The sequence below is a fragment of the Lutra lutra genome, chromosome 13, assembly GCF_902655055.1.
Source record: "Lutra lutra chromosome 13, mLutLut1.2, whole genome shotgun sequence".
In the NCBI taxonomy this organism is placed as follows: domain Eukaryota; kingdom Metazoa; phylum Chordata; class Mammalia; order Carnivora; family Mustelidae; genus Lutra; species Lutra lutra.
Window position 1 is genome coordinate 48,717,976 of NC_062290.1, and position 72,089 is coordinate 48,790,064.

The 72,089-nt window shown below is 36.4% G+C and overlaps 1 long non-coding RNA gene across 1 annotated transcript; it reads right to left on the reverse strand.

The window, feature by feature from the left end:
- Positions 1-18,494: 18,494 nt before the first annotated feature.
- Positions 18,495-43,620, reverse strand: LOC125084023 (uncharacterized). The gene is made up of 3 exons (XR_007122440.1): positions 43,543-43,620; positions 35,168-35,264; positions 18,495-18,806 (listed from the first exon to the last, which is right to left on the reverse strand). It is a non-coding gene; the product is annotated as an uncharacterized LOC125084023 (long non-coding RNA).
- Positions 43,621-72,089: the final 28,469 nt, after the last annotated feature.

The window sequence follows — 72,089 nt, forward strand, 5'->3', positions numbered from 1 at the left end:
CTTATATGAGATACCAGGCACAAGTCCAGATTGTCACTTGTGTTTCTGACCAACTGGCTATAGATTGGAAGTTCCAAAAACCCCCACTCTGGGTTGGATTAATTTGCTAGAGCGGCTCATAGAACTCAGGGCAAGACTTGTTTACTTGTACAAGTTTATTAAAGGATTTGATAAAGAATATAGATGAATAAGCGAAAGAAGAGATGCATATGGTAAATCTGGGAGGATACTAAGCACAGGAGCTTCTGACCCAGTGGATCTGGGATGTGTCACCTACCAGGTATTGAGGTATGTGCCAAACTGGAAGCTCTCTGAACCCTATGCTATTGGGATTTTATTGAGGCTTCCCCAAATAGACATGGTAACTCTAACTCCGTTTTCAGGCTCTCCCCCTTCTCTGGAGAAGTGGGGTGGGGGTACTGAAAAATTCCAGGCTTCTAATCATGGCTTGGTCTTCTGGTGACCAGCTCCACCCAGGATCCCTCTAGGAGCTCACCCAGGGTTGCCTCAATAGAACAAAAGATGCTCCCACCACTCTTATCACTTGGGAATTGACCAGGGTTTTAGGAGCCCGGTGGGAGGAACCAGGGACTGGGGGCAGAGACCAATATACACATTTTCTGTTATTCATACAAAACCATTTCCAATATTAAAATCGACTCATGTTAACAAAATGTAATAGCGTTGCCCCCTTTTTCATTTAATTTCGTTTCGTAGTCAGAATTTGGCACAGGGAGAGGAGGCATACTACTAGCTGCTTGTCGGAGACAGAGGTAAAATCTTCCCAGTGTGGGATAGATAGCATCAATAAGGAAGTACCAGCATGGCCAAACTTCACAAAACAAAATTAGCAGAACAGAAAGAAATAGTAAATGGAAAAATCAGTGTGGTGACTAAAACAAGTTCCTGATAACTGAGGCTGATAATGCAGCATATGCATGAGTATAGACTTAAATTTGGGATGAGGGTGATTTGGGAAGAGCAGTTCCTCTCTAGTTTATTGTGGATAGATCTTTTAAAGTGAAGATATTTTAAAGACGAGGAAATGTAGGCTATATTATTTAGATAAGAGAATATTTGCATAGCATTCTTTTAAAATGGTTTTTATGATCATCAGTTCATTTGAGAGTAATGCGAGGTAAGGCAGGAAAAGTACTATTATTCTGAGATTCATGAAAGCAATTGACTGGTTCAGCAAGAATTGGAGCAGAGATCCAAATCTAGGCCCTCTTTCCATCATAACTATATGGCTCCATACATGCGATACTATGTTTGGAGAACTTAATATGTAAGTGTTAATTGTACTCAGCATACACCCATAATCTCAAATTCTTATTCTACAAATGAAAGTGACAATGGACATATGCAATATTAGGTATTTTGGGAATCTTTATGCAAACAGTAAGAACTAACTGAAATTGAAAACTTATATAAATAGAGCAATTATAACAACACCAAAGTTGCATATAGTCTCATTTTTCTTTCCTCAACAAAACAACCAAAAGCAATGAATCCAATCTCTCTCTGGAATTTCTAAAGATACCTTTATCTCTGGTGTCCTGAAATTGCACTTATTGTAGTGATTTGGAAAACCCAGAGTGTTTAAGTATAGAAACTCATTTTCTAGGATAATTTATCTTCTAACAGTTTCATTGTTTTTTCCTTCTCAAACTCCAATTAATCAGATATTGCCCTTCCTGCAATGCCTGTTTGATTTTTACTTTTCTACCCTGTTTTGCAGCCCTTGCCTTCCAGGTTCCACTTTGGGATTATTTCTCAGCTGCATATTTTGAGCCTTTCATTAAACTTTTATTTTCCTGCTTATACACTTTACTTTTCCAGGGTTATAGTTTACCTTCTGATTTTTCCACAGTAACTTCTGTTTTTATTTCATGCATATAAATATCTCCCGTCTCTATGAGGTATTAATTATAATTATTGGCAATATTCTTCTACTCCTTCCATTGTCCTTTCTTCTTTTTTGTTTTTCTTTTTTTGTTATTGTAATATTTATGTGAAGTTTTTTTAAAGATTTATTTATTTGAGAGAGAGAGAGCATGCACAAGGGGAGGGGCAGAGGGAGAAGAAGAGAAAGAATCTCAAGTGGACTCCATACTGAATGTGGAGCCTGACATGGGGCTCAATCTCACGACCCTGAGATCAGGACCCTGAGATCATGACCTGAGTTGAAATCAAAAGTCAGATGCTTAAACACCTGAGCCACCCAGGCATCCCTATATGAGGCTTTTTAAAAATGTATTTTGGTCTATATTTTTTATTCATACTTGAAAATAAAGCACTAGAAAGTTTTTTAGACTGTCCATGTATATGAGCAAGGAAAATGTATTTTTCTCTACTCTCTCAAAACTTTGAGGGGCACCTGGGTGGCTCAGTGGGTTAAAGCCTCTGCCTTTGGCTCAGGTCATGATCAAGCCCCGCATCCGGCTCTCTGCTCGGCAGGGAGCCTGCTTCCTCCTCTCTCTGCCTGCCTCTCTGCCTACTTGTGATCTCTGTCTGCCAAATAAATTTTAAAAATCTTAAAAAACAAAACAAAACAAAAAAAACTTTGATACCAAATGTTTGCTTTTTTCACACCAAAGAGTTCTTCATTTCTTTGCAGACTCCAACTGGGTGTCCTACAATTTAATTCATTTGGACACCAATTACTTGTAATTAGTACAAGCCCAAAGGTTAAGGGCTCAGTCCCACAAAACTGCCCCCCACTTCTGAGGCCAATCGTAAGTGTATAAGCGAAGCACAAAGTAGTGAATAATCCAAGGTAAACTTTAATACTGCAAAAAAAATAATAATAATAATAATAATGAAAAACTTGGCTGAAAAAAGAAAGTCAACAATTGCAAAGTCATCTTCATATTAATTTATAAATTGAATTCAATCAAAATAAAAATACTAGCAAGTTTTACTTCTCAATCCAACTAGAGAAGTTACTAAAGTTACTAAAATTGACATACAAATGAACATTATATGATGTAAAACTGACATAGACTAACATTCAAGACAAGCTGTGAAAACACTAACACAAAAACCTGTGATGGTGGACAAAACTCCCAGCCATTAAAACCTTGGTAGTAGAAATAGTATGTTACTTGTGCATGAATAGACAAAACAGTGGAATTGAATAAAAAGCCCAGAAATAAGCCAAAGCACATACAGATATTTAATATCTGATGATGTTAGCATTTTGAATCACTTGAGCAAAGGTGGACTTTAAATTTTATTTTTTTCGGTGTTCCAAAATTCATTGTTTATGCACCACACCCAGTTCTCCATGCAATATGAACCCTTTGTAATATTCACGACCAGTCTCACCCAACTCGCCACTCCCCTCCTCTCTAAAACCCTGAGTTTGTTTCTCAGAGTCCACAGTATCTCAAAGGTGAACTTTAAAGAAAAATAGAACCATGGTAAATGACTAACCATCAAGGAAATTCAATCCTCACCTTACATTACACACAAGAATAAACTTTAAGTGAATCAGGGATCTAAAAGTAAAATAATAATAATAAAACTATGCAAATACTAGAAGAAAATACTAGTAAATTTGTCGGTAATGTAGGTATAGGAGATGGTTTTCTACCTATGATTCAAAATCAAGATGCAATGAATAAAAGATAGACGATTTTGACTAAGATGTCTTTAAAACTTCCCATAGCAAAACACCCCAGAAGAGCAAAAGGGAATTGATAAAAGAAATTTGGGGCACTAATTATAAAGAACACCTCACATTGAGGTCCTACCTAACAAAGAAAAGAAATGGGTAAAGATAGAAACAATTCCCAAAAATACATATCAAAATGGCTCTTACATGGAAAGACATTTTTCTCTCAATCATACTTAGATTTCTCAAAATAAAAATTATAGTGAGATATTTATGAGATATATTAGCATAAATTAAAACATATGAAAATAAATTTCTAATAAAAATTACTAAAAAATAAGACTTTTCTGTTAGAGCAATTGCAAGGAGATAGAGACCCTCCTCCATTTACTTTTCGACCCTACATTTCCACTTCTTGAATTTACTTTGAAGATATACTTCCAACATATGGAAACACATATATGCACAAGATTAGTCATCACAACATTGTTTGTAATTGCATATCGAAAATAAAATAGATGACTATACTATAAAAGAGTGGTTGTGTAAACTACGGGACACATAACATAGTACAATGCAGCTGTATAAAAGATTTAAGGTATATGTGAACTGATATGGAAGGGTTTTCAAGATATATTCTCAAGGGGAAAAATACCTGTAGTTTTACATTTTTCTTAAAAACAAAATAAAATATATGTATATATAGCATATAATATATATTTATATATGAAATAATATATATATGATTATATAATCATACATACATATGTATTACTATATGTATAAAATACATAAAAACGAACTGTATAGATCTTCTCTGTGCATAAAGAAATGAACAGAAAGGATGAACAGAAACACAAAGAAAGAATAAACTAGAAATGAGGATACTGGTTATTGTAGGAGGTAGGTAGAAATAGGTTGAAAACTATGGAGATTAAAATCGGAGAGAATGGATACAAGTGACATTTAATATAAACATCTAATATATAGTTATCAGAAATGCATTTTAAATTATCCACTCTAGCTGCTTATTAGCTGTTTTGAAGAAGCATCTTTTCAAGAAAAGATTTAAAACTAAAGACTAAAAGGAATTTTTTGAATTATCTGTGGATTTGGTATTCTTGGTATTTAGGAACTGTGCGTCCTCTAGAGAAACAAATGAATAAGCAAAAAGTCAGAAGTCACTTTCTACAAAGATGGCCTTACATATTTATTTTAGATTTTTCAAGAGATTTAATTTATCATATGTTTTTATATACACTATAATTGGTTATATTTTGGCTCGATTTTTAAGATTTATTTCTAAAAACTACATATTTTTCTAAAAAATACATATGTAAATGTTTGATTAAAAAAGATTATTATTAAGACAATTTTCTCATCAAATCTCCAGAGGCATAGTAACAGGTAACCATAGTTTCGAAGTATAGGCCAAAAAAAGAAAAATAAAAGTTGAAGGCAATTGCTTCTAAGTGTCTATTTTATTCTAGGTAAAAGAGAAAAATTCTTGAGAGGAGAATAATGTTATTCAAGAAGATTTTCTAAATAAAGATTTTTAGGCCAATGGTAAAAATTATAGAAATCAATTTGAACCAGTTTTACTCCTCTTGGAATTTAAAAATCAAGCCGTTAAAATTAACAGTTGCAGCGTTAACAGTGAATGCCTGTTAAAAATGAAGCAGTTAATCACTAGGAACAGCATATTAAAACTGTTAATTTGTAGGTTTGAAACTTCCTTTTAATTAGAGCTGTAAGAAAAGTTTCTTGTTCAAGGTAAATCTGAGATCTCATGGCTCTCTGTCATGCTTGTGAAATTTCACACAAAAAAGGTCCTTTTAAAGGGCATGGCTGGGGTGATAAAGGGAAATTCAAGTGCTTGATTCCAGGGGATTAATCTGTTTGTTTTCTCTTGGCTTTTAAATATATTTTATTTTTATTTTATTTTTTATTTATTTGTCATAGAGAGAGAAGCGAGAGTGAGCACAGGCAGACAGAGTGGCAGGCAGAGGCAGAGAGAGAAGCAGGCTCCCTGCCAAGCAAGGAGCCCGATGTGGGACTCGATCCCAGGACGCCGGGATCATGACCTGAGCCGAAGGCAGCTGCTTAACCAACTGAGCCACCCAGGCGTCCCTTGGCTTTTAAATATAAACCATGACTGAATGGTAATGCTTTTGATCTCTGGAAGGTGACCAAAGCCATTAGATTGGGTAGGCATTCTGCAGAGTTAGCGGATTGCGTCTCGATGACACAAATATTAAAAGAGAATACAAGAAGACATTTCTGGAAACAAGATATAAAAAGCTACCATCACAGAGGCAGCTTTCAGGAATAAAGGAGTTGTTGATGACCCTGTAGTTAAGGTCAATAGGTTTTGGTCTCTGGGGCCAGCTTCTCTGACCAATACCTCTCTGATTGTAGTTTTGCCTGGGGGAGGCGGGTTAATGCAGGCTCCTTGGCTGCAAATGTAGATTCTGATTCCTTGGATTTGAGGTTAGCCAGGAATTTGCATTTTGGTGAGCTTCCTAGGAGTTGTTTATGCAGGTACTTCAGAAACTGCTTTGAGATATGCTTCCTTTTTCTCTCATTCTACAGAATGTGTTTAGCCTCTGATTTTGCTGAGCTCCCTGTATGAATGAGGAGAACCAGCAGAAATCAGAGGGCACTGTAGAAACTGCATTTATAAATAAATGACAGTCACAACTATTGTGAAATTTCTAAGTACCGAGAGATGAAAATAAGAAGAAGCAAAAGAGATGAAGCCATTTCCTTTTTTTTTTCCCTTTTTAAAGATTTTATTTATTTATTTGAGAGAGAGAGAGAGGAAAGCAGGAAGGAGAGGCAGAGGGAGAAGCAGACTCCCTGCTGAACAGGGAGCCTGATGTGGGACTTGACTCCAGGACCTTGAGATCATGACCTGAGCCCAAGGCTGCTACTTAACCGACTGAGCCATCCAGGCACCCAAAGCCATTTCTAATATAGGTACATTGATAGCAACTAATAAAATAAAACATGCAGTGAAAATGGCCAGCCAAAACAATCTCAGCAACCAGGAAAAGCTATATCAAACTTCATGCTATTGAGCCTAATCATGGACTTCTAATTCTATTTACAAATAAAATGACAACAAAGATTTTATATATACATGTATGGAGCAATTTATCACTCATTCGGTACCTAACCAGATGAAAACCTATTTCTAGATTCTCAGGTACCGCACAATGTATGGGATAAAGAAGATGCCCTGTAAATGTTTCTTGAATGTGATCATTTCCCACTACAACTCTATGATTTCCATTTCATTCCACATGTTACAGTTCAGGTAAAATGCCCAAGAACGGGCATCCACCACGGCCACAACAGCAGGACAGGCTGGTAAATAAAGAACCGGGTCCTGAGTCAGCCAGACTTAACTGCCAACATTTACCAGCAGTGTGCTATATTCACACAATGACTTCACTCCTCTAAATCTCAGGATCCTTAATTATAAAATCAGATAATAAAACTAACCACCTTAGAGGGTGTTTCATAGATTACATTAGCATTGTTTGTGTCACATAATGCATAATAAATATAAATGAGTCTTTGGAACAGCAATATATGCAGTAGGAAATTTCTATTTAATGAAGAAAAAAATGTTTTCATCATATATATGCTAGAGTATTAATTCTGTTGGTGAGTGTTAGGTCAGAAAACTAGAAATCCTAACTATGTCACTATATTGTAATGTAAAAATAATCAAGGAAAAAGCATGTATTCTTAATAATGATAGGAAAAGATCAGTCAGGAGTAAATGCTGCAAGGGGTACCTGGGTGATACAGTTGAGTGGTGGTAGTTGAGCATCCAACTCCTTGTCAGTTCAGGTCATGATCTCAAGTCGTAAGATCCAGCATGTGTTAGGCTCCATGCTCAGCACAGAGTCTACTTGGGATTCTCCTCCCTTTGCCCCTCCTGCTCCTTCCCTCTCTCTCTCTCTTTCTCTTGCTCTTGCTCTCTCAAAATAAATAAATAAATCTTAAAAAAAAAAAAAGAAGAAGAAGAAGAAGTAAATGCTACAAGTAACTCTTAGTAAAACTGCAAATGTACATTTATTGGCAGACACAAACTCACATACACATGTGCGTGAATATATACACATACCGCATAAATCCAGTAACACTTCTTTATGTATAGAAATGACTACAGTTATTAACAACTTTATTAGGATGTAATTGACATACACTAAGCTGTATGTGTTTACAGTTTGCAACTTGATATGTTTTAGCACATGTATGCATGTGTGAAATATTGACAGTAATCTGAGAAACATATGTGCCATCTCCCAAATTTTCCTTATACCCCCTTGTAAGCTCTCCCTTCTGTATGCATTTTTTAAACATCTGTAGAATGTATGATGTCTCTTCTTGCATTGCTGATTTTAAGAATTTGTGTCTTCTTTATTCCATCTAGATTCATATGACTAGAGATTTATCATAGATTTCTTTTTCCTATGGAATTATTTTCTAGTTCTTTGACTTTTTTGTGTTTTAAAGTATCTTAGTAGTTTCTCAAAATGAAGTTTATATCAGCCATCTTGAAATCATTCTTTGCTAATTTAAGCTTTGCATGTTATAGATTTCTCTCTAATCGCTTCTTAGTGACATTTCAGAAATTTTGGAATGTTTTGTTTTGAAGAGATCAAAGTTAGCCTTCATTTTAGAGCTAATTTACCCCACTTCTGCAAGTGGCCTCCTCTAGTCTCTACTTACCTACCTGTGAAGTCAGTAAAGTTTCTCCTCTCTGGCATCAGAGGAACATGATTGCCAACTCCATGCCTGCTCTGGGATTTACTTTTCATACAATAATCCTATTAAGTGTTCTTGCCTCTTAAGTTATTCTTATCCAACAGAGTTGGGCTTTACCCTCTGCATGTAGAGACTTGTGTCTAGATTCAAGGGGACCCCTATGCAGATTTCTGGACCTCTTTCTGTGCCTACCCTATACTTGGTGAATGAATAAAAACAGGTAACAACTTTAATGGCTTACTCTAGACATTTGGTTGCTTACTAGCATAACATTAAAACTTACAGAGGAAAATAATATTTTGAATTAATTTGCCTCATGGGAAAAGAATATGGTGGTTATTTCTAGAAGATCAAAAATATCTTTTCTACTTTTCCATAGCACACAGATGAACTTAATAAAAGAATAGCAGTATGAGAAAAGAATAATTGTTATTCTAAAATAGTTAACTTTGCCCCATTATGTTAAATATTTATAAAAGGTGCTGATCAGCATAGTACCAAGTGGTGAAATACAGCACACATTGTTATAAAAACCTCTCATGTAAATCAAACTTCTTATCCTTTCTTAAGAATTTATTTTCAACAAGTACTCAAACCTCACAAGTATACATTATAGCCTAAAATTATTTCATTTTCCAAACTAGGAAGAATATGCCTCCTCTATCTAGGGTTGAGGATAAGAAAATAGATCTTTTTGTCAATACTTTTTAAAGAATTTTTTAAAACAAAAACAAAAAAGAATTTTTATATATGGAGGGATTTGCATATGCATATCAACCATAAAGTAAAAATATGCCTTTTGAAACTTGTTGCTCTTTTTTTGAAGATTTTATTTATTTATTTGAGAGAGAGAGAGAGAGAACACGAGCAGGGGGTAGGAACAGGGGAAGAGGGAGAAGCAGACTCCTTACTGAGCCGGGAGCCCAACGCAGGACTAAATCCCAGGACCCTGGAATTGTGACCTGAGCTGAAGGTAGATGCTTAACTGACTGAGCCACCCAGGTGCCCTGGAACTTAATGCTCTTACTATCTCTTAGTTGCCTAGAAGATACATTTTACAAAACTTCACAAATTCTATTCTACTAACAAATAATAGAGTAGCTATAATACACATTTGGCTGTTACCATTTATACATCTTAGAGAATATTAATGCAATAAAATACATATAACTCAAACTATACTGTTAGGAATTTTACATTTAATTTAGTACACTACTGCCTATTATGTTGATTTCGAGCATGATGAGAGTTGCAATCATAAATGCAAAAGTTCCCATTGGAAATTACACTGAAAAATTGCTGCATAAATCTGTGTACTTACGGGATCTAGACTACTTGTTTTAGCCATTCTAAGCATCAAGTATAGGCATAGCTGAAGTCCCATTCAAAATGTCCTCAGGTAAGAACAAGTATGTCATAAACAACTAAGCAAATCATTACGTTTCCCTTCTGAAGTGTCTGGTACTGCAGATATCATCAAACTTGTAGAATTTTATTCTCATATACATTTGAACTTGCCCCTTACCTCCCAAAGTGTCTCCCTTGTTCCATTCCTCAGTGGACTCCTCTATTTAAATGCTATGCAAAGTAAGAGCTCAGTTTGAACCTAAACATATGCATTAAGTCACTGCCCAGAGTATCACTCTGTGATACTTACCTGTGGTCTCAGTCTCTTAAGAGTGAAGGAATTTTTCAATCCTTATGTAGCAGAAAATTGAAATGTTACATAATGGAAAGTTTTCCTTGGCCTAAAATTGATGACTAGCTTAATATATTTTTCATCCCTTTTATATTCCAGCCCTCTATTCTACCAAGACTAAGCAAGTTATAACCCTATAAGACTATGTGGTTTAAGTCCAGACATACCTAGATTCAAATCTCAGTGCACACAGTTAATTATTTGCATAATATTTGGTAAATAATATAAACTAAATCATAACAGAGTTATTGGTCACTTTAGTTTCACAAGATTAGGAGAATTAAAAGCAAGTCATACATACAAAATTAGGACAAAATAGCGCAATACATGGATGTATTATTAAAGTAAGTTTTAAGTAAACTAGATGGCTTTGGAGTTAGTTTGAGTCCAAGCAGAATGAACATTAGAATAGACAGTTTTCCTGGAGAAGTTAAAATCTGTGATACTGAGAGATTTTAGCATTGGATGGTCAGTATCATGGGTAACTCTCTGGGACAAAATGATTTTCACTCCATTTCTATGAGCTTTCATCTTTAGAGCTCCAGGGTTATTCTTTCTTTGAGAATGGGCTCTTTTTAGAGACTTGTCTCTATGGATTTGTGGAATTATATTTCTCCTTAGAGCTTTTGGTCTTCATCAACTTTATTTGTCTGGTTTATTTCTTTTTCTTTGACAGATTGACAAGATTCTCCCAGGTGCAGAACCCTCTTATACTGAGAAAACTCATCCATCATGTTCTCATCTTTCTTAGATAAGATAATACTCATGCCAGGATTCCTTTTTACCTCAAAACACTTCACGTGGATGAAACAACACAAAGCCACAATACTTTCAGTGTGCAATAGTACCACTAATTTTAGGCAGGATTGTTCTGTCTTTGGTACATTCTCCCTCATCATTTCTCACATCCGCTCTATTCCTGGAGCCTGCTTTCCAAGAGGAAATTTCTGTTTGTGTGTTATTCCCTAAATGAACATCTCTGTCATAACTCAGATATTTTGTGCTTTCTCGTAATTTTAAGAAACATAGAATTTGTTCTTGGAGTTAAATAACCACTTTTATATTTTTATCATCAATTGCTAGAGAATGTTTCTTACACTGTAACTCATTCCCATAAAATGAAATAGCAATCATTTAAGTGACCCATGTGTCATTTTTTTAGTTTTGAGTGTATTTAGGAGGGGAAATACCTAATAGAACTTCATAGAAGGAAAGAATTTTTATTCACTATAACTTGACACATGATGAGACTGGTGAATAATTGGTAATAGTAGAAGAGGAAAAATGGTATTTTAAGATCTCACCTCCAGAATTTTTCTCAGGGAGAAAATTTGACTACTTTTGGATATGTTATAGTGTACTTATTTTCTGTGAAGTCGAGGCAATCTGAGTATATCCTAAAGGACTGAGATGAAAACAAAGAAGTTATCTATCTATCTATCTATCTGTATTCCTGCTATAAACAAATACAATGAATGTGATTTGGGGTGAGTGGTTGTGGTTTAGCAAGTGTGGGATAGTATATGTTGAACTGAATGTGTGCTGGTAGACCAGGATTCTATAGTAGGATGAGCTGGGTAAAGCTTCTGAGAAAAGGAATGCATGGCAAATGAATTTTTAAGAATGTGAATTAATAATACCAGTAATGCTAATATGCTACTTGTCTGGCAATGTGATATCATTTCCACTGTCACCAAACATTAACAAATAGTTATCTTACTCTAAGTCTTATGTTACTACTTCTAGATGGAAGCGAAAAATAATTGGGATCTAATAGAATGAAAAAATGTGGAAAAGTAGATCAGGCAGAGGTTAAAAGAGTCCTAAAGACTGAGGGCAGGTGTTTGAGGCACTGGGGTACCATGGAGAAATAGAAACGCCACCGCCCCTCGTAAATAAATAAATCTGCACACATTAGAAGAAACACTAAATTTTTCACTTAAGGAATTTGTCAAATGTAATTAAAAACTTCCAAAGACAGATTGTCTTGCTCGCCATCTAATAGGCAGCTAAGATCGCCTTAGCCTTATATGGTGTCTGATAGTTTTAACATAAAATTTCTCGTCACTATGTTTACTATAGTCTATCCTTATCCACAATTTTACCTCCTGCAGTTTTAGTCCCCCACAGCCAACTGCAGCCCAGAAGCAGATGGTCCTCCTTCCGATGGAGTATTAGCAGGTCAGTAGTAGTCTAACGCTATGTCATGGTGTCTACGTCATGCTCCTCACTAGATCTCATCATATAGGCATTTCAGCATCTCATAGCCCAAGAAGGGTGAATGCAATACAATAAGATATTTTGAGATAAAAAAGAGACCAAACCCACAGAGCTTTTATCACAGTATATAATTATAAGTGTTCTATTTTAATAGGTATTATCATTAATCTCTTACTATGCCCAATTTATAAATTAAACTTTTTGATAGGTATAGGTATGCATGTGTAGGAGAAAACATGATATATATAGGGTTTGGTACTACCTGAAGTTTCAGACATCCATTGGAGGTCTTGGAACATATCCCCACCACAGATAAGGGGGAACTACTGTATTAAAGTCTCCCATTAATTTATTTTAGACATGTTAGTTTATTTTAGACACAGTTTAAAACTAACTGTGCAAATGTGTTATTAAAACATGCTGAGGGCATTTCATAATATGGACTTAAAAAAAGAAGTTTACATTCTAGAAGTCAAATGAACATAAAATCACTGCCTTTATAAATTTAGTTGTCTTTGGTTTTAAGAATAAATGTAGGTGACTTTGCTAACAAAAGCAACATCCAGACACCATATCCATAAAGACTGTCCTTCATTTTATAGACATAATTATTAAGAAGGACTGTCTTTGTTTCTCAGCCACCTCCCAAATTTCATACCTCTACATCTCAACTTTCCTTTAAGATTCAAATTTTTATCTGCAGCTTTAAATTCAAACACCTCTAAAGTTGAAATCATGTCTCCCTTTGGCTCTCCCACGTTTGCACCTCTTCTCTGTTTTCCAGCTATGCTAATAACATCACCATTTACTCATTTACTGAACTATAAACATGGTCTCACCCTCTCTATTCCTCTCACCAGCTCCTTGTCATAAAGTATCTTTTTTTCCTGTCCTCTGTCACAACCTCAGTTCCCATTTTCTAACTTTATTTGACCTCCATTTTCATTCCCTCTAATTCCTCCTCTTCATGATCATGCTAGAACACAAGTCTGATTATGTTACTCTCAAAGATATTTTTGAAAAGCTTGCCCTTTGCTGTAATGTTAAGAAAACTCCTTAAGATTACATCTTGGATAATGTTCATCAACCTATTATTTTAATCTCATCATGTAATACTTCTCTAAACATCCTTTATACTCTAGACATATCTGGACATTTCTCTCATTCTAAGCACAGAATATTTATTCCTGCTTCTATATTAGATCCTGACATTCTTTTCTCCCTCTACTCTCTGAATGACTACTCATTCTTCAACACCATGTTAAAATGTCACTATCTCTCTAAGACAATTAGAGATTTAACTAGGAAATAAAAAACTAGCTGCTACTGATTAATGCTTTAACTTGGAATTTATTATTATGTGTGAATCTCTTAAATAACAAAGATGCTTCTCTTAAATTTAGGTATGTTTGCCACCAATTCATAGCATATTGAAGAGTGAGATGACTGGGCAATAGAATTTCATGGTAAATCACCTTATTGCAAGGAGGGACCTGAACACTTACGTCAGATAGTTGGTAGTCTTTAATGCCTGCAAACAAAAGTTGTTGATATAGCCATTTGAAGGGAAAGTTAATGACTTTGCTCAGGAAATGCATTTTTAAGATAAGGATTAAAAACAGCTTTGCAGGGTCAGCAGAGCACCGTAGGCTAAGGATATGCCTAAAGAAGATTGGGGTCATGAAGCCTATTGCACTGGGGAATATTTGCATTTGGCAAAAGACTTACTTTCAGTAATCTTGGGGAAATAGCAGAAAACATTCTACATAAAGAAGACCCAAGCAATAAAAGGAAATCTCAATGTGCTTCACAAATGAAGAGGCTAAATAGGAATTAATTCTCTACCAGGAAAGTAAAAAAAGCCAGCTGGCTAAAACATTGCTGCGGAGAGACCAGATATACAATTGGGACACCCATGAAAAGGGAGACCTAAGTCAACTAAAGGAGGAAGAGCATCATCGGCTTAAATTAGAAACAAATGAGATAGTCTTGCCAAGAGATTTTTTTTTTTTTAAGAATTTTTTTTCTAGATGGTTGGGATATATAGAGAGAGAATAGTTTTTTTTTTTTTTTTCCCAATTTTTACAGGGAGCCAAACTTTGAACAGATGGAGTGGGTGGGGGAGATTTTAGCCCAGCAAAAGATGAGAACAGGAACTACACCTAACTTAATCCAACCCCATCATTCTGCCAATGAGAAAGCTGAGGCTCAAAGAGGGGAAGATCTTGGTCGAATTTACACTCCAGTGTTGGTACCAGTGAGAATTAGCAATGAATCTACTTCATACCTAGATAATGTAATGTATTTCTGCAACAATTCCCTCCATGACCATATGCGTGGAACTCTTCTGATATGAATATTAGTGTTCTTTTTATCTCTTAAGATATAGCTATCTTGATGAGATGTACAAAATTAGAGATCAGCCACAAAATGGTGTGTGGGATAAATTTGTCCTCGCACTTGGGCTTCACTAATTGATCTTGCTGTCTAAGGGCATACCTTATGATGTAGGAAGTGTTGGGGTTCAGAGCCGATATCCAAGAAATATTTCTTGAGGTGTCTTTGGTGCAAAAAGGTGGTTTTCTTAAAACACAGGGACAGTACCCATGGACAGAAAGAGCTGCACTGGGGTTGTGACAGGAGACTGATTTTATACTTTCAAGTTGGGATGGTGTTGGAGATAGTGTAAGTCTTTAAATAACTTTGGAAGCAAGGTTCCCAGGACCATAAGAGTACAAGCTATTGGTAGGAAAAGGTCACTCATTACCATCTAATAAAACCCTGGTCATGAGACCCTTCAGATGTATATTGGTGGGTCATAGGCTTGGAGGATGATTGCTAACATGTATCTTGGTGGGTAGAGATAAAGGAAGTTTCCAGAGGAATTTTTATCTGTCAAAGAAGACTTCAGGATCCTGGGTGGTTGGGATCATGTAATCCAAGACTGACTTTTGCTGTTAGCAAAGTCTAAACAGCGAGGCAACTGAGCTCCCTGAGGAAGGTCACTCTGCCTGTTTCAAGGACTACCTGTAGGTAGTAAGGAAATTTAATTTTTTTCCTTTGCCTTTGTTTTCTGCATCACTTAGAGGTGATGTTTTGGATAGTATTTATCCTATGAGTAGAAAGATGAGGACCTGGAAAGTCACTGTGTATGTTGGGTTGGGGGTTCTTTTTTATCTTTCTTCTATCTTATGTCAATAAAGAAAAATCCTTATGTCTCTAAGTGTGTTAGACCTACAAGTCAAAGGATTCATTTGTTAGTTTATTCCTTCTTTGCACTTTTAAGCCTTTAGAAAAGTCTTTTTCCTTTTTTAATATATCAATGTTTTCTCAGTCTTATTATGAATCAATAAAAAATAGTTTAGGTCCATAATTAGATATAAGCTTAAAAGGGAAGCTGCTTTGCTACTATCTTATACAGTATCAGAGAATTAAAAAAGATAATTAAAATACAAATCTCTATAAACTGGAAGGGCTAACACATTATTCCATCACTAATTAGATACATTAGGAATTTAAGTTTCTGTCCTGCATGTTAACAGATTTACCATTTTTATAAATGACTCAAAGGAATGTATGGAAGACATGTTTATTAATATAAAAAGTGACACCAATCATGAAGGAATGAAAATTACATTGGTTTTAGAGTTAATGTCTGAGATGATCTTGTCAGGTTGAAACAAAGGGCCAAGTATTTAATAAGATGAAACTGAAAAGGATTGAATATAAAATACTGCATTTAGATTTTTTGAAAATTTAAACACGTTTCAAAGAAACATTTCTGAAAGCTTTCAGTTTTGAAGCATATTTTATTTTTTAAACTGATCTTTTAGGTGTTGGTTTTCATTTTCATTACCTTATGGTTAAAAATGTGTTTTGTGGGTAATCATTTCTTTAAAATTATAGTCAGTTTTGGGTGAAAAATATGTTGAGTGCAAGTATTTCTTTATCTGCTTGATTTACCAGTGTCTGGTGAATTTATGACACTTGCAATTTTTCCTTTATTAATTTCCTGGCTATGTTGTTATGTACATAAAATTTTATAATTTTTATGTTTTCTGGGTAAATTTTTGTTTGATTATTATGCTATCTATTTATCTACATTACTGCTTTTGCCTTAGTTTTCAGTTTGTCTATTATTGTATTGGTATATAACATTCTTCTGAACCCTTTCTATTTGATATATCTTTGTTTATTTCTTTATTTGGAACATTGCAACATGGCTATATTTGTGATGTATCTTTTAGAAGTGGACAGTAGCTAAGCATTTTTTTTCCTATCAAAAAAATCTGTAATTTAGTAGGTGTATGTACTTCATTTACATTTATTGTGATGATATAGGTTAACTTTTCCTACCATTTTATTCTGGATTTTACACTTATTCTTTTTTTGTTTTTTTCTACCTACTACTATTAAATTAATATTATTTTCTATGACCCATATTCTTCTTTTATTCATTTACTAGATTGTAAGTCAAAATAGATAACATGTATGCTATGCTATATATATTTTAGAGTATAATTTTATATAAATTATTGGTATATTTATCTAACAAAATCAATTATTATTCAATATTTTTGTCTTCTTCCCAATGTGACAGCAAATGTTACCATAATTAACTGACCATTACAGCTACCATCCCAATCAACACATCTTAATATTTTGGAAGTTTCATCTTACTTTTCAAACTCAAAAAAGTTATTATTCTTACAGTCGAACAAATTTGACTACAAATCAAATTTATAGTTAATCAAAATTACTGACATTATTTGTCAGGTTCTATGCTTCTGTTCTTTCTTATATCTTATATATGTACATATGCTCAGAGTTTACTTATCTTCTTAATCAAGTACAGTTTCCATGAGTTATTTGAGTGATTTAGAGTGCTAAATTCTTTGTGATAGTACCTTGAAAAATATTGATTTGCTCTCACTGTCAAATAACAATTAAGCTAGGTATGAAAACATAAGATAGCTTCATCTTTTAATGACTATATAAATTTAGGAAAATCTTTTAACTTATTAGGGCCTCAATTTTCTTATTTGTAAAATGGGAGTAATTATAATAGCTACCTTATGAAATATACAAGTTATATACAACTCAGAGTAAATCCAGTGTAACAGTTAACTATCATTACTATTTGAAGCAATTACAATATTTTCTTCTGGAAATTATTATTGCTAAAAATACTCATTTGTTCATATGATTGTGTTTTTTTTTTTCCTTTCTAGTAGATTTTAGATTGTTTCTTTTGTCTTCATTTCTTGTGATTCTACCACAGAGTTTCTTGGTATGCATTTACTGTTACATTCTAAAAATTGCAGGTAGGTACTTGAAATGAACTTAAAGTGAAAATTCATGTCTCCCTTTAAGTCTAGAAAAATCTCAGCTATTATTACTTTACATATATATTGTCATTATTCCTATAATTCATTATTTCCAAATATCCTATTAGACAAATTCTGGTGTTTCTCAGTCTGTCCTTTATGTCTCTTAAATGTTCTTTTGTATTAAAAAAAAAAAAGAAAGAAAGAAGCTACCAGGCTTAAAAACAAATCGCCTTATGGTTTGTTTTTAGAATGCTTCAAGAATTCCTTTTAGTTCACTTGTTTCCTTGTTACTGTGTTCACTCTAGGTTTTATCCTTTTTTATTTTTATATACATATATAATTTTATTTTCAAATATTTTATGATTAATGCATATAATATTAACCTTGTTTAGCATAATTTCTGTCTGTATTTATTTCAGTTTTTTGTACCTTTTATGGAAGTCATATCTTCATTTTATTTTGCTGGTCATAATAAAATAGTTATTTTATACTTTTAAGAAATATTGGCATGAAATTAATTTTAGCTACAATGAATTCACGTTCTGTCCTTCAGTTTTGGCATTCTGTTTCTTCATGTATTTTAGCATTTTTGTCTGCAAACTCATCTTAAGTGGAGGTTTTCTTTTGTTATTATTTATGCACTTGTTCCCTCTCTTCTTCCTTCTGTGCTTATTCCACATGGGCAGGTGATCCTGCAGTTGTTTCTCTAACCCTCGAGGCTCCCTTTCCATCACTAGATCTTGTAAATCTGTTACCAAACCCAAGTTTGGCTGCCTGTCTCGTGAAGGATCATTACTCAAGAGACAAGTTTTGGTTGGAAAGGAATTTGAGCTTTATTTAAGAGGCTAGCAACCTGGATAGAAGGCAGACTCTTGTCCAAAAGCCAACTCCTCTGAGGTTACTGCCTGGATCAGGGGTTTTTAAATGGGTTTGGGAAGTTAATCAGCAAAGGGAGTGCAGTGGCCTGCAACATGTCTTGATCCTGCACAGACTAAGTGATGCCAGTGTGATCTACAAGTGTGATCTCAGTGCTCCGGGGTTGTGGGAGAGGGTCTGGTTCTTGTTTCCTGATACGCAGGAGGACTCTCTTCTTTCTGCAAAGGAGGGCATGGTCTACAAATCCACGAAGGGAGATCAGTAAAATCAGCTGTGTGACCTAAAGGGAAGAAAAACATTTTGTTAAAAAAAATTGCGAGGCTAACCAGAAAGCAGAAGAGGCTTCAAACAGACTTGCTGGCCTCTGTGGCCTGGGAAAGTTCTGGTCCTCCACTCCTCGAGCTAGTGGTCCGTGAATCTCAAGGAAAGGAAATTAGTTTTGTAACAGATCAAGGGCCTTAGGTCTGCAAGTAAGGAGTGTGTTCATTTGAACCAAGTTAACCCCTAAGACCAGGTGGAGTGCTGTTACAACTCCGGTTCAGGTTTCCTGTTGCCTTGTGGTGTTCTTGTATTGCAAAGGCAGCATGGAGCCATGAAGCAAGTTTTTAGAGATTCTGATAGAAGGTAGCTCTCCATATTTGCTTGTCTCTCTACTGTGTGTGTGTGTGCATGCGCCTGTGTTGTTGTTCATTTCCCGTGGAAAATATAGACACAGATTTTGTTTTTCATCACCTTCCCTAATAGTTGAGGGTTGCAGAAGTCCAGACTCAGTTCCCAGTTTTAAGACATTTGCCTGGCTTCAGCCCTCTGTTTTACATAGAATGCTTTCAGTCATCTTTAGCCCATATGAGCCAAACTCTAGATATCCCTCCCTGCTTCTCATTGTAGAGCTGCTTCCTCCATGATAGTTGTTTAACATTTTCCAGTTCTTTTCTGTGCCTTGGTGATGGGCATGGATTTTTTTTTTTAATACTCTACCTGAGTCATTTTGTTTTATTTATTTTAAAAATTTTATCCGGCATTGCTATGTTTAGTGAACAGGAGATTTCAAGGCATAAACTTTACTCACTAGATCATCTTCCTCAAAGGCCAAGATACAAGGATATAATACAAATAATGATCTCAATGAATAGAGTCATAGATAACTTGGTAATCTGAAGGAAAATCATCTGGTGAAGTTTGTCATCTCATCACAAGGGTCACTGGCTTCATCTACATATGCAGTGCTAACCTCCTCCCTAAAGAATTTGGAAATGAGAAGTGTTTATTTCACCATAATAGTCAGCAACAGTAAGAATTATGAAAAACTTACTATGTGCCAGACAGTGTTCTAAGTGTTTAAAATGAGTTACATTTAATCCTCACAACAATATTGGGCCTGGATTTTATCATTAGCCTTCTTTTAAAGACACAAAAAAATGACACACAGAATGGTTGAGTACCTTGCAAATGTCAGCCAGCCAGTAAATGATAGAGCTGATATTTGAGGCTGTGTGAACTGGGACCTATATTCATGACTAGTATTCTCTGCTGCCTTTCAGTGGTTATGGTGGACTTGTGGACACATTGTAAGGTCACCTACAATGATTCACAAATTTATATAATCCCTTGGAGTGAAAGCAAGACCTGTGACTTGCTTCTAACCAATGGTGTATGCCAAAGGTTATGAAACTTCACTCCTATACTCAGGTTGCACTATGTAAGACACTGTCTTAGCGAACTAGAGCAGTAGATTCCTCTCCTGTTATGATGTGAACTACCAGTGGAGAAAGCCACAGAGAAGGAAATTATATAAACTCTAATTTCTTAAAGCCTCAGTCCTACAACCACTGGAATTAATTCTGTCAACGACTGTATTAGCTTGGAAGACAACCCTGAACTTCGCAGGACACCAAAGCACTGGCCAGTGTCTTGAATGCAGCTATAGGATCCTGAGCAGGGAATCCAGTAAAGCTGTGCCCAGACTTTGGGCACCAGAAAACCTGCAAAATAATAAATGTGTATTGTTTTAAGTCACTTTGTTATAATTTCTTTGGAGCAATAGAAAAGTACAATAGTGAGGTAGATACGAGATTCTGTGTAAGCCATGATACTTTATTTTTCTGCAGCTGTATTTGGCCTCTGCTGTTCACATGACCATATGAGCTATTGTTAATGCTTTTGGTATTTCGACTGTCATTATTACATTATCATCATAATGTGAACAACGATAAGGCACTAAACAATATTGTAACCGAGCTTAAAAATCCCAAGTCTCTATTCTTTTCTACAAAGCAATGTTATTCAATGTAAAAAATTCTTCTTAGGAAAAGAGTTTAAAAAGAAGGCAAAATATGGGGTGCCTGGTTGGCTCAGTCAGTTAACAACCAACTCTTGATTGTGGCTCAGGTCCTGATCTCAGGGTTGTGAGATCCAGCCCTGTATTGTGCTGCACCCTTGGCGTGGAGTATGCTTGAGATTCTGTCTCTTCCTCTGCCTCTGCCCCTGCCCCTCCCCCTGCTATGCTCACTCTCTTTCAAAATAAATAAATAAAATCTTAGGGGGGAAAAAAAGAAAGCAAAATAGAAATAAACACACCTTATGGCACTTAAAGTTTCCATTTTTTTTAAGACCACCTCAGTGGGAAGAAAACAAGGGTGCTTTGAAAATAAGGTCTGTGTCAATGCTGGATTACACAAAGTGTGACCAAATCCTTACACAAGTAAGAATGCCCACGGAGAACTAACACCTGTATCCTACACAGAAAGGGTCATACACCAGCATCAGCAAATTGATGACTTGCATAAAGCATTTCTCAGCAAGAGTGGGTGTGGGGGTGGCAGCATGTCACCTCTTAAGTTAATAATGTTGAGCAGTGAACATATTCAAATGCCTTGGCTCTGAAGGTAGTGCCACTTAATGAGCATAATCAGAGCTCGTGACATATTGTCTCAACTCAGAAGTGTATACGCCACACACAACTCCGAGTTCTTAACAGCTTTAAAGACCCCTCACGAACTACAACCAGCCACCTCCTGGTCCTGGACACGTATAAAGTAGTGCTAGGGTTGGGTGTGTGTATGTTGGCAACTATCATCACCCTTTCCCCCAGTGCACTGTATTTGTATAAACTCTGCGTTACACCCATTTCCATTAAACTTATGTCTCCCTCTTAGCTCAAAGGTGGCAGTTTAAAAACAAATGCCGTTATATAATGTACGGATAAGTCCACACAAATAACTTGTAATGTTTAATTAAATGAAATTGTTATCAACAGACGTCATCTTTCAACAACCCTATATCAGGAAGGAGCTTTATCCGTTGAAAATTATCTGTAAGATTGACTTGACTTTTAAGGCAGTATGTGAGTTTCTCATTAGCCTTATTATCATTTCTGAATCATAAATATGTAAATGATGAGTTTCACACGGGAGATTTAATTCTGCACTCTTATTTCTGATTAGCTGGAAATACACTCTGGCTCTGTCAGATAATTGGTAACACTGCACACCAATAAGGCATTTCCCTACGCTTCATCAGAAGCAGTTGAAATTAAAGAAGGCAGGCCTGTTACGTTTTTGACAGTTTTGTAACACCAACTTGTTAAAGTTTTAACTCAGCCATTAATATAGTCCATGAATTATTAATACAATTTTTATGTCAAGGTTCTTTTTTAAAGTTGAGATCTAAGACTAAAGTAAAATGCTCTGGGAAAGAGGATGCTTTCATTTTTTTTCATCATATTTTTAAAAATTCTGTACTAAAGAATAAACACCAATATAATTTGAGTACAAGAAAGAAAAAACATATTGACCATTTACTGTGAACCATCTACTTCCTAGCTCATAGTGTCAAAATATTTGTAAACTTTTAAATGTTCTTCACTAGGTAAACTTTTACTACTTTAATATATGATGTTTGGTCTTGAATATATGAACTTATTTCCTTTATTAAAAGGGAGTGCCCATAAGGAAAACCCTACATCAATTTTTCTCAAGTTGCCTAATTATTCTAGAAATAAGAGTTTCAGTTTTACTTCAACCTAGAGAAATCTAAGCAGTTTCCATTCATAAAAGAATCATTTTTTTTCCTGACAAGGGGATGCTTATATCCTCAACAAGATCATGACCTCCTATGCATAAGAAGTAACTCCCTGTATCCATATCCTGTCTTCCACACTGTATATAATGACGATGTGCAATAGATATCTGCTTATTAAATAATTAGATAAGTTGCCGCTTAAAAAAATAGTATTTCAAAGTATGCTAATCATAACCTCTGGTAGAAATACATGATTTTTTTTTTTAATGTCTAACAACAGATCATTCTTAAACCCTAGGACTAGACAAATTTTTAAAGGGGTCACAAAATATTTAGAAGGCTATTGTTTATTATTTCTGCTTCAAAAATTAATATTAACATATTCATAAAGATTTGTGCTTTATGAACATATTCATAAAGATGATCATAAAGACTTCCAAAGCAATTGAGGGGTTTTTTTCCCCCAAAGTTTTCCCATGGAATGAACCATTTACTGTCCTCGGTAGCACCTGTGTTCCTGTTGACATAATGTCTGTTCACGCTCATTCTTCCCAGCTGTTTTCCTTGATTTTCACCACTTGCAGAGCTGATCAGAACACAGCATCTCTTCAGGGTAAGATCAGTTCTTTATATTGAGTCCAAAACAAAGATTATCCCAAAGCCAATTAAAACACTAATGTTTTAAAATCAATGCATTTTTGGTGGAGTAGAAGATCACACAGTCATTTTCACAGGCCTCCATTCCAGCCTCTCCAAATCTAATTCATTCACAGCTGATTTTTCAGCATAAGTAAATTTTCCCTTGAAAAGAGTAAGCTATTACATGGAAAACAAGATTTGGTATGAAATTTAATTCCATTTGTCAGCACACACAATTGAATGGAGTACATTGTCCTTAATCAATCTTGTACTCATGTGCATCCACACATTTGTTGATTCCACAGTAAGTTATGAAACAAAACAAAAATAGCAGAAAATGTGCTGAATACTGCAAAATGGTAAGATGGCTCATGTGTAGAATTTTACATCCAAGACATGCAAATCGATCATATTACAGAACGCAAGATATCCCAACTGATTGGTAAAACTTCCACTGAAGTAGGAGTGTGACTGTTAGATGTGAAGGAGTAGTTTTATGACTATGAAAATTGATACTAGATATTCTCGGTAATTAGAAATGAGTGCTCACTGCTGATCTGAGAACTGAGCTCAGGTGCACTTATCTTCACACATGAGCCAGCCATATAACATAGAGTAAAATGAGAAATGAGCTATCAATTCCCAACTCAATTATCAGCCATCATGAGCTAAACAGTAAGACAGCATAACACCGGGGTGCCGGGCTGACTTGGTCAGAGGAGCGTGTGACTCTTGATCTCTAGGTCATGAGTTTGAGCCCCACATTGGGTGTAGAGATTACTTAAATAAATAAATATTCTTTTTTTTTTTTTACCTCAACATAAGACCACAATTAACCTCATAGATTGTGGGCCCAAACAGGCCTACATTCAAATTCTGGCTTCACCATTACTTGAACACAATATCTTTGAGTCTTGGTGTCCTAATTAATAAGACAGGAAATAAGACCTACTTCCTATGTTGTTAATAGAGTTAAGTGAGATAATGCAAGGGTTGTTACATTAAAGGATATTCACCAGATATCATGAGTTTTTTTTCTTTAATTTCATTTTCCTGATTATCCAAGAAATACTTGTAAAAATTCAAACACTATATAGAGGGATAGATATCATTATACATATTCAGGCAATGTATATTACATATATATGTATACTCACACACACACACACACACACACACATATATATATATATATATTTTTTTTTTTTTTAACAAAATATCCTACCATTTGAAAAAGCAGTATGGGGCGCCTGGGTGGCTCAGTGGGTTAAGCCTCTGCCTTCAGCTCAGGTCATGCATGGTCTCAGTGTCCTGGGATCAAGCCCTGCATCGGGCTCTCTGCTCAGCAGGGAGCCTGCTTCCCCCTCTCCCTCTGCCTGCCTCTCTGCCTACTTGTGATCTCTTTCTCTGTCAAACAAATAAATAAAATCTTTTAAAAGGAAAAAAAAGAAGAAGCAGTATTGGCAGTTTTGGTATAGCTTTCCAGATTTATTTTTTTCTTTGACACTAACTAATTAGGTAATTTATTTTTAGAAGACATTGCTCTGAAAGCTAGAAAACTTTTAAAAATGATCAGTGTTGGGGTTTGAAGGGATCCAAAAATAGCAAAATTCTTCCCATCATAAGGACTTACTCAATTGAGTAATAAAGCATAGGAGCAAATCAGACAGACTCCATATATCAGCTTTACAGGTGATAAAATTGGGATGATTGCCTAAATGATAAACATGTATTTATTCTATTTGGTACCTCCATTCATTCTCAAAGGTCTCTGAGTACGGACAACAAAATATACACTCAACCAGCTAAAGCTTATATTGGAGAATGTCACTTAGACCTGGGGCAGTATCTGACAAACTTACAGGAAAGAGGAACACAGCAGTATAATTCGGGGTATCCTCTTGGCTCTTCAGAGAAATGGGGAAGAAAGGCTGTGTGATGCATGCCTGACATATTTCTCTAACCTACCAATTTGGTAACTCACTGTCTGTAGTTAGGAGTAAGAGGCAGAGCAAGAGCCCAAGAGTGTTTTACTGCTGGATGGTAATCAACGTAGAAATATAAGGTCAGAGAGGGGCACCTGGGTGGCTCAGTCAGTTAAGCTTCTGATTCTTGATTTTGGCTCAGGTCATGATCTCAGAGTCATGAGATCAAGCTCTGCCTTGGACCCCATGCTCAGTGTGGAGTCTGCTTAAGATTCTCTCCTTCTCTCTCTGCCCCTCCCCACCACCCCTTCTCCACTCACATTTGCTCACTCTTTCAATAAAAAATATATTTTTTTAATTTTCTCTGACCATATAAAGATATGGTATTTACCACATATATATGGTAAGTATATGTAAGTATACGGTCAGAGAAATGAGTGAACCCCTCCTGAAAAAATGTATCTGGCCTTCTGTTTTAACCCACTGAGCCACCCAGGCAACCCCCTCTGGCCTTCTGTTTTAGAGAGACCACTCAGTAAAAGCCTGAAGAAGCCTAAAAACTGACTCCCATTGCATTTTCCAAAGTGACCTAAGTTTTATTACATTATTATATTAAATAAATGGAACATTTGTAAACAAATAAAACATCACCAACAATCCATTGACTATGACATGTATATTTTATCATCTGGTCTTTTTTCAATATAAATATGGCTAGCTAGATATGAAGAAAGGATAAACAGTAGTATGTGGCTTTCCTGTACCTTAAGACAATTGAGGATCTGTCCTTTGATTGAATACTCCTTTAATGGTAATTCAAGGAACTTATTGGAGTATATAATAAGATCCCAGAAAAATGAGAATCTAGCTAAAGTAGCATATACAGGATCAAGTACTTGACATTTGTTCAAGTTGTTTATTGAGCAATGATATTTATGAGATATGGTTATTCTAAGAATGGAAATTGGTCATGTGTCCCTCAAGAGACCACATAACTAAGGCACAAAAGCTGAAGATATCACAGATATGTTGGCATTCCTGAACTTATGTGGTTGATACCCAACCAGCCTAGAATTTGTGTCTATACAGATCCTAAAGGCAAAGTAGATGAAGTGGATGAGACATTTAGAAGTCACAGTGAGGAGTACTCAGATCTTAAAAACACAAGTTGTCCTTTGTTTTGGTTTTCTGTTGCTGTGTAACAAAACTTAATGATTTGAATTAGCACCATTTATTTATTACCTGGATGAGGAAGGAGGGAAGTACATCTCTCTTCCATGTAGCATTAGCTGGAATGGCTCATCAGCTGGTTCACCATGTGAAGCTGTTCATGCAGCTTCTTGGCAGTCGAGTTCCAAGAAGGAAGAAGCATAGGCTGCCAACTCAAAGTTCCAGAACACCAGTAAGCATTTAAAGATCCAGACCAATTCAAGAAGATAGGACATAGCCCCACCCCTTGACTGGAAATGTGATACATACACAGAGGGAGGTAAGAATTTGGGGGGTAGTTAGTGGGAGACTCTTCAGTATCCAAGTACACAGGGTTTATTGTGTTACCTGTTTTATATCCTTTCTTAACACAATATAATCTTAGTTCTGGGGGAACCAAATCTTGCCTCATGAGTTTGGTTGCCAGTCCAAAGCCAAGACTGTTGCTGTTGGCTGAATAGAGTAGGTATTGCAATACATTGATGTCATCACATAAATGTGGTTGTGTATTCTTTTATGTTCATTTAATATTGTGTTTTGAGGGCCACCTGGGTGGCTCAGTTGGTTAAGCATCTGCCTTTGGCCTGGGTCATGATCCCAGAGTCCTGGGATAGAGTCCCACATCAGGCTCCCTGCTCAGTAGGGAGCTTGCCTCTCCCTCTCCCTCTGCCTGCTGCTCCTCTGCTTGTGCACTCTCTCGCTCTCTCTGTCAAATAAATAAATATTTTCAAAAAATAGTATGTTTTGAACAAACTTCTCTGCCACCGAATATTTTCAAAAACATGATGTGTAAGTGCTGGATAATAGTTCTTTAGATGAAGTATTCAAATTTCTTGACAATTACTGGTGGATATTTTATGTGCTTTTTCCTTTTTATAAGTAAATATTTAAGGGTGTTGTTAGGTAAATATTGGTGGATACCTAAATTATATTTTTACTCAAATCCCTAGAAATGGAATTGCTGGGGTCAAAGGTGTTTTCGGTTGGCAAGTTAGTTTGACAAAATATCTTCCAGAAAGTGTTTCCATTTTATTGCCTTTTCCAACAGATCTTGGATTTACAATTTAAAAATTCTTGTCAGTACTTGCAAATGCCATCTCACTTGTTTCAGTTTGTGTTTTTCCTGTTGCCTTGAATATTGTATTACCTATTAAGTACATTTATTCTTTTTAAACATCTTTCATCTTTCTTCAGATATGATAAGGCTGTTATTTTCACTTTGCTCTAGACGATAACCTTCTAAATATTAGAAGCCAATGATACAACACAAGATGGGTTTACTATACAAGCCTCTTGCATACCCTGGTCCCCTGTGACCCAACCTTCTCTCTCCTTCCCTCATGGACAATCACCTACACCTCCTCTAAAACTCAGCTCAATCATCATCTTATCTGTACTGCCTTCCCTGACTTCTCAAAGTAAGAGAGTGAACCTCTTTCTCTGTGTCCTCATTGTGTTCCTGCATACTATTACAGATTTTTCTTAGCATATGATAACTATTCCTGTCCTTTACAGACTGAGATTTTTCATTAAAATTCAACAAAATTTGGATGCCTACTTTATGACAAGTAGTATGCTAAGTATGTAGGTTGCAAAGGTAAGAATATATTGTCCCTTATTTATGGACAAAATAGACACCACATCTTTTTTCTTGTGTCTTCCACAGTGCCTTCCTTGAATATAATAATGGTAATTGTAAAATGCTGTTCAATATTGAATAAATGAATAACCAGAAAAAAATTAAAATAGCCCAGACTCAAGCCATTTTCAGGGAAAAGTCAGACAGAAAGTCCTTTTCTAAAAGGATTAATAAGGAAATGTAGTAAGGCTACATTGGCAGGGCTTAGCCTATGGAATTTTTAAATGTTTTGTTCAATGAGTATTTTTATCCTCAAGCATAATTATTAGGCATCACAAATGAGAAAAAATGAAGATTTGCTTTCATCTTCCATTATTTTCATTTAGAAATCACAAAGCATCTGCAGACCTTTCTTTCTGTCTCACTGGTTAGATGCTTCTATTCCCTGCTGCTATTAGTCCCAAGGATAAAAATGTGAAGTTTCTATAAATGACTTTGTCAATTTTATTTAGAAATCCAAAGTTTCAAACTGACACCAAGTCAGGCAACTCCAAATGTTATTGAACTTCACCCTCATCTGTATACCTTCAGGGGAATTTTCTTGCACAAAGAAGAAAGTAGCAGCAGAGAATTGTTTTCCAAAGCACAAAATGATTTCCCTTGCTACCAGTGTCACCTATGTAATGACACAAATTTCAAAATAGATATTTGAGTTTTCCATTTTGTTTTTGTTAAATCAGTCCTCAGAAGAGATAAATAGTTTTTCAATATGTCAGATAAACTTATTTTTCTTTATTGTTATACCTATTGGCTCATGTTACTTAATTTCTGCACAACCTACCACAATATGCTAAAGCACCTGGGGATAATTAAAATACTGAGGATGACTGTATAGAAGCTGATAGAAAACAGATGAAGTCATATTTTCGTCCACATTCATAAATAAATTTCATTGTCCTATATTGTAAGCAAGAATAACATGGTCAAAGTTTGAAGAGGTGACAAGAATGGGAAGCAATAAAGTAGCAAAAAGTAAAGACTTAAGGGCTATAAAGCAAATTGAAACGATAATAGAAATAGAGATAAGAGGAAGGTTAGGGTTTCCTAAACAGCTTCATATCCTGGAGTCAGAGCCAAATTACTGGAGATTCAAGATGAGTAGTCAAAACAAGCTTAATGACAGAGGAAAAACTTCAAATTGCCTTCTGAAAAATTGTAATGTGTTCCCGTCCACTTAGAATATTCTATGTTTGAGTCTGCTGAGATTTTTCAATTTGTTTTGAGAAAAAAGCTGAACAAGTAATCTCATAATAACTTACAATAACATGTCGTCACTTTCTCCAGCGAGGATTGCTTGACCTCAGCCTCCAAGTTTATTGGAACCCCTACTCTCACTTGAATCACAATGGCCTTCCAAGTTCCCTCCCAAGCACTGTGGAGCCACCAGTCTAGAGTCTGTCTCACTGATTTGACTGTCAGGTCTGGCTTTCAGGTCTATCACTAGGCAATGTTCCTTAGACACCAACTTCATTTTGTGCCCCAGTCTCTGGGTCTGTCTGGGTCTCTGTCTTCTTTCTTCTCTCTTAGTCCCTATTTTTATCATCTGAAATATTCCCTAATGCTATTAGGACTGCGTCTCTGCTTTGTTCCCATCTTGTGACCAGGGAAGAGAGAATGGCCTGTATATTCCAGCCACATACTGGAGCCCTGCTACTTGCTGAGAGACCAGCCCTTGCCTGGAGTCCGGTGATCATGACTATGTTACACTGGCTTGTTTTGTCCACCGTTAGCCAACATTGAAGGACGTTGTAAGAATTGGCCAGCTCTGTGAGATCCATTTCCGTGAGCTCTGGAGAGTGGCCTTGGGGGCTGTTTCTCGCCACCTTGTCCAGTGAGTTCTTCATGAGAATTCATAAAAAGACTTTCCCTTTGACTCTAGAAACGGGAATCATATTGCTTTAACCAAATTGCTTTATTTTTTTTTCTTTATTGGCATGTTTGTTTTGACTTTTTGGACTCTCAAATTATATAACTATGTTTTCCACCTTTGGATAGCTGTTAGAAAATTCAACATCCACCTCTGTCCATTATGCAAAATCGCACAGCCAATATTTGTTGGCAATCTCATCTCCGACTCTCTCTATGAAGTTATCTCCCCAAAGTCCAGAAAGTCTCACCTAATTATCTTTAGCTTGTTTTCATCTTGCTGAATCAAGTGTATTTTTATAAGCTGTGTATGGTTTGGGGTGGGATGAAGGTGGGATAAAATGGATAAGTACGACTGAAACCCTGCTTCCTGGTCCTGCCTGCAATCATGTAATGTACTTGCTTCTGGGAGGAAGCCCTCAGCCTACACTGGCCTGGTGTTCCACTCTGACTGCTAGTATTCAGAATCTATATGTGGGTCTGTGTCCTCAGTCTCGGTCCAAGGATATGGGGTAGAACAGTCCTAGGATCTAAGTCTTTTCAGCCTTCGTGGGGTTGCTAAAGTTGATTTGTAAGGAGGAAAGTTGGATAGTCTAATCTTTTGTTCCTGGGGCTTCAGATATAATCAGCTTCAAAAGCATCCTTCTCACCTTTAACAATCTCATTTTAAAATTTCTTCAAAGAAGGAAATTCTGCTTCCTCCTTCAATAACCCATGTCAATGTACAATGTATTTCAGGTTTAGAAAATCCTATTTGTGTCTAACCAAAACCTGATTGCTTTGCATTAAGCATATTGTTAAAGCTCAAGGGTGGAAGAGAACATCTATCTGTTCTCTCCTCATTATCTCGAAGATGATCATTAACCATAATCTCTGGTCTGAACATTTTAAGAATATTCAACTACTGCATTGCTTATGTTTTAAATATGTCACCAAACATCCACTGGGCAATGCATATGGAGGAACTACAGCGGGTTGGCTAGTATCCTTATTGGTTGTCATTGTCTTGCATACGCTTAAAAAATAGAAACTTATGTAATCCTCTTAAAAAACCTCAGGAGTTGAAAGCTATTATTATCCCTGTAATGAAGATGTGGAAACCGAGACCCAGAGATATTGGGGAATCTTCTTATGGTCCCAGCCACCCTCAGGTGATGGAGCCAGAATCCAAACTCGGGACATTTGATGCCAGACCCTTATTTGCATATGCTCCACTGCCTCTAAACTCCAAGTCCTCTGCAAGTGGCCAAATGTCCCCAATCTTTGTAGAAATCTTTTTTTTTTTTCTCATCCTCTAAGTTCTCCAAATTTTCCTGAAACAACAATATCTAATATAACACTGCATATTTTATATGAAATTTGAATATTTTGATTTAATGGTGCTATTATAACCACAAGATTTTCTATTGTTTTCCACGCAAAGGGACAGTATTTTAGTTTCAGACTTGTGTGAGCTCGCCTAGACTTAGCTCTTCATAATTGTGATCGTGTTTCAAGGGACAGAGGGAAAAATGAAAACAGTTTCCACTTCTGTGTATCTGAACTCAAGGATTACCAATAAATGAGCAATATTCATAATTCATAAATCAAACTCTGTTTTACATAAAACCAGTCAGAACTGTCCTTACAACTACCAGCTATCATTATATCCATTATGTTGATATAATTATATTATCATATCAACTCTCATATCACAGCTCTTATTTTCAACAGTCATTTGCCAGCCCTACAAAATCATGGATCTAAGCCCTTAGAATACAGCATCTCATTTATTGCACCCGGAACTCTATGACTTAGATAGAATTATTAACCCTATTTTACAGGTGAGAAAAACCAAGACTCAGAAAAGGAAAATAACTGGCCTACACTGACTCATTTAGTTCTGAAATGAGATCAGGATGTCTTTTGCCAAGCGTATCTAACAGGAAAGAGCAAGGTTTTATCACAGTCACCCTATAATCCAAATTCTGTAGTCCAAGCATAACTGTTTACAGACATGTCATCCTGGTCAGACGCTCAGAGCACAGCTGCTCCTTTGCATCAAAGTTTATTAAAATACTTTGCAATCTCTTAACCAAACCAGTTTTGCAAACCAAGCCATAAGAGGAAGGATCGTGAAGGATGGCCTGCTTGCCACCAGGGTCTTAAGACCCAGATCCATCCTTAGTGGTCCCAAACTCAACAGGCTTTTTCTTGTTTGTATTACACTGGTGGTATATAGAAAGGGAGACTCTCTCAGAAAAAGCATAGAGTAAATCTAAGGGGTTTTGTAAATCAAAGGTCAACATCTCTTTGAACTACACCTGGTGGTAAATGTATGTCTTTGAGTTATGAAACTTGATCGAGGACTGACACAAAGTGATAAAAAGAAATCAAAGAAATGGTACCTCTACTTCCTCTACACTATTTTCCAGCATTATAAAACTTTGAAAGTGTCTGGCAGAACAGTTAGCCACAAGGGTTTTTGAGGTATTGATTTCTGGGAGACTATTTCTCTTGATAGGCAGCCTGCATTTTAATGATGACCACTTCTAAAGATGATCTAGCCTGTCTTCATGTCAAGTCATGCAAATTGCACAGAGTAGGGTATATATGCCCAGGAAGGCAAAAATGTGGATTCAACTTCGTGTGTCTTTCTTCCTGGAACCACTGTTTGTATATCTAAAATTTATGTGAAATCTCTTTCCTTGGTGGTATGATGCAACTATTGTCCTGTACCTGGGTCAGTTTTGTTTGAATCTATCCGTTGTCATGCCGATTGTCAGCATGGGCCACAATTATGAAGAGTTGTTGATTGTAAAATAAAATAATAAAGAGAAAAATCAGTAGGAGAGTGCCTAGGGTGAATTTATAATGCATTTAAAGTGTGAAGCTGTCCATTTAACCCTTAACAATATTCATTTTCTTCACAGTGTGCAAACCTTGTCAGTAGTTTGAAAAGCTATGAATTTAAATAACCTTAAGCAGCCTGAGAAATGAATAATTTGATAGGTATATCTGGCAGATGGTTGAAATGTCTAAGTTTTTTTTTCTTTTTTCCCTGAGAATATGCTGTAGGGTTTCTGCCAAACTTAAGTTGTAAGGAAAGCAAAAATCAAACAATAAATGCTCTGTATTTGCAAACTACCATTGCTAAGGTGGCATTTAAGAACAGTTGCCAGTCCCTCCTCCCTTGATCCTCAGAGGACAGGCCTGAAAAGCAAGAGGTTTTTTTTGTTGGTGTTATTTGCTTTTTTCCCTAAGATGTATTTTTTTTTTTTAGATTGTCAAAATGAATATTTAATCTGACCAAGATTAAAATCAATGACTTGCTGGTACCTCTCCAACTTGTCTTTATTGTTTTGTAGAGTTTAATGCTTATTTCAATCTTAATGTTAGTACTGACAACTCCACTCACATACTTTGATTGACATCTCATTGAAGGGACTCTGGTGAGAAACAGAACATATCTTTTCCCTTCTGGCTATTGTTGATGTGAGCAGACACACTACTTATCTTGTGCAAATAGCTGAAAAAAATTAGCTGAAAATAATATTGGTGATCTAGGTCAAAATACCTTGATCAACATCCACTTATTAAAAGCCAAAGTGTTTACCAGAAGTATGGTCTGGATGTAGAGTAGATATCACTGGTGCTATAAAAGAGGATCCTGATACAAGGTGCAAAGGATCGACCCAACTCACATTCACAAATATGGAATATGGATGATATGCCATGACCCAACTAACGAGTATATGCCAAAGGCTCCAAAAACAGCCCCTAATGAACAAAAATAGCAATATGATAGCATTCTTTGGAAAATATCAAGGTGGGAAAGACATTTTTAAGTAAGAATCAAAAATACACCAAATATAATAATATAAAATTTATTTATTTATTTATTAACCCAGATTTATTAATTTATTAACTTATCAACCCAAACTTATATGGTATGTCAGAAGGTACGTAAAAATCAGGTCTTTGAAGATATTTCTGATAACAAAATTCCAATTTTTAATATGATGATTACAATTTCCTAAATACTTTAGTATGTTTCAGTGCCTGGGTGGTTCAGTGGGTAAGCACCAACCTCTTGATTTCTGCTCAGGTCATGATCTGAGGGTCCTGGGATGGAGCCCTGCATCGGTCTCTGCACTCAGCAGAGAGTCTGCTTGAGGATTCTGTCTCTCTCTCTCTCCCTTTGCTCCTCCCCCACTCACACATGCACATGCACAGGCTTTCTCTCTCTAAAATAAAAATAAATAAATCTTTTTTTAAAAAAAGAATTTAAATACCAGTATGTTGAGATAATAAGACAGGTAAAAATATAAAATATTTTTAAACATCAAAATAGCTTATACACTTGGCTTTATTCAGACTCATTTCCTAAGAATAATATAGGTACATGAAAAAGGTAAGGGAAATCACCCAGTTAATGACAGGAATTAGAATACAGACCTTCTAACTCTTAATTCAGTGACTTTTACTACACAAAGCTGCAACAAATTTGTAAAAATTCATTGTAAAAGATTTTGAGATTTATAATTGGAAGAAGAATCATCTGTATCAATTACCTTAAAATTCTACATGGGAGATAGGTATAGAAATAGGAGGTTGATTTTCAAACCCTCACATTTACTTTTATAGTCTTAGTTACTTGTATGTCTTTAGTTTGAGTTTAATGTTTTGAAAAATTCCTTTCAATTGCAATCTAAGTTGTTCTCTGTGTATAAATCTTAAGAAACTCTTAACTATAGGAAACCAACTAAGGGTTGCTGGAGGGGAAAATGGATGGGGGGATGGAGTAACTGAGTGATGGACATTAAGAAGGGCACTTGATGTAATGAGCACTGGGCGTTATATGCACCTGATGAATCACTGAGCTCTACCTCTGAAATGAATAATACACTCTGTGTTAATTACTTGAATTTAAATATAAAAATTTTTAAAACATTATTGCTTTGTTAAGTACTATGAAATAGTTACAATCTATTTTAAGAGGAGAATCAGAAGTTCAGCTTCATAGACAGTTGACCAGACTATAGAGACGCTTGTAAGAACAGGATTGGTATTTTGTTGTTTACATGAAGAGAAGTGTTTTATGCAAGGGGATGACGTGTTTCAGCTCGGACAGCTTGATCCCAGTTTACTAGCCTCATCCATTCCTTTCTTTCCAAACCTTTGTTCTAGGCAAAATGATCTAGCCACTAACTCTTAAATATATCCTTTAATTTCCTATCCTATTTCTACTGCTTCCATCATGTTCCTTGCCTAAAATTATCTATACTTCTTGCCCAGTAGCCTATATTTGGAAATATAACTACGCCACCCACTTTGCAAGTTTGTAAGTACTTATTAACACACCTATATTTTCATGCACTGTGGCTATATCACTGACAGGGAGGAAAAAACTTTTTCTTCCATCCTCTTAGGTTCATTGCCTAGGACCCTGCAAATAGAACTGACAAAAGACAAATTAAGAGGAGAAAAATGGTTATTTCGTATGCATATGTCAGGCATCACAGAAATGAAATGAAAACTACAAAGAGGCATCAGATCTGGAGGTTTAAAATCCATTTTTTAACAAAGGACAATCCATTTGTGGAGAAGTGTCAAGAAAAAGGAGGGTTTTGAGCTTCTAGGGTCAGGAAGGCAAATATATAGGGAAAACCTAATGGAAGATAATGGTTATTTAGTAGAGTTTGTTTGTGCAGGCCCATGTAGGTGCTGACTTTCCATTTTTTTTCATGGCAATAAAACTTCCCCAGAGAAAGAGAATTTATGGCATTCCTCATTTCTCACAAGTTTCTGCTCCTAATCAGATAAAGAAAGCTCTGAGAAGACTTCTTTCTGCATTTGTTGATTCCCAGTAACCTTAAGCATAAAGTATCCATATATGAAAGTAGTATTTTTGGGGGGTGGCAGATCCTGATTCTCTTCACCACTTTGGATAACTATGACAGTACATCCATGCTGCACTTTATCCTGGATAGTGAGTCTTTGTAACCAGAGAAAATTCTCTACTTCTCATTAAGAGATACTAGGTAGGTTTCAGAAAAAGCAAAAATCTAGAGAAGGGATCCAGATGGATGCTTGAGCGCAAGAGCTTATCCTTCCTTCCAAAATTCTTAACATTAACATTTATTTAAAATTAATAAATAGTACTCAGATACAGAAAATACCATTTGTGGGCCTAAAATGTTAAAGACTCCTAAAAGATAGAAAGATATGTATCAGATTTCTGAAAGTACCTATAGCCAAGAACATACAAGAGTTTTATAGTTCTGGAAGGGTTTCAGGGATTCTGAAAGTGTTCAGAGGTTGATAATTTGAGAAATAGCCCTTAGAATAGCCTGGAAGTTTGGCTTCTCAAGGAGTGGTAGGAAAAGAATTCATCTGTAAGTATGGAAAATTGTACCCTAGAAGCAGGGCATTGTTTCTGGGAGATGGGAGCTTATTCTTTATGGAGGCTTCCTGAAAGAATTACTAATGGATGTACTTGAGCAAAATAAAAACTAATTTAATGTAAACTCCTCTGAGTCAGCTACATCACGTTAACTACTGCCTACTCATTAATTATAAATTACTCAGTTAACTAATTTAATGATGAATTTCAGGTCCTCAGTCAGTACATAGCATTTATCTTGGATCCAGAATAAGGTTTTTGACTTAGTGTTGAGGATCCACCAAGGCCAAATCTTCATGCGTTCCAGTGATAAAATAAAAGTCACAGACCACCTTTCAAATTTCATCTTCCAGATCATGATTACTGAATCATTACAATTAGCAACATTGATGCAGTTGATACATAGAGAACACTGCACACAATTGCAATACATATTTTCAAGCACAAGCACATATGAAATATTTCCAGATATCTATAATATGCTAAGTCAAATAGTCCAGTGAAAAATTCTAATGAATTGAAATCACATAGAGAATGTTCTTATGCAACTAAACCAACGTGAATTCACTCCTTGGTGAGTCACAGATGTACCAGGTGGAGTTGTCACACAAAGTAAGCTTTATTTGCAGCAAATAAGGATATCATGGGAATAACTTCCAAAGCCATGACTCCCTAAGCAAGGGTGAATAGATTGCTTTTATTTAGGGTTAGGATGAATATTTAGATAGGGAAGCTTTGTCATCATATGTAGAGGCAGGCATATGGCCACACATGTGCCTTAAGGAAACATGCCTATACATGCACTGTATGTTATGTACATGTGTGCTATGTAAATAAGGCCTGTGCTCCTCCTTGGGTGGAGATTTTATAGTATTATAATGAGGTAAAGGTGGTTGTTGGTCATTCTGGAGGTCACTTCATGGTCCAACTTTGTAGGTATGAGTCAGGAGTTACACTCAAACTGGTCTGGACAGTCTGGGCTAGCTGAGGTCTTATCAGGGATGTCACTATCCCTTGAGGGCTGGCTCAGTTTCCATTTGCCTGAGTTAAGACATGAGGTGGAAAGATGAGCTTAAGGAAAAATATGGGACAAAGATTGATGAGTAAAAACAGGTGGACAGTAAAGGTCAGGTCTTGGGGTCTAGCTGGTAACACTTTGACTAAAATACATTTAAGTTAGAATCAATGTAAAGATATAACCAGATAATGCCTATATGTTAGGAACTGGAAACTTTGCATCTAAATAATCCAGGATAAGATTGGTAACTAAAATGAAAATTAGAAAGTATATTTTATTTTAGAGAGAGAGTGAGCACAAGCAAGGGGAAGGGCAGAGAGAGAGGGAAAGAAACATATTCCCCACCGAGTGTAGAGCCTGACCCAGGGCTCCATCTCATGAACCCCGAGATGATGACCTGAGCCGAAATCAACAGTCAGACGCTCAACTGACCGAGCCACCCAGGCGCCACAGAAAATATTTTTAACTAAATGATAATTAAGGTGCATATACATCTAGAAGGAAAGTATAGTCTTAAATTCATATGTTAAAAAAGAAGGAAAGCAGGAAAAATAAGCTAAGCACCCAACTCAAAAAGTTGGAAATACAAAGAAAATCAAATACGAGAAAATTAGAATGAAGGAAATCATAAAGATAAAAATGCTAAAAAAGGGGAATAAATATATAATACAGGAAACAAATATAAATGTTGGATATTTGAAAAGCCTAATAAAAATAAATATCCTTCTGGGAATACTGATCAATAAGAATGGAGTAGGTACAAATGACTGATATTAAGAATTTAAAAAGGACATTGCTAAAAGTGCTATAACTACTAAAACTAGATAACATATTATCAATAACTGAATGTAGATTTAAAATGTAGATTTTTAAAGATATATTGCTAGAAATAAAAATCAACAAAACTAACACTAGAAGATATAGTAAATCTGCATACTCTAATAACAATTAAAGAAATTATGTTTCTTTAATTTTTAATAGTTACATACCAAAAAAGTTGAGGCACAAATGGCTACTGTAGGAATTTTTATCGGCTTTTAAATTCTTAGTCTGCTAATACCAAAATTTATGCCAAATCTGAATCCAATTCTGATGCTTGATAAAACATTTGATAAAATTCAGTATATTTTTATGAAAAAGAGGATCCATAAAAATTAAGAATAGAAAAGAATTTTCTTAATATGGGTTGAAAATCTACAAAAAGAATCTATACTATATATTATTAAATAATTTGTATATAAATATAAACTATATATTTCACTGGAAATTTTGAATGTTTTCTCTTTCAAACAGGAACAAAACAAGGTGCCCAGGACCACCATTCCTTTTTAGTAATTAACTTGAGGTGCTTGTAGGACAGAAAGACAAAACAAGTAAGCCAACTAGTATATGGCATAAGAATTTGAGGGAGAGGGGGAATGAAACTCATTATTTGCAGATAATATGAGCAGGTATAGAAAATTCAAAAGAATCCACAAATGCACTATTAAAATGAATTATTGAACTTAACAAATTTGCTGAACACAATTTACTTCATATAGCACTAATAAAAAGTTAGAAAGTAAAATATTTTTAAAAATTTTATTTATTGAGGGTTGATGAGGGGAGGGGGGTGGGGGGGTGGGGTTATGGACATTGGGGAGGGTATGTGCTATGGTGAGTGCTGTGAAGTGTGTAAACCTGGTGATTCACAGACCTGTACCCCTGGGGATAAAAATTTATTATATGTTTATAAAAAATAAATAAAATAAATTTTAAAAAAATTATTTATTTATTTAACAGAGATCACAAGTAGGCAGAGAAGCAGGCAGAGAGAGAGGGAGAATCAGGCTCCCTGCTGAGCAAAGAGCCCGATGTGGGCTCGATCCCACATCGGGATCGTGACCTGAGCCAAAGGCAGAGGCTTAACCCACTGAGTCACCCAGGCACCCCTAGAAAGTAAAATTTTATAGCAGATACTTTTTACTATAGCATCAAAATTATGAAATACCCAAGAATAAATATAACAGAGGAGCGTAAGATATATATGTGGGAAATTATAAAGCTTTTGATGATAAAAGTGAAAGAACTAAAAAAATGAAGATCATACCACATTCATCAATGACTTATTTTAAGAACAGCAGTTCTTCTCAAACTAATCTTTAGATTCTGGCTAATCCTAGTTTTTTGTTGTTGTTGTTGTTGTTGTTTCTTAAATCAACACATATATGGTGAAAAGTCACAAGATACTTTGAAGGTTTACTAGAGGAGAGTTTAACTAAGATGTTTGCTTGGAGGACCTGCACTCTTCTCTTTTTCTTACAGTCTTATTGGTTGACTTTCTGTGAATGGGGGCACTCTAATTCTGTGATGTTTCCTTAAGATTCACATTTTCTTTGTTATTCAGAATAATCTACATGCTGTTGCCTGACAGAAAGACTGCACTAAGTATTAATGTTCTTCATTTCTTTTTACCTCTCCCAAGCAGTCATTTCCAAAATAGTTCTAATTAAATGGGGTACCCATTCTACCTATTCTTTATATCTGTCTCTCTCCAAGTTGAAGGAGATTGGTTCGATTTTTAGATTTAATGGGTTCACCTTTCCCCATGTGACTATGTCTTTGAAGCATGACATAGCAAACTTACCAAACTGTACAAAAATTTCTGTTTATATTTGGACATTACTTCCTTTTTTCTTAGAAGCTAAACTTTTCAAAGACTCAGGTCAAAGACTGTGACCTGCTTTCTGTTTGGTAAGGATTGCTATTCTTTGCTGGTGTCTATTTACTTTAGTTTAGACGTCTAGGTCAGAAGGAGGAGAATGTCAGATCTGCTCTCTCTTGTTGCAGTGGTTTATATCCAAAAGTATAAACTTTGAAATGTTAACATTATTTATTAATTATTTTAATATGATATTCTTCTAAGCATAGACCTAGTAAATAACAGCCATCCAAAGACTGTATTAAATATTGTTAATTCAAAATGAATAACAAAAAATATTTTATCTTTGAATAATTTGGAATCATTGCTGTGACTACATAAATCTATCCTTCTCTAGTCCTTTACACCATGATGGGGGGAAGAGAGGTAGAGAGGGAATGAAAAAGACAGAGATATAAGGTAAAGGAACTAGAAGGAGGATGAGGGAGAGAAAGAAACAGGGTGGAGAAAATAGAAGGAGGAAGAAAGAGATTGAGAGAGAGAGAAAGAGGCCACAGAGTCATTTAGACTAGAAAGGTGTAATTTTATTTCAAAATCAATATTCAGAGAAATTATGATGTAATTAGTTTGGATGGGAAGGGATCCTCTACCTCATTTCACAACTGAAGAATCAAAGTTCTACTGTGATCACCATAATTTAAAAAGTCATTCTGGCTGGAACTATGAGGTTGGAAGTGACAGGGTGTTTATAGTATTTGCTTGGATCTTACACATGAATTAAGCCTATGTTAAAAAGATAATAATATATATTCTGCATCATTTAGCAATCAAAAAAAAAAAGAAGAAGAAGAAGAAGAAAGACTATAAAAATAGCTTTGACATTCTCCTTTTTCCCCAACAAAAAAACTAGGAGAAAACAATGAAGTGCACAAACAAATTTACTTACACACACGCACACCAGGCAAACTGGTCTCTTAAAATCTAGGAGCAAAAGGCTAATATGAGAAAAAGGAAAGGAATGAGTTGAGGTGTGTTGTTATAGCGGATTCACTTTACTTTCCGTATTTCAACTAGATTGTTATTTACAATGGATTGCTGGAGAAACTGCATATCTAACAGTTACATTTCCCAGCACCAAAGTGAATTATTCCTTCACATTAGTTTCTTACTTTTGAACAGTATGCATTGCACTGAGACCTTGTAAAGCACAGTGTTAGATGTGAAACTTTGATCTCCAAAAAAAATCAGGAACAAAGTTTTCCCTTATTTGGACATAAATCTCAGCTCAAATAAAGTGATAATAGTCTAGTCAAGAAAAAGCAACCTGATACAAATGTCTTTGAATTGATGTTACTATACATGGTGGGTGTATCATTGAGTTAATTAATCATTTCTTTGAACTTCCGTATTCTGTTGTCACCAGGTTAGGAATAAATGCCAGTCACTGTTACTCTATTCGACAGTCGTTTTCAGAACTAATATTTTGTAAATAGAGAAAAGAGTAAAATTTGTAGCTCTGAGAAACACAATGCAGAGAAAGTTTGTGATGTAAAGAAATGCATAGACAGAATTTAACATCTTCACTATTGTTAAATGGAAAATTCTCATCCTTAATAAAGGACTGATTGAATTTTGGGTTGTTATATTTTTGAGGTTGAAGTTAATTTGAGTGTCAACTGCTGTAATTAATGTCGTTATTAATGTGAAGTCAGGCGGCCTGGGCTTGAATCACAGCTCCTCCAATTACCAGCTACTTGAACTTGAGCCAATTACATGACCTCTCCAAGCCATAGAGACTCCATTTGCAAAATGGGGGTTTTAGCAGTACCCATCATGTAAGACTGTCATAAGCATTAATATAATTATAATTGTAAAGTATTTTCCATGGTAATTGTGTAATATTCCTGGTCATAATTATTATTATATCCCAGAAATTTCAAAACTGTTCATCGATGGCAGGAATTTTAAAGTTTGTTCCAAGGAATTATGGGAATTCTATAGACCTGCAGCTAAAGTGATGAGTAGACTGGCCTGAGATTGTCCATCCCCTGCTTCAAACAGAACAGTTATTCTCTTAACTTCTTTTAGCCTTTTTTCATGGAAAGTTTTAAACATATTTAGAAGCAGTGAGAACATTATAATAAATGCCGTGTACCTATCACCGAGCTTTATATAATTAACATTTAATATATTTTACATAGTGTTTTCCTTCACAAGATTTGGCTTGCAAAACATTTCTAATGATAATAATAAATTTGAAAACCACCAACATAAAGGCTAAATACATTCTAGTGAAAAATAAAATCTTCCTTAGCCATCAATTGGAGTTCAGGCACCAAAAAGAATGCTGTATATAAAAAGCACTTGAATTTTGATTCAGTCGTGTGCGAAACTTTCTCAGCTCTGTCTACACTCTCTCTGTCTAGGTAACCACAACCAGTCCCAGCCTCATAGCTTTAAACTCCATTGATACGCCAGTGACCCTGGCTGTTATCTCTAAAAGTGACCTTTCTGAATGCATAAAATATCCACATGGCTATTGAATAAGCATTGGAACAAAATACACCAATCGGAACTCTTTATTTTCTTACCCACAAACGTGCCAGTCTCTATCTCAGTAAATAACAGTGCCACTCACCCAGTCCCTCAAACCAAAACTGTAGTGATTATTTTACTTTCTCTCTCTCTTTCTTTTTTATACTATTCACACCAGAACGTTGCCGCTAAAAAAGAATACATCCCAATTCTATTCACTCCTTACATATCCACTGCTATGACCCTAACTGGTCTCCAAGCCTGTTCTTTTGCCCTTTTATAGTCCATTCTCAATGCAGAAACCCAAGCGATCTTTTAGAAACATAAATCAGATGGCAACATTCCCCTGCTCAAAATCCTCCAAAGGAGTTCTATTGTTCCCTGAATGCAACCCAAACTCATCCCAGGGCCCTGTTATCTCCCCTCCACCTCCTCCTGTGTCACTGTCCTTACTCACTATGCTCCAAACACACGGCTTTTTGCCATTGTTACGCTGTCTTCACATGACCACACCAAGCTTGCTCCTGTCTTAATGCCATTGTGCTTGCAGTTCCCTCAGCCTGGAGCACTTTTCTGTCAGATTTTAAAAGGCTGCCTTCTTCATAGCCTCTTCGTATCCTACAGGTAGGTCTCTGCTTAAATAGTTTCACCTCAGAGTCCTTTCCTGCTCACCCAATCCTAAGCAGTCTCTCCCGGTCACTATCACAGGAAAACCACATTGCACCGTCTTTATAGCACCTGATCACCATCTAAAATGATCTTTTCTATTGGTTTGTATTATTTTCTGTCTTCTCATTTCCTAGACAGTAATCTCAGTGAGAACATGGCCTCTGACTTCCCTGATAAGCACATTTTTCCTCAGTGTCTAGGTATTAGCTGACATGATATAAATTTGTTGTGATAATATTAGAAAAATAAAAATATTATCGAATAGTGGAGTATGAACCACTGTCTCTGGAGGTCACAGATTTCACCCTCATGTAGCTCCCCCCATTTCTGAATGAGTTTTACTTACTTTCTTTATTTTTCTGAGTCATTTTCCCCTGTCTTTTAAATGGGGAAAATTACTAAGACACATTATGGTTGAGAAGACAGAATGAAATCATTCAGAGCGGATTCTCCATTTGCTTCCACCTCACCTCATTCTTCAACCTTCTCTGTTCTGCTCTTTGCTGAGGCTGGCGTCCATGACATGTATCAACTAGATTCACTTTTCCTTTGTTTCTCTTTGAGTTCTAACAATGAGTGGAACTTCCTGTTCCTGCGGGCCCCTCTCCTCTTCCTGTCCGGCTGTGGTTTCTTCCCTAGCTGACTATGGTAGCAGCTTCTGCCTGGCAGCTCCTCTTCTTTTCCAAGCCCCAACTCTTATCAGGCACTATTCCTGATTCTCTTCCTCCCTCTTGTCTTTTCAGGGTTAGTAATGTGTAGGACTGGAAAAATTTTCCTTCTCCCCTTCTAGGTTCCTTGGCTGCTCTAACAATTAAATTGACATAAAGCAGATTAACAGGTGAAAAACAAATTTTTAATTTTATACATATGGGAACCCCATAAAAATATGAGACCCAAAGGCCGTTAGGCAATTCAGGCTTATTTGCCATCCAGAGCTAAGGAATGAGATAGGGGTCTAGAGCTTCAGAGGAGGGGAGTGAATCACAAGAGAATAAGAAGAGCAAAAGTAGATATTTGCCTTTCCATACAGATAGGCCATTCAAAAGAAAAGGTATAGCTGGTAGTAGCTCTCTCTTAACCAGGCCCCCTGTCTGAATTTCTTTAGATAGTTAAGGGAGAGGTAGAAGTTTCTCTTGAGTCTGCTGGGTCTTGATTGACTTCAGCTTAAAATAATCCACATGCCAAAGCAGCACACTTTGGGGTGACATAGTCTGCTTCTCTTCAAATACCTTCCCACTATTGTTAGTGCCTGAATGCCTCACTTTTCTAAATTAACTTCAGTTTTTTGATGAACATTTGTTTCCTGCCAGGACCATGATTGACACAGATACTGTATGTGGGCATCGTCTGTTGCTGCCTGACACATACTTTATTTCAACAAATATTTGCTGAGTGCTTACTGCACACCCGGCATTAAACAGAAACTCAGTCGACACGGCTTGTATCTGACTTATTTACATGAGAGTCATGTAAGTGTTTTAATTAAACAAGATAGCGAGGTTTAGGCAAAATTAAAAATCATAATAAGGTACCACCCAATTAAAATATGGGTTAATAAAACATAGCACACAGCTCCTGTTCTGTTGTGTTGCTCTTGTTCCTGCTGTTAGGGTGTCTATTGATTTTCTGCACATACCCTAAATATAGAAAATAGATACATACAGATATATATGCATTATATACATGCATAATCTGGTTTATTTATGTGTGATCTTCACTCATAGCTGCAGCTTATCAAACTGCAGGTATGAGTTTACATATGTGCAGTTATAAGGTCACTGGTATCATCTAAAAATGCCGTACTTAATCAGATGAGGCAAATGAAATAAGTGTTTGTTTAGTTTTCATTTTACCAAGCAGAACTCCCTGGTAACGCGCTACCTGTAACTCTGTCCGGCGTTGGTGTTCTTACATACCCATGGCAGGCAGGCACCGGGGCGTTGATTCTCAAGGGCTCTGATTCTGGGATCGGAGTTCTGGGGTTCAGCCCCAGCTTCCCTTCTTACCAACTCCTTGATTTTGGACAAGTGACTCAACTTACATCAACTCTCCTAGTCTCGATTTTCTTATTTGTCGAAAGGAGGTTAAAATTAATCGTGCCAGCCTCAAAAGGCTATTGTGATGATAAACTGAAATAACATATGTCAACTACTTCTCAAAAGACTACACTAAATGTTTATAAAATAGTTGCTACTAATGGGATAATTAATGATGATCTTGAGGCTAGGTAAGATACTGAAAGATATTCAGGTATATAAAAATTATAGAATCTCCATATTCATGATAGCGTATAATACAATATCTTTTCTATATCAAACATTCTATGAACTGTTCTCCATTATCATTTTATTTTCCTCAAAGATTACAAACACACATGCAAACCTATAAAATATATAAATATAGGGGCGCTTGGGTAGCTCAGTTGGTTAAGTGGCTGCTTTCAGCTCAGGTCATGATTCCAGGGTCCTGGGATCGAGCCCCGCATCAGGCTCCCTGCTTAGCAGAGAGCCTGCTTCTCTCTCTCCCTCTGCCTGCCACTCTGCTTACATGCGCTCTCTCTATCTCTCTGTCAAATAAATAAATAAAATCTTAAAATATATATATATATATATATATATATATATATATATAATATGTATTTCAGATTATATATAGGGGCTTCATTGACCAAGCATAGTGTATGCTACCTCTGTACTCATCTAGGATAATTAACTAAACTCGACAGCCCCCAGCCAAGCATGTGGATAATCTGGTAGGAAAACAATAATAATGCTGAAGTGGGAAATGAAGCTGAGTAAGCTTGCCTTTTCCATGAGATCATCAGGGAACATGACTAGATCTTTTTTCTATGGTCTTCACCCCTTATCTGTAAAGCAAAGGAAGTAAACCAGTTTTCAAAGCATCATACATGAACCACTTGTTTAGGTATGACCTAGGATCTTGCTGTTTAGTATATAGATTGCTGTCTTCCACACCCAAACCTATTGAGTCTGAATCTTGGAAAAAGGAGAGGACGCAACAGAACTGCTTTTTTTTTTTTTTAATTTAAACAAAAACAAACAAACAAGGATCTTAGGTAATTCTTATCCACACTAATGTGCTGAGAACCTCAAGGGCAGAAGATTTTTAAGGTATCTCCCAACTTTAGTCCTCAGTGAAATATGTCAAACCATTACTATTCTATTTAAAATATATTTCCGAACTGGTGACTGACCCCATGGATGAATGTGAAAATTGGCACTGGTCTAAAACATACAGTCCTTTCTCTCTGTGTTAAAAAACTACGACCATGTACCTTATCTTTTCACTGGAGTTTTTACATCACACAATTTTTTTTTTAAGATTTTATTTATTTGACAGAGAGAGAGAGAGATCACAAGTAGGCGGAGAGGCAGGCAGAGAGAGAAAGAGAGAGGAGAAAGCAGGCTCCCCACTGAGCAGAGAGCCTGATACGGGGCTTGATCCCAGGACCCTGGGATCATGACCTGAGCTGAAGGCAGAGGCTTTAACCCACTGAGCCACCCAGGTGCCCCACATCACACAATTTTAACGTAGAAAAACAACAACAACAACAACATAGCCTTAATGGACTGTGAAACAGTGAGCCAATCACAAAGGCAACACGAAATTCAATCACAAACACCTGCAACTCATTACAAATTTAGCAGCACAAATGCCAGAGGCTGTAATGGGTCTCAGATAGTCTGTGCAACTCTGCCAATACTCACCTATAATTTGGACTTGACATTTACAAAAAAGACAACATTTACAAAAAGGAAAGGGCAAAGAGTTTTACCAAATAGTCCCACTCTTTCAACTTCCCCCTCCCTGCCAAGGCACTGCAGGAAAAAAAAAAAAAAACCAATTCTAAATACAGGTGCTATTTGTATTCCTTCTTCAGTGCTTATGAAACCAAATTAATTGATGAGGAATTAAACCAATATTCACTAAGGGATCTAACAGTATCATATTTTCCCCCAGAAAGTAACATTCTCTATAAATGTCTTTAGCATAAAAGATAGGGATAAAGAAAAAAGGGAAAGTGGAAGGAAGAGTTTTGTTGTTAGATTTTCTTCCTAGTTTGCTTTAAGGATTAGGTGCATTCAGTAAATGTAGTCTTGAAATCCTACAAATGAAAACTGTTACACTTGGTGAATATGGATCGATATGGTCATCATTGTGTGGAGGGAAAAGAAAACTAAACTCAGGCATCTAGAGAATTTGATTCTGGTTCAGGATTCATCCCAAGTGGGGTCAGCTTGGAAAAGTTGTTTAACAACCTACAATTCTGTTTACTCCATTTTGTTTCAAATTTTGAGGGCTGCAGATTGATATCCTCCTTGTAGCTTCTGTTTTAATATAAGTACTCCTCATAAGCTGTGAGCTATATCAGTTCATTCTTCTCTCCACATCTCCTTCCAAGTTCATTCTCTCCCCTGTTTTTCATGATATAAGTCTGAGTAATGTGCCTATACTAATGCACCTACTATCCTAGTAGTAGAGGATAAAGGAGATATAGGAGATATCTATAAAAGGATAAAGGAGAAATAATACTTTATACCTTATTCTGGGTATTAAAAATCTCAGCGATTTTCCTTTGACCATTTTCTCAGTACATTTTGGAAATTACTCCCCTCTGATGCCATTTGATGAAAGTTGTGGAAAGTGAACTCACTTCAGTATGTATTGAAATTTGATGTATATTTCAATTTGTATATGAAATACAAGTAGGAAGGAAAATAATCTGTTAATAAGAAAATCGTAATTAATTAGATAGTTTAGGGTTACTCTTGGCTCCATAACCCACCATTTACAAACCTTACTGAAAGTTTTTAAAGGAGCTATCATTTGTGCTCTACGAATGTGCGATTTCCCAACCATTCCCTCTCATTTCTTTTCTCACATGTTCTGGAACATTTTTTGGCATTGGTCCATGCTTCAACTAACAAATATGCTTTAAGTTAATATATAAACACCTTCCATTATCTGCCAAGTATGCTTCTAAAAGCTAAGAGCACCGGCCCTTTGTCATTTAGGAGATTCATTCTTATATGTCAGGTGTCATATCAAAGATCCAGATCTCATCTAGAAGATACCCATGCATAAGTCATTTTCTCAGAAGCTCCAAGATGGCCCGTTCATCACCTCAGGTGTTTGGGGAAGCTTCTTTCTTTGAGAAAGAGAATGTGTGCCATCCCTGGGTATCAGGACAGAGTTCAGCAGTCAGGGATGAAGGGAAGAAAAGGGAATAAAAAGGAAAGGAGATGACCAGAGATGTCTAAAAACTATGTGTATATTTGTCTTAGTCTTCTTGGGCTGCCATCACAAAATACTAACAAAGTGGGCCTGGCTTAAACAACAGAAATTTCTTTTCTCACAGTTTCGGGACTGGAGACCTGAGATCAAGATGCTGGCATGGTCAGCTTCTGGTGACAGCTTCCTGACTTGCAGATAGCCAGCCACTTTCTCAGAGAGAGAGAGAGAATGACAGAAAGAGAGAGATCTATTTTTATTTCCCACGTTCTTATCAGATTAGGATCCTTCCCTTATGACCAAATTTAACATTGATTATTTCCTAAAGACCCTGTCTACCTCCAGATACATTGGGGATTGGGGCTTCAGCATATGAACTTGTGGGGAAACACAGTTCAGTTCATAGTACTATTATAAAGTAATAAGGAAGGGAAATATCCACAACATAGTTCACCTTACTGTGATAGTGTGATTTAATTAAGAAATATATATTTGGGGGGGGGGAATATATATATATATATACATATGTATGTATATATATATATATATATTTTAGGTCTTCATCCACTGTTCCTGGCACTGTTCCTGTGTTTAGGAGCACAGAGCTCCTAAAACCCTTGGAATTTCCTAAGGTGTCTTTTGTTATGTTAATGACTTTTTTTGGAAAGCCCCTAGGAAGCCTGAAGTTGGGCTTTAGAAAACTAACCAGGTGATTGGATGGTTGTAACTTCCAGTCCCACTCTCCTAACCTGCAGAGATGGGAGGTGGGCTGAAGATTGAATTCAACTGCCAATGGCCAATGATTTAATTCAATAACGGCTGTGTGAAGAAATCTTCATTGAACCTCCCCAAAAGGACTAAGTTTGAAGAGCTTCTGTGTTGGTGAATAGGCAGAAAGTGGGCAGAATGACACATCCAGAGAGAGTTTGGAAGCTCGGTACCCTTTCCTCATACCCTCCCTGTGTACCTTTTCCATCTGCCTATTCCTGAGTTATATTCTTTTATAATGTACAAGTGATTCAGCAAATAAAATGTTTCTCTGAGTTCTGTGAACTGCTCTAGGATATTAATTGAACCCAGGGAGGGGGTTGTTGAAACATTCAATCTCTAGTTGTTCAGTCAGAAGGAGAGGTAAGAATCTGAGCTTGCCACTTGTCTAAAGTGTTCAGGGGGTCCAGTGGGGTGGGAGGGAATCTCATGGGACTGAGGACATACAGTGTGTATCTTAAGCTATCTCCAGATAGACAAAGTCAGAATTGAGTTGAATAATAGGAGGCCCACCTGGTGTCAGCGAATTACCCAGTGGTGTGGGAAACCCCCTCACCACACATTTGGAATTGGTGACTGGAATCTTTGACTTTCAAACAATACATCTTAATGTTTTATATATATTTATACATTCACGGAAAATGACTAAATGAATATGCTTAACATATTTATGATAGTTGCTTTCGGGTGACTGAATCACGAGTGTTATTTAATTAACTAGTTTTTATCTACCTAATTTCTTATAATTAGGAAAAATATTACTAATAAATGTTATTCAGACTAAACTGACATTCTCTGGAAAATAATCTGCTAACTTCTGTAGTGATTTATAACTCCCTCCTCAGATCACTGTAAGTGAAACTGTTCTCTGTTCCAATGAACTCTCAACCTCGAAATGCTTTGGGGAGTTCTCCTGGAGTGTAAATTATGAGATTATTCCTAACCTTGTCAGGTTCTGGTGACATACTGCCTACTATATAATACAATAGAAGCAATTCATAAAATATTCTTTCACCTGAACCAGTTTCAAGTTCTGTGGCTTTGTGGCTGCCATTGTTCTTGTCCCTCACAGATTGTTTACTATGAGGGATCCTTTATAAGACAGACAGTTGTGAGCTGATTTTACTTGCTAATTCTCAACATTGTTAGTCTGGCTTTAAGGTGGCATTAGAGGGATGCAAAATAGATGTTTGATGAAAGTGATCTGGGCTCATGTCACTGCTCTGCAAAGGCTTTAAAGGTGTGGCAACCGATATTGAGCCAGCTTTATCTTTGGAACTGCTGACTGGGGCCAGGGGCAGACAGAAACCCTGGCTTAATTAAGACCTGTTACAAAAACCTCATCAAGGAATTCTTGGAGAGCGAAGCGATGTAGCACCCTGAAATCCTCACAGGCAGAGGAATAGTAAGCAATGTTCAGGCTTTGCTGTTCCCCAGGGGTGCACACAGGGTAACCTCGCTTCGGCAGCTCATTGCAGAAGGTGAGACATCTTCCATTCAACAAGGCAGTCAGGACTTTGCTGCAGGAAGTTGTCTTCTAATCTGAGGGGCACTGTGCTCCACCAAAAGTGTGGACAGTTGGGTACAGATGTGGGGGGCAGACAAGGGCTCTTGTCTGCATTGGACCAGGCACAAATCATCACATATGAAATTTCTACTTCATTTTGCAGCTGATGAACCCGTTCAGTGGCATCCAAACTGGCTTCATGACATCTGAAACAATGAGCACTATTTTTAATATGAATATGTGAGTTTGTCATGACATTAAAAAGATTGGGAAGCAGAGAGTTAACCAAATAGCATTTTGCCATCATCTAAATTCAGTCCAATTATGAGCATTTAAAGCAAAGGAAGAAGATCTAAGATATTCGGTAGTAAAGGAAAAATCATTCGATATGCAGTCAGTGTCTCTGCCCATTTAGCTGCCTCTTTGACTAATGGTCTAATCTGCGGTTGGCTTAAAGTTTAATTCATTTGGTACTTCCTTTGCTGCCCAGAAAAACCCAGTGCACACAGTTCTCAAAGATGCTCTGCTGAGTTGCATCTTTAACCACACACTATGCTGGCCGGCAGCTTGCCCCATTACAGAGCTAAGAGACCTTGAAGAGTGTTTATTTCACATTCACTAATTAGGGGTGTGTATTTGACCTTGCTATCTCTTCAGAGAAGTCTGAAAACAGGTATTGCATGTTTTGACATAATACTGTCTGAGTGAGTGTGAGAGGCAAAAGGGAAGCCCCAGACACAGTATTCAGGAGATGCCAAATATCCTTATTTGTTTGTGTAATCTTCAGAAGACCTCTCATTTCTTAATCCAAAAATCAGATTAAAACTTGCTTTACCAAAGGGGTAAGGGATCACAGAGAGGGTATGTCTCAATGACACCCTCAGGTTCATCTTTGAGACATGGTATGCTGGAGACAGTGCTAGTGTTGGAGATGCCCACACTGGAGAATCCTTCAGTAGGTTGGTTGACATTCTCTATAAGACTATGAACACTCAGGGCACCTGGGTGGCTCAGTCAGTTAAATGTCCTACTCTTGATTTCAGCTCATGTCATGATCTCAGGGTCTCCAGATCAAGATGGAGCCCTGCGGTGGGCTCCTGGCTCAGTGGGGAGTCTGTTTCTCTCCCTCTGTCCCTCCCCCACCTCAAGCACACATTCTCTCTATTGCTTTCTCTAAAAACAAATAAATATTTTTAAAGGAAAAAAAGGAATGTGAGCACTCATCAATACATTCAATTTTATAACCAACATGTTTTTCTTTAAAAAGTGCAAGCTCTATTTCTGTTTAGTCTATTCCTTTCTATTTATAATATGTGTCTGCTTTTCTCTTTAGATTCAATTACCTTGGACAGCCATGAGGACCACAGAGAAAATGCTTTATTGCTGTTAGAGATTTACTTCTTCATAAATAATGAACTTATCTTTTACTGCTTTTCTTGGGGTTAATAAGAAAAGATAATAGAAACATCTAGAAATCTCAATATCTTCCTCAGTTTTATTCACTTTTTATTCACTTTCTTCCCCCCTCTAACCCCCACAGCATCCTTTTAAATTTTAAATCTGATAAAAGAAAGGAAACAAACATCAAAGATCCTAAGGCTTTATTTTCATTCTCTGCAGAAGTGGAAGTATAGGATTGTAGTTGAGAACTTGCGTTCAAGAGTTAAAAAAAAAAACAGGACTCAAATCCCAGCTGCACTATGTAACCTTGAACACAATATTTAACCTCAATTTCTTTGTTTCTAAAATAATATAACAGGTCTCAGAGTGCTGTTGAGGATGAAATAACAAGAAAAGTACCAGGCACATAGTGATTACACAATAAATCACATTACTGTTATCTGTAAAAATTAACTGTGACATAGTAATTATTATTCCCAATTTACTACAGAAAAATAAAGACTCAAAGCATTAAATACCATGTCAGATTTCCTATGGTTGGGGAGTCGCAATCCATATCTTTTTAACTCCAAAGTATATTTTCCATTCATATGCAATTATAGATATATTAGGTTCTTTCATTTGTAAGTTCCAATAAACTAGGCCATCAAACTCTGGTAAGGAATTAACAAACAAACAAACAAACAAAACAAAAACTGGCCAGTCACTTTTGGTCTTCCATAGAACAGATATTAATAGTTAATGAAATCCAGCCAGAATGGCCTGCTTCAACCTTTCCATCTTCAAATTCAACTGGCTGGTGGTGTGCAGCAACAGAAAGATCCAGGAAGCTTCTTCACTAACTGAATTTGTTTGTTTGTTTGTCTCTTTCTCCCCTACTAGGTCTGCATTAACATTTTCTTTCTTTTATGAAAAAAAAATTCAAATGCAAAGAGGAAGCGAAACACTTAATCCACTCTAGTAGGTCTGTCAGACATATGGCCTGTGGAGTAATTTAATCCAGCCCACCACGGAATCTGAAAATTGCTTCTTCCATCCCCTGCTGTACCCGAATCTGAATGTGGGAAGAACAGTCTCAAAAACAAGAGCTCCTGAGTGCTGTTTCTAAGGGGCAAGGCCACAGAGGTGCACAACAGTGGGGGGTTATGAATTCAATTTACTCATATTCAGAGCAGTAGAAGAGAAACGACTGTAGTTCCATTGTTTCTTAGAAAACTCTGGGTTGGAAAAGCAAGAGAACTCAAAGCTTCTGGTTCATTTAAAGAAATACAGAGCCAGGGGCGCCTGGGTGGCTCAGTAGGTTAAGCCTCTGCCTTCGGCTCAGGTCATGATCTCAGGGTCCTGGGATCGAGTCCCGCATCGGGCTCTCTGCTCGGCAGGGAACCTGCTTCCTCCTCTCTCTCTCTCTCTCTCTGCCTGCCTCTCTGCCTACTTGTGATCTCTCTGTCAAAAAAAAAATAAGTAAAAATCTTTAAAAAAAAAAAAGAAAGAAAGAAAGAAAGAAAGAAAGAAAGAAAGAAAGAAAGAAAGAAAGAAAGAAAGAAAGAAATACGGAGCCAGGTTGGACCCAGGAGCAGAAGGGGAATTTCTGGATATTCCAGTAGATCCAGTTGATAAACTAATCTCTTGCCGACACAAAACTAACATTGTTACCTCGTCAGTAATGAGGTTGTTTTGTACCAACTACCCTAGTGCACATACACATACACACACACTTTAAGAGCTGCTGATTTATATATTTCTAGATCCTTTAGGAAAAAATAATATATGAATTTGTTTCAACCATCTTTTAAAAGGTTCTTGGATATTCTTCTTTGAGCACACATGATTAAAATACTTAATGATGCCTCTTTGCAAAAGTAAAAGGCTCTCTATCTCGAGGAGTTATACACCCTGTAATAGTCTCATTAATTTGTTCCCTCTTAATCCCTACTCCAATCTATTTTATTTTATTATTTCCTCTTTCTTGGATTCTTTAGTGGGATTTTATTATCCATAGGGCTGGAGCATGTCCAAACGCGAACATGACAATTACCTTAAATTAATCCAGTGGCCAAGAAATATAAATACATCATAAAATATAAAGGCGTGTTCCAGAAATGCAGTTCGGTAGAGATATTTTCAAGGATTAAAATATTTTTTACCAGCAAATATTCATCATGATATCACAGAACACTGTAACACACACAGAAGATGGCAGACAATTCTCCTTTAACTGCATGTCACTGCTGAATCTAGAGGTAGACTCTGCTGCTGGACCTTGGTATGGTCTCTTCACCTAGATGTCCATTCAGTTAGTTGATTTCACAAATAATTGTGAATATTTTTATATCTGTAGAGCCTGTGCTATCGGCAAAGATGAAAAGACTCTCAGGGTCACCTGGCTAGCTCAGTCAGTGGAGCGTTCAAGTCTTGACCTTGGGGTTGTGAATTTGAGCCCCATGTTGGGTGCAGAAATTATTTAAAAATAAAATCTTAAAAAAAAAAAGACTAAGTCTCTGAGGGTAGTTTAATGGGTTATATCTCTTATTTGCTGTTTGAACCTAGCCTCATCCTTTAAACTCCAAGTTTCAGTTCTAGCATTTACTAAATGGGGATACTACTACTTTATAGCCTTATTGAGAAGATTAAATGAGATTATCTATGTAAAAGTGGCTAATTGCTGATGTTTCACTCCAAATTTTAAAAAATGTTAATAAGGGGGGCGCCTGGGTGGCTCAGTGGGTTAAGCCGCTGCCTTCAGCTCAGGTCATGATCTCGGAGTCCTGGGATCGAGTCCCGCATCGGGCTCTCTGCTCAGTGGGGAGCCTGCTTCCTCCTGTCTCTCTGCCTGCCTCTCTGCCTGCTTGTGATCTCTCTCTGTCAAATAAATAAATAAAATCTTAAAAAAAAAATGTTAATAAGGAATTATTATTCCTGTCTTCCTTAATCTTACCATGATCAGAAAATGCCTTCTTATTGAGAAAATATGCTACATGTGACTTTACTGGACAAAATTGGAGTATGGACAGTAAATGAGATGAAGTTGTTGGATCAATGTTACATTTACTAAAGCTGGGAATTATACTGTGGGGATGTAAGAGAATATGCTTGCTCTTAGGAAATACACACTGAACTATTTAAGGTAAAGGACCACAGTGTAAACAATTTATTCCCAAATGGTTTAGGAAAATAATATATACACATGTATACATACATATACTTATATACATACATATATACATATGTATACATATATACATATGGGGAGGCATATGGTAAGCAGATGGGGTGATACTTTAATAATAGGTGAATCTGGGCAAAGGGTATATGATTTTTTTGTTAGTAGTCTTATAAGTATTCTGTAAGTTTGAAATTAAAACTTACAAATAAAAAATAAAATAATTATAGTAGGAGAGACAAACCATGTAAATATATCTAGAATCCAACCATGCTATAACTGAGAGGTGCAGAAGGGATTTAGGGCATTTCCTGGGGAAATAGGAGGGATACAGAAGGTGGAAGTAGAGGTAGAGGTAGAGGTTAGAAAGATGGAAAGATGGGCCATGGAAAGATGAATATAAAAAAAATTTGATACAATTTTTTTTTAATGAGCAGAAAGGAAATTTTAGATACCCATTATTCCCCAACAGGTATTACAGGGAAATGAAATATATTTTAAAAATATTTATCTGAGCTCATGGTTGAGAAGTCAACCTACAGTGGACCATGGGAATTACTGTGCTAATTCTCTAACCTACTTTTCTGCAGAGCAGTGGTCTGGTGAAATGTTCCTGGGGGGAAAAAAATGTTAACTATCAAGTTTGGGAAATGCTGCACAGCAGAGTCTGGTCTCAGAGATTCCTGACGCATAATGGCAACCATAGGCTCTAAGAATTTCAGAAGTGAAAACCTGAATGATTGCCCAAATATTTAATAGGGACTCTGGTAACATTTTGCTGGTTTCATGGGTTGTGCTCTCTGATGTAGACATTGAGATGGAGTTTGGGGTACTAAGGGAAGCGTTCTACCCTACCTCAGTCACTGGAAGAGGAAGACCAGGGAGGCAGTTCTGTGCACCTGGGCCCACCCTGAGGGAACTGAGAGCAGGGCACAGTCTGATGACCACATGCTCTCCTTACTTCCTGTAGCTGAGGGACCAGCACTTCTCTGAAGAGAACGTTCCTCCATGTCGATCACATTTGGTTATACCAGTTTTCCTCCTGCATGATACACTTTAGGAAGTAATGCCCCAAACTTTTAAGAGTAAACAAGTTATTTCTCAAAACAAATATCAGTGAAACTGTCAGAAAGAGAATGCTCAAGTATATGACTATTGCTCTCATATGTAACTTTTATTCTTCTCTTTCTGTCCCTGATGGTATGTTCCAGATAATAGAGTACGTTATTTAAGGAGTACATTTGCTTGGCATAGTATCTACGTAGCATCACAGGAGTAAACAGTTAATACTTTTGTTAATAATACTTCATTTCTCTTAATGCCTTCTTTAAATAAAACCTTAGGTGTTTAACATCATGAGACCTGCTTTGCTCCTAAATACCTATGGTTTAGAATGAACCATGTGGTTACAGCTGACAAAACCAAAAGATAACTGACAGAATGAGAGAAGATTTTTGCAAATGACATATCAGATAAAGGGCTAGTATCCAAAATCTAGAAAGAACTTATCAAACTCAACCACCCAAAGAACAAATAATCCAATCAGGAAATGGGTAGAAGACATGAATACACACTTCTGCAAAGAAGACATCCAAATGGCCAACAGACATATGAAAAAGTGCTCCACATCACTTGGCATCAGGGAAATACAAATCAAAACCACAGTGAGATACGAACACATACCAGTTGGAAAGGCTGAAATTTATAAGTCAGGAAACAACAGGTGTTGGCAAGGATATGGAAAAAAGGGGAACCCTCCTGCACTGTTGGTGGAATGCAAGCTGGTGCAGCCACTCTGGAAAACAGTATGGAGATTCCTCAAAAAGTTGAAAATAGAGCTACCCTATGACTCATGAGTCATAGGTTATATATCTATACATATTCCATATATATATATATATATATATATATATATATATATATTTACAGTTAAGTTACAGTTAAGTACAGTAATTAAAAAAACATTAGAATTGGTGAAAAAGACACCTACCTGGATAACAGTTACCAATATTAACCACCAGTAAGAACCTATGTGAATTCAGCTTCTCTTTCCTTTCTCTCTGATAATTGTCAAGTCAATATATGTGGAAACATTTTGCCAATGGCAAAGCACTCTAAAATGCCAGGGATTTGCTTTGTTATTACTTTCATTATCGTCCTCCTCAAACCTAGAAGTATTCTTATTACATAAGGAATTGATACAGTCAAGCGGGATATAGAAGAGTTTGTCCATTGTTTATTTATACATTTGTTCACTCAACAAATACTCTTTTTAGCATCTGTGACAGATCAGGCTATGTTTTTGGTGCTTCTACCAAGGGAAGAGTGCCTTGTTGCAAGCAAAAGAGGCATCAACAGTAGAAGGTTTAATAGGTTGTGTATATAATTTGTTGTTGTTGGAAGGGTGGTGACTTCAGGCACAGCCACCTATTAATTAAAGCTGATTGTTAGTATTACAAATCTGTGCCAGAGTCCATGCAAGGGAAAGAGAATGCCCCATGGTTAATCATTTCCCCTTTGGGTCCCACAGTCTTATCTCTATCATGGCATAAGCAGTGACTCCTTCGAAAACGGTTTGACAACGAGTTCAGCGAATGTGTCCCCCCCCTCAAAGAAACTGAAGACCAAAAACACATGATATATTCTAGAATTGTCTTATCAAGACAATAAAAGTGGACTGGAAGAGAGCCCTGCTTGATCTCAATGAGAAAGTGTTTTCCTCAATTTCTGTGGCATTAACTGCAGGAAGGATTGGAGAGCAGATGGCAGGAAAAAGGGAAGGAAGACAAGTCATATTCTTTTTTTTTTTTTTTTTAATTACAGCTCTGTGTAAAAACTTCCCAGGGCTCTTAAACATATGAATCATCTATTCCAATCATCTAAAATGTTCTATCTATTCTCACACTGCTATATAACACAGAATAAATTAATAGCATCATTGGTGTATCCCCAGACTCCTCCTCCTATCATCTCTTGGAGCACTGAGAAGTAAGAGAAAGACAAGAGGGAGAAATGGGAAGGAGGGAGGAAGAGAAAATGAAATCAGTGGATTTCATTTCATCGACTGTCAGGAGATTTTATAAATTATTGGAGAAAGATACTTAGACAAAATTTAAACTAAATAAATTATTTAATAAACAGATGCCAAGTGGGAATGCATAATTTATTGCTAATATGCATAAGCTAGTCTAAAGATTCCAGGGTTTTTCCTTGTTTGCTAAACTAAAATACTCCCACATATAACCTTTGCACATTTGAGGGAAAAGCACAGAAATAGTCACATTCAATCCATTTTCAATTTAGTTTGACAAATATTTCTATAATGTACACATTTTCTTATGTGTTTTGAGAGTTGGAGAAGTAAAGACACAGAAACTTAAAGAAGAAAAATGCATAAACACCAAAAAATTGTTTCCAGATTCATCTCTTTCACCAAATATCTTACAAAGCTCACCGTGTCCACTGAACTAATTTTGACCACATCTTCATAATACTGGGACACGAAATGCTTCTCCCCATTTCCTAGCCCTGTAAAATGGTTCCTTCAAGGCACAAGGGCACATTTCCTACCTCCCCAGCTGGTGAGTGGATTCATTGACTATATTTCATAAATGCACCTGATAAAAATATATCATAAAACCTATCATAGACTGGTAATTATTGGTTTAGATAAAAGTGCCACCCAGTAGAATGTGTCTTTGCTTCAGGGAATGTGTCTCATTCTGCACATGAGATGGGTAAGGTAGGATTATTATTATTGAAATAGTAAACACTGTGTGAAACGGAGTGGAGGGAATTATGAGGTTACAAATTATGCAAAAATTGTGCAGAACAGAGATTCTTCAACTTCAGCGCCCACCCCTTGGTGCTCGGCTTCCTCATCTCTAAAAATACTCTGATAGAATCTACCTCATAACGTTTTATGAGGATGAAGTGAGTTAAATGCATAAGAAATTAATTCAAAATGTGTGGAACTAGTTGAAAAGTTAAAACTTGAAAGGAAATGGTACCAACACACGGTAAACACTCAAAAGCTGTCATAGTGGTAATAATAATAAGATGATGATGGTGATGATGTTGATGACAGTGATGGTGACATCTGTAGGGCTCTTCGATAAAGCAGTTTGATAGCAAATTATTTGAGTTGGGGGGTTTCAAGAGCATTTAATTTTTGCTACTGTTCTGCAACAAACTAACTCTTTAACTTGGGTAAAATATTACACTTTTTGAATCTCAGGATCCCCATCTGTAAAATGAAAGGTAAAAGAGAAAACCTTTTTTTAAAGATTTCTGCCATCCCTATCTCATTTTAACTCTCTAGGCAAAGAGTTCCTGCATTGAATTGAGTCCTTTTGTCTGTAGTTTTAAGGTATAATATTAATCATAAGGACTTTTAAAATTATTATTCTTAAAAACAGGGTTGGCTAAATAGTAGAGCTGTTACTTAATATGGAGGCCAATGGTGTAACAAAGCAGGAGCAGGAAGAGGAATGGCTTATGTGATTGGTAAATTATCCCTCCACCAGCAGAGAAAAAATGGTAATTATTTGCTATTAATAGAAAATGTTACTACAACTGTCATTACTAGGGCCTGAACTGCTACTTTGTTAAATGAAGTGAGATCCGCAAGCTGACCTAACATTTTCTTCCTGTAGGTTGTCAAATGCCCCATTACAGGAGGAAATGTGTTTCCTGGTAACTGTATTAGAGTAAGAGCAATTCCAGATAATTATGATGATCTCCATAAAATCAATCAATTGCTTTACTTCATTTCTCTCTCTTTCTCTCGCTCTATTCCTCCTTGTATCTTTGAGGGCAGGACAGCTTGAAGACTGGATCTCAGCGTTCAGACTACACCCCTGCATTTAAGTATTGCCACTTTCCCTCTGATCAAATACTGCTCCTTCTTCTGATCCATTTGCGCCTCTTCACAAGAATTATAAACTTCCAGTTGTCCTCTGCTTCTCTCTCAACTTTCTATCACTCATCAGTTTTCAAGACCTGACCATTCTTCTTTTTGATGGCTCCAATCTGCCCAGCCACTTTTATTTTCCTACTGTAGCTGCTGGTCTTCAGTTTAGGGAGTTAAGATATCACATGTGGTTTTCTTTTCTTCTTTCTTTCTTTCTTTCTTTCTTTCTTTCTATCTTTCTTTCTTTCTTTCATTTATTATTTGAGAGAGAGAGTGAGAGATCATGAACAGGGGGAAACTGAGCAGAGAGCCCAATGTAGGACTTGATCCCAGGACCCCTGGCATCAAGACCTGAGCCAAAGGCAAACACTTAACTGACTGAGCTACCCAGGTGCCCACGTGTGGTTTCCTGTATGGGTCTCAGTTCAGTTCAGTAAGCATTTCATGACAACCTCAACAAGGTTTCATGTTGGCCAAAATGAGTTACTTGACAAAGGCAACAATGTAAGGCCACTGTTTCCACTAGGATTACCCAATGATTAAATTTTGAGAAGGGCCTTTAGAGATAGTCTAGTCCAGCACATTCCCATAGAGTTTGGGGCAGTGATGGAAGGGTAGTGATGGAAACATTCTATATGTGTGGCTGTTGAGCACTTGAATGTGCCTAATACCATTTGTGAAATGAATTTTTAATTTTATCTCATTTGATTAGTTTTAATTTTAATGTAAACATTCATATGTAACTAGTGGCTACTTAAAATGGATTTTATACATGAGGAAAAGCACCTACAAAAGTGAAAGTTACTATCCTAAGATCATTTAACTAATTTTAACCCTGTTTTTTACAAATCAAAACCACAATGAGATATCACCTCACACCAGTCAGAATGGCTAAAATTAACAAGTCAGGAAATGACAGATGCTGGCGAGGTTGTGGAGAAAGGGGAACCCTCCTACACTGTTGGTGGGAATGCAAGCTGGTGCAACCACTCTGGAAAACAGCATGGAGGTTCCTCAAAATGTTGAAAATAGAACTACCCTATGACCCAGCAATTGCACTGCTGGGTATTTACCCTAAAGATACAAACGTAGTGATCCGAAGGGGCACATGCACCCGAATGTTTATAGCAGCAATGTCTACAATAGCCAAACTATGGAAAGAACCTAGATGTCCATCAACAGACGAATGGATAAAGAAGATGTGGTATATATACATAATGGAATACTATGCAGCCATCAAAAGAAATGAAATCTTGCCATTTGCAACAATGTGGATGGAACTAGAGGGTATCATGCTTAGCGAAATAAGTCAATTGGAGAAAGACAACTATCACATGATCTCCCTGATATGAGGGAGAGGAGATGCAACATGGGGGGTTAAGGGGGTAGGAGAAGAGTAAATGAAACAAGATGGGATTGGGAGGGAGACAAACCATAAGTGACTCTTAATCTCACAAAACAAACTGAGGGTTGAAGGGGGGAGGGGGGGTTGGGGGGGTGGGATTATGGACATTGGGGAGGGTATGTGCTATGGTGAGCTGTGAAGTGTGTAAACCTGGCGATTCACAGACCTGTACCCCTGGGGATAAAAATATATTATATGTTTATAAAAAAATAAAATTAAAAAAAAAAAAACCACTATCGACCCAGTAGCAAATTCTGACCTTAAATATAGCCATTATCAGGGCACCCTGGGTGGCTTAGTCAGTTAAGCATCTGACTTTTGATTTCTGTTCGGGTCATAATCTCAGGGTACTGAGATCAAGCCCTGCATCACCAGGCTCTGCTCTGGGTGTAGAGACTATGTCATATTCTCTCTCCCTCTGCTCCATTCCCCCCAAACCTGCTCACGTGCTATCTTTCTCTCAAAATAAATTAAATATATATATATAAATAGATATCGATCGCTCTATCTATAGATATCTATCTATATGTATATATCTCCACTATCTGAAAATTTCTTACCATTCCCACCGTTACCACCCTCCCCCAAGCCATTGTCTTCTCCCTCCACTCCCATCCTTGAGTACAAGGATGACATACAAGACCCTGCACAAACTGGCTCCTACCACTTTTTGACATCATTTTACGAATCTCACACTCATTCTCACACTTCGCTCCTTGCTGTTCTTCCAATACGCCAAACTCACTACCCAGGTATTTAGACTTGCGGTGCCCTCTGCCTCTAGAGCTCTTACCCCGGTATCTGTGTGGTGCATGTCCCAACTCCTTTCTTCTTGAAGAAATTATATAGAGTTGTGTCCACTTAACTGTGCAACATTTGGAACACAAGATTTGTGAGAAAAAAAGTGGCTAAATCTTACACATACAAAGAAGGAAATAGGGTCACCTAAGAAAAGTTGAAATGCTAAGGGTACACCTCAGCATGAGGATTGAATTGATACTCTTCATCCCAGGATAAATCTTAAGGCCAAAGCTGGCTTGGAGCCAGTAAAAACACTTAGGCTCTGAAGGAAAAACTTGGGAAATGCCTTATAGGGATACTTTGATTTTGAAATTATAAGTTTAAGGAGTCCTGACCAATAATAATAATAATATGTTATAATTATTATTCAATAATAATTATATTATCTATATCTATATAAATATATTTATATGTATTTATAAATATATATTTATATATTAAAATATATATAATATATAATATAATGCATAATATATAATATAATATATAAATATATAACTATTATTATTAATTAATATAAATTATATATATAAATATATTATTTGGCTGAAAATATATTTATATAATATATAATATAATACATAATATATAATATAATATATAATTATATAACTATTATTATTTATTAATATAAATTATATATATAAATATATATTTTTTTGCTGAAGATGAGTTCACAGTCAGAACTTCCAAAGTACTCAAGGAAAGAAAGAGTCCTGAAGGACAGTGAGTCAGTCAGTGAGTCAGTCAAGAACCAATGTTAACAGAAAAATTTGTGACTTTCAAATGTTTTATTCCAGTATGAAACATGCCAGCAACCTCCAAAATTTGCAGAGGGGTCCAGCCAACTGGAGTAGTCTTTAGTAAAGAAGAGCTAATATTATATCGGGAGTCCAAAGGCAACCTGGAGACAGAATTCCTTCTTCTTCTGGGAACCTGTCTTTTTCTCTTAATGTTTTTAACAGATTGAATGAAGCCCAGCCACATTATGGAGGGCGGGTGGTCTGCCTTCTCAAAGTCTGCTGGTTTACATGTTAATCATATCCAAAAAACTCCCTTCACTGAAACATCTATACTGATGTTTGACCAAATATCTGGGTACCATGGCCTGGCCATATTGACACATAAAATAAATCATCTCAAACCCCAATACATTGTCCTAAATGCAAGGCAGAAGCCCAGGTTGCGATGTCCCATGGTTTTAGCAATTTTATTTGAGTGTGTAGTCTTACAATATTATATTAGAGTATTTCACCTGGAATTTCTATATGCATAGCCAGAAAAATTCCCTGACAATTCCCTGGGTGATGAATTTGTGTATTTGTTTAGCCTGTAGTGATTGTTTCTTTTGGAAAAGTTGCATCATTTAGTCCCTAATTTGTTTGCATGACCATCTCACTGAAAAAGAAAGATATTTCAAAAGGAGATCGAATTAAATGATACTTTTAAAAATGACAGTAATATTAGTATGATCTACCCTCCCATCATCGACTTACCCTTCCCATCTTATAGCGGGAAGAATCCTCTATAAGAAAATAAGTCCTCGGAAGGGAGGGCACTCCTGACTGTGTTGTATATTGCTCCATTCTATTTTCAACTCTCTCTTTCATCACTACAATAACTCACAAACATAATAAACAGCACCTTTCTCTAAGAGAGGTGGAATAAAAAAGACTAAGAATTCTTTTGGAATTTCTATTTTAAAGTTTGTATTTTTGTGTGTGTGAACAGTTAGCATCTCATTATTTATACTGTTCTCAAGTAGGATATAAATGCACCTGGCTCTTTCTATGCCTCAGAATACCCAATGTCCAGTTTTCATGTCAAAAAGCATTAGCACTTGGGGCGCCTGGGTGGCTCAGTGGGTTAAGCTGCTGCCTTCAGCTCAGGTCATGATCTCAGGGTCCTGGGATCGAGTCCCACATCGGGCTCTCTGCTCAGCAAGAAGCCTGCTTCCCTCCCTCTCTTTCTCTGCCTGCCTCTCCGTCTACTTGTGATCTCTCTCTGTCAAATAAATAAATAAAATCTTTAAAAAAAAAAGCATTAGCACTTATACTACATAAATAATAAAATGGATGGAGAGACTCAATATTTTATGATAACCTAAAACACTCACAAAAAATCTATTTTGAACTCCCTCAAGCCAGTCAAAGACCTCTATTTGGATGCAGAAAATACAAAAGATGATTGTCCCTGTCAAATATAATTATTCTATTTAATAATATGTTTTGAGCAACGACTACATTAGGCATCATCGTACAAGACACGCATAATAAAAAGTGAGATGAGAATGGGAAGTTTCAGTCAACACCATCATGGAGATTTTTGTCAAATAAACCACCTTTACCAAGGAAAATAGAGTAAAGGAAGGTCCTCAAGATCTAAGAAGTGAAACTAATCATGCAGAAAACTCCTTTTACCCCAGGCAGTTCTGACTCCAAGAATAAAGGTAAGAGAACTTAGGCAGGTTTCATCATTGCTTTGTTCCTGAAGCTAGATGTCAGCTCAAAGCATCCCAGTTGTGTGTGAACATTTGGCTTCCCTAATAAGACATATGCAGCAGAAAGCCCCTTCTATAGAACTAAATTGTCAGTTTGCCCAAACGTTTTGTTCCTGCCCTGGCATGAATCCTCCTGGTTGAGATAGCACGTCTCTTCTGTACCAGGATTGGCAGGATCATTACCTCATGTGCCTCATGCTCGCTGTCCACTGGATAGTTGGTGTCTGTGGCTGTCCTCCAACCAGATTCATGCCCACTTTTGTCCTCACCTGCTTTCCTGGTTTTTAACTCACTGTTACTCCGGTATTGGATATTTTGGGCATGGTGGCCTATATCTGCCAGCTTTGTTTCAGCTCACTGCTCCTTCCTAAACTATCTGAACCACTTCAAGGTCTTTTTGACAACACAACAAGCCTCAACACCAATCTGGAATAGCTACACATTCTTCTAGGCCAAGTTTCCAGCCTTGTCACTAGACTCTACCAACCTATGATAGTGCTGATAAAATGGGTCTGAATTCAGGAGTCTGGTGTGCTAATAATTTACAGTAAAACCACAAGTAAAGTAGTTTTTCTCTCTGCTAAACTTTCTTTGTAGGTTATTATTAAAATGCACAGACATGTTCCTGGAATACATGGAAAAAAGTGCAATGTAATCAATGATGTGTAAACCTGGAAGCATACATATAATAGGAGAGAAAAGAGAGTAATACTGTGTTTCATTGTCTTGGGTATATTCCAGGTGCCACTTAGTGATATAGCAAAAGATAATATGAACCCTGCCCTTGAGTAACTCATGACTTAAAGAACAAAGTATGACTTACATGGATTTAAAGAACTAGGATTATTTGCATAGTATATTGAGGCTTATGGAACCTGAGACTTGATAACTTATACTTATCTCTACTGTTGGAACTCCAACCTTAACCTGTTAAAATCCCGCTACCTTGATCTTTTGAAAGGTAGTTTTTAAAATGTGCAGTATTTAGTATGAAAGCATTTTACTTCCATGGATGAAATAAATTGGGTGGAATAAGTAGCACATAGTATGTTTTCTTTTGTTAGAATATAATCTATTTTTGCCTTCAGTAACAAAGGGAAGGGAACTAACAATAAAGATGTACTAAGAAGTAGTTTTTCTATGAGGCTCTTTGCACATATTAGTACATTTAATCCTAATAAGGAACAAATAATCAAAACACTTTAAATTCCATACAGTGTGGAAAATGTGGCTCACTATAACTGAACAAATTTCTAAATAACTAGTAGATGCAGCAGAGTCAAAATTTGAATGTATGTCTCTTTGACTTCAAAATCCATACTCTTCAAAGTGCATCTTAGAAAAAATATCTTCCTGGAACTAGACAATCAAGAACTAAAATCTTGAATAATCCTAAAATTGTCTTCCATGAATGTAGTAAAATTTTATTGGCAAATTTCCCATGTTATTCTACTCTGTTTACTCCAGCATTCTCATATGGGGATATTCTTGGTTTAATTTATTCTTGATATTCTTGTATACTTTCTTCATTTTCTGTAAATTTCCCCCTGAATGGGTCTAAGATGCAAGTTCACTTTAGCTGTTACTGTGTCCCTATTGCTCAATCCCTAAAACATGATAGGTATTCCGTATATGTTTATTGAATAGAATAAATGATTGTAAAGAAGGACACATATCTTTGAATTACTCATATACCTCAGTTTTTATAGAAATCAAATGATTATTAGTAATAATTTTAATTATGGATTATTTTATGTTAGTATGTTTCTTCCAGTGCTTTTCTTTAAGCTAATAATACCATATTTTTAAAAATAATTGAATAACATCTGTTTTTTATTAATCTAAGTCTCATAACTGATCATGTTTACCACAAAATGCAAATGAGAAATTTAGTTTTACTCCTTGGGTATCATATCTGGTTTTTAAAAGGTTATAGTGGAAAAAGAATGTATTGAGCACCTACTTCTAGGTGTTGTTGAGTGCTAGGAGCCCCCTTCTACCTGTGGCTTTGAGGTTACATCTGTATTTCTTCACAGTGCTGGACTTAGTGGTTAAGTATAACATTTCTCCACATAACCATTGTTATGGAATATTGACAGAGACTCACAAAGCTCACATGAATTTTTAGCTGTCATCTTTTTTCTCTCTACTAATTTCCAAGTGAGGATATAATTTTTCATTTCATTATCACTCTGTGTGTTTTTTCTCTCTCTATACTGTTCTTTACTTCTTCCTTTTATTTTGTTCCCTTTGATAGCTTAACAGTTCGATATAAGAGAATGTCACTTTAATTTATTCCCTTTTTTCTTTCTACTGATGGCAAGGAAATTAGCACCTTAATGGAAGGCACACTGTATAGAACATATTAGCTTCATAGAACTCTTAAAGACATGTCCGCGTTGTACTATGGCAAAACTTAAAGAAGCCATCATAATTTTCCACCTCAACTCCATGGTCACACAAAATGATGGTAATAAAAATGGGAGCCTTGGAAAGTAAATCTAACCTCTTTAACATTGTTATCAATCCAAGTGAGAAGCAAGGATCACATTTCTGCCTGTGTGAAAAGAGGGGCTGACAGAGAACTGGTAGAGGACATTAAATTACCACGTTTCCTTGGATATTTTAACAGCGTTCATTTGCCCTTTGCTCTTAGAGAAGGTCTAGGATATTGAACATAGAAAATAAGAGTCTATGACACACTTCTGAATAAAATTTCAGTCACTAGCAGCATAAAAATTTCTTTAGAGTAGTTTTTTTTTTTTTTAAGATTTCATTTATTTATTTGACAGAGAGGGAGACACACACAGCGAGAGAGGGAACACAACCAGGGGAGTGGGAGAGGTAGAGAAGCAGGCTTCCTGCCCAGCAGGGAGTCTGATGCAGGGCTGGATCCCAGCAAACTGGGATCATGACCTGAGCTGAAGGCAGTCACTTAACCAACTGAGCCACCCAGGCACCCCTTCAGAGTAGTTTTGTAAGGATAATCTCATATTATTTAAGACCTGCCTCACAAATTTCTCTGTGGCAGAACTTTTATCAATTAAAGGAATTAATACCATTTACTTTACCACTATATAATTAGCAGGCTAACTCTGTAGAAACGATAGGATGTACCTTTGAAAATTTACAGGATGATAGCATACCACCTAGAATATAGCATATTTTGCAGGGGGTGGGAGGGAGGCAAAATACAAACAGATGTATATCATGTTTAAAATATCTTTCAGAGCTCAATTGACTATTGTCAGCTGTACAAGTCATATTTCATAGTTTACTGAGATCAGATGTAAAACCTCTCTTTATTGATTCTGAAACTAATTATAATAGACTTTTGTTATAATTAAAATGTATGTGTGGCTTCCAGGTCTCTGTAGGACAAAAGTAGCAACCTATACTTTAATCCTTCCATACATTCTCCAAAAATGCTCCAAAACTACCAGGAAAACAGCAAATCAGCTAAGATCCATGTTTAGCCAATTCTAGGAGACACTACTACATGAATTCCTGAAACCAACAGAACTGGATCCAGAACCCACAGTAGCAAAGAGAAGGAAGGAATTTTTCATAGCGAGCAGTGTGCAAAGCAGTGGGGTCATGGAAGTGATCCATCAAAAATAACCTGATAGGTATCACTCCTGGAGAGACTGGATTCTGTCTGTATTGGGGTAATATTGAGAAGAGCCCTGAGACATGGTTGTTTAGTCCACTAGGGAGCAAAAGAAAGGAGTTTGGTGATAGTCTTGGAAAGGTAGTACACTGAGGGAAGATCAAGCCAACTTTGATAAGTGAGGTGTTCTTAACTGGCTTGTTGGTGAAGAGGGGGAAAATAGATGCAACTGAAGATATTATAAAGAGGCTGAGAAAAGAGTAGTATCAAAAACTAGAAAGAGGTGGGTAAAAACATACCATTTGTTGGGGCACCTAGATGGCTCAGTCTCTTAAATATCTGACTTTTGATTTTGGCTCAGGTCATGATCTCAGAGTCATGGGATCAAGCCCTGCCACGGGCTTCGCACTCAGCACAGAGTCTGCTTGTCCTTTTCCCTCTTTTCCTCCCCCAGTTCACACACGTGCTCGCTCTCTCTCTCTCTCTCTCAAATAAATAAGCAAAATCTTAAAAAAAAAAACATACCATTTGTTTGTTTTTGCTTTTTTAAAGACTTTATTTATTTATTTGACAGAGAGAGAGAGGTCACAAGTAGGCAGAAAGGCAGGCAGAGAGAAAGAGGGGGAAGCAGGCTCCCCACTGAGCAGAGAGCCTGATGTGGGCTTCGATCCCAGGACCCTGAGATCATGACCTGAGCCGAAGACAGAGGCTTAACCTACTGAGCCACCCAGGCGCCCATACCATTTGTTTTTAAAGTTAATTTCAGGTGGCTAAGTACCCAAGAGATCATCCAAAGCATGTATGGCATCCCATTGAATTATGTGTTACTGACTATTAAAAAAAAAGTGATACAGCACAGATAAAAAAATGAATCCAGTATTTGTGACAGTCCACATAAGAAGAAAACAGAAGATAAAATAAAAATGTTCTGCAGATGAAAACACTAGAAATAGCTAGGAATCAGAGGAAAACTACTACATAATGTTCCAAGAGGAGTTAAGTAAAATTAAGCACTTGTAGGCATAAAAGAACATCAGGAATCCAGAATTTAAAAATTCGATATAGTAATGCAAAAATACTAAAGGAAGTGAAATCAGAGCTGACTAAACCTAAGAAAGAAATTAAAGAATAAGACAAAATCTTTCAGAAAGGAAAAATTAAATTACAAGATCTAAGGAAAATAAGTATGACCAAAAACACAGGAACATAAGACTATAGGTATAATAAAGGATCAGAAAAAAAGTGATATGTAAGAACTTTCCAGACCTTTAAAAAAGACCCGAAAGATATTTGAAGTATGTAAGTGGATAGAAGAAAAATGAAATAATTGAAATTTTAATATAAAAATTATAACAACATTTTGAAAAACTATTAACTTAAGAAAACTTGTTAAAATAACACTTGAATCTCATATTGAAAGTTCTCATCAAGTGTATGGGAAAAATCAATCCAGTACTGTCAACTATAAGACATATGATAGTAAACTAGTATACTTGAAGAAAAAAAGCCTTGGGGCCAGTCAGATATGAGGTAATTAACAAGTTAAAAAAAAGTGTTGGCATCTAATTTTTCAAAAGCAACATACTATGCAAGAAACAGTGGAGCAATATTTTTAAGAAAATCAAGGAAAGAATCAGGGAAAAAATTAATATTCAGCCAAACTCTGTATCAATTCAGTTTTAACATAAAAACCTATGGCATCTTTGGCCTCATGAACTTTTCCTGAGGGAGATCCTAGAAGGAGAGTTCTACCCAACCAAGATAACACTGGGGAAACTATAGTAAAATGACTACTGGTGAATAAAGTAAATATTTGATAATAAATCTAAGACTAAAATAAATATGAGGATAAAATGGAAGAGTACTACATAAATGTTCTATGATAATATGGAAAGAACACAAATTTTTAAGTATAAAGAGAGAGGAAAAAAATAGAATAAGCTCCTTGATTGCCACAGACGAGCTAGTCAAAGGCTATCATTTGAAATTGACAAACTGCATCATTTAACTGAATAAATGCATCTTGTAAAACTATCACAAACCTCAGTGACTTAAAGAGAAAATCATGTTCTCATGAATGGGCTAAACTTTGCTGAACTAGGCCACTGATCTTAGCTTGTCTCAACCTCACATCTGGGTGTCCACTGGAGACATCTAACCTAGGTGGGGCTCAGCTGCGGAGTTTGGCTTTACTCCACCTGTCTCTCATCTGCATCCCGAGATTTTCAAGCTAGCCAGCCTCAATCTTTTCATGCCAATGGGAGAGGAGCAATAGCGTCCACAGAAGCTTACAGTTTTCTTGAAGCTTAGGCTTAAAAATTCATACTATTGTTCTTATCTCATTCTATTGGTCGAATAAAGTCACATAGTCAAACTCAAAGTCAAAATGCACGGAAGAATGCAAGTATGCCCCAACACAACATGAGGGTACTATAAAATTACTTGACTAAGGGCTTGGATATAGGGATAATTGGAGAATCAGAGCTCATAACAGTCTGGACCACAAACAAACAGGAGGAGCCTAAGTAAAGAAAAAGGGATCATGTTCATTTTATGAAGTTATTAATATGAAAATTAACACGAACAAAATACAAAATGTCATAAATACCAAAAAAATATATAAAATAAAATAAAATATAAACTCAAAATAAAAAACAAAACCAAAAGAAAGCAGATCATATTGTGAAAGAAACAGTAAATGTAACAAATGCATTTAGTAATTTTAACTTAATGTGAGCAGATCCCAAATATATTAGTCACATTAACAAATATAAATAGGCATAGGTGACCTGTTAAAACTATTTTCTAATTGGCTCGCCTGTCATATCTCAAAAAACTCCATGCTGAACATAAGCAACAAAGCTAAGGAGAAAAAGTACTAAGAGCAAAATTAAAGACACAAGTAAAGGAATATTGGAAAAATTCAAGTATAGTAATGCAGAGGTTGCATTGTTGCTGTCAATGTTAACAATCAGGCAAAAAGCATTAAGCACGAAAAACAATGCTTCACAACATGAAGTGTACAATTCACAATGAAGATAGAACAATTATTAATAGCTATGCACCAATCAGCATAGCAGCAAACTTCACAAAAAAGACACAGAAAATCATATAGGAATCTATTAGTTGGATACTTTTTTTTTTTAAGATTTTATTTATTTGACAGACAGAGATCACAAGAAGGCAGAGAGGCAGACAGAGAGTGGAGGGGAAAGCAGGCTCCCTGCTGAGCAGAAAGCCCAATGTGGGGCTCGATCCAAGGACCCCGGGATCATGACCTCAGCTGAAGGCAGAGGCTTTAACCTACTGAGCCACCCAGGCAGCCTTGTTAGTTGGATACTTTTAAACACAGAGCTCCTTGCTCAAGACAGGTCACATAGACCAAAATTAAAAGAATTTTTTAAAAAAGTAAATAAATAGTGAGGATAAAGAAAACCAAAAGAACTTAATCAATAAGATATAACCTATGGATGTATATAAAACTTGGCACTCTGAAACACATTCTAAAATTAAGAATTTTAGGGGCACCTGGGTGGCTCCATCAGTTAAGCATCTGACTCTTGATCTTAGCTCAGGTCTTGATCTCAGGGTTATGAGTTCAAGACCCATGTTGGGCTCCGTGCTGAGCATGGAACCTGCTTAAAAAAAATGTACAAAGAAATTGTAAATTTTTCTTGATGCCTACTGCTAAAGCTAATAA